Source organism: Acomys minous, assembly GCF_964271855.1.
Source record: "Acomys minous genome assembly, chromosome: 2".
Classification (NCBI taxonomy): domain Eukaryota; kingdom Metazoa; phylum Chordata; class Mammalia; order Rodentia; family Muridae; genus Acomys; species Acomys minous.
The window spans coordinates 133261808-133332970 of NC_140484.1; the positions used below are offsets into that span (position 1 = coordinate 133261808).

General features: G+C 49.4%; 1 protein-coding gene and 1 pseudogene across 7 annotated transcripts; both read right to left on the reverse strand.

Moving 5' to 3' along the window:
* Positions 1–8378: 8378 nt before the first annotated feature.
* P2RY2 (purinergic receptor P2Y2) lies at positions 8379–23096 on the reverse strand. 6 transcript variants are annotated; one of them, XM_084772484.1, is made up of 4 exons: positions 22558–22929; positions 18023–18185; positions 14988–15186; positions 8379–10473 (listed from the first exon to the last, which is right to left on the reverse strand). In XM_084772484.1, exon 4 carries the CDS (start codon positions 10467–10469, stop codon positions 9339–9341), a length of 1131 nt encoding a protein of 376 aa, XP_084628610.1. In that variant the 5' UTR covers positions 10470–10473; positions 14988–15186; positions 18023–18185; positions 22558–22929; the 3' UTR covers positions 8379–9338. The 6 variants fall into 6 exon arrangements, with proteins under 6 accessions (XP_084628610.1, XP_084628611.1, XP_084628609.1 ...); XM_084772485.1 differs by lacking the exon at positions 18023–18185 and having other exon boundaries at positions 14988–15177; XM_084772483.1 differs by lacking the exon at positions 18023–18185.
* Positions 23097–62822: 39726 nt separating this feature from the next.
* On the reverse strand, positions 62823–63442 carry LOC311583457 (small ribosomal subunit protein uS4-like; annotated as a pseudogene). Its single transcript has one exon. The product of its transcript is annotated as a small ribosomal subunit protein uS4-like (transcript).
* Positions 63443–71163: the final 7721 nt, after the last annotated feature.

The window sequence follows — 71163 nt, forward strand, 5'->3', positions numbered from 1 at the left end:
AAGGTTTTACATGGCTGCTGGGATCTGGACTCTCTGGTGCCCACAACTGTGCAGTGAGCACTCTTTACTGTGGAGCTGCCTCCTTAGACTGGGAGGTGCACACCTTTAATCCCAGTACTTCGGAGGCAGAGGCCAGCCTGGTCTACATAGCAAGTTTCAAGCCAGCTAGCACTATACAGTGAGTCTGTTAAAAACAAAAAAACAAACAAAACAAAAAAAAAAACCCCAAAAAACTACAAAACAAACAAGCAAACAAAAACCCCAGCACAATTAGCATTTGCTGTGAAGGTTGCTGATATGGGGATAATATTCTTTAAAGTGGTTTTTTAAAGAATCATTTTCTAATTATATGTATGTGTGTCAGAGTGGAGGTGCCTGAGAGGGCCAGAGGCATTGGATTTCCCTGGAGCTGGAGTCACAGGCCTGACATGGGTGCTAGGAACTGAATTCATGTCCTCTGCAAGAGCAGTGGGCGTGCCTAACCTTTGACCCCTCCCTCCCTCCCTGAGGTAATAGTCTTTTGATGGAGATGGAGAGGTGTTCTCAAAAAAGAATGCTAGAGTAACAGTGAGCCATGATCAAGGGCTGAGTGTATATGGCTTCCTTTCCCAAGATGGCTTCTGAGAATCTCTCAAATAAGATATAAAAATCATCTTACGTTACCGTGCGACCTGGACTTTTCCCCATCAGCCGTAACAGTCCACATCAGGAGTCACCCTATGGCCTTATTTACATGTCTTGCCAACACTTTGAGATGTAACTTCACCGAAACTGCATACATGGTTATTTATTTTAATGAAAAAGCCCTTCCTAAGATAAAGGTTCTGTGTCCTAAAGCTGACCTCACCCTCACTATGATGCCAAGGTTGGTGCTGAACTTCTGAGCGCCCTGCCTCTGCCCCCTGCGTGCTGGGATTACAGGTATGTGCTACCATGCCAGGTTTTATGTGGTGCTAGTGATCAGACCCCAGACTTTCTACACGACAGATAAACACTCTGCAACTGAGTGACATTCTCAGCCTCCCTCCCCCCCCCTCTCTCTCTCTCTCTCTCTCTCTCTGAATTTTAAAAAGTTATTTATTATGTACAGTGTTCTATTGCATACTAGAAGAGAACATCAGATCACATTACAGATGGTTGTGAGCCACCATGTGGTTGCTGGGAATTGAACTCAGGACGTCTGGAGGAGCAGTCAGTGTTCTTAGCCTTTGAGCCATCTCCCCAGCCCCGTGTGTATGATTTTTTAAAGACAATTAAATTTTATTTTCTCTTGAGAAGACCACATTTACACTTGGGTGCATCATGTCCTTTCCCTGAACTTATTTATTTATTTATCTGCTTGCTGTGTGTGTATGTCAAAAGACAACGTCTGAAAGTCAGCTCCCTTTTCCCACCATGTGGGTCCTGGGATCAAACCCAGGCTGTCCCACGTGGCACTGGGAGCCTCTCCCCACTGAGCTTTGGCTTTCTGTGAGCTCCCAAGGCTTAACTGCATACTAAACTCTTCTGACTAAAACTCAACACTGGTTCATACTGGTTCACTCTGAAATTCTATTTTGTTGTTCTGTTTGTTTGTTTTTCTCGAGACAGGGTTTCTCTGTGTAGCCTTGACTGTCCTGGACTCACTTTGTAGACCAGGCTGGCCTCGAACTCACAGCGATGCACCTGCCTCTGCCTCCCGAGTGCTGGGATTAAAGGTGTGTGCCACCCCGCCCAGCTTCTATTTTGTTTTAAATTTTTTAAAATTAAATTTTATGTATGTATGTGTGTGTGTGTGTATGCATGTGTGTGTGTGTGTGTATGTGTGTGTGTATGTGTGTGTGTGTGTGTGTGTGTGTGCATGTGTGTGTGCGTGCCCTGGTGTATATGTGGAGACCAGAGGACAGCGTGCAGGTTGATTCTCTCCTTCCATCACATGAGTCCGAGGAATCAAACTCAAGCCGCCAGATGTGGTGACAGGCTCCTTTCTTTTTGCTTTTACTGGGTCTTTTGTCATTGTTGTTGTTGTTTTGTTTTGAGACAGGGTCTCCTGTGTATCTTTTGGTGGCCTTGAACTCATGGATACCCTTCTGCTTCTGTCTCGCCAGGGCTGGGACTTTAGAGGCCTGGGGAGCCAAGCATAGCCGTCTTGCTAGCCTGGAAATTCTTTTCTGCAGTGAAGTCAAGAGTCCTTGCTTTGCCTGAGTGGGAGCCACTGAAAGGAACCTTTTAGGCAGCGGGAGCTCAGGTCTGTGAGGCACTGCCTCAGATGCCTCTGCCCACTCCCTGCCCAGCGGCCTCCCGGCAGAGTTGCCCAGAAGCAGAAAAGGGGTGGGGCAGAGACAAGAGCCAGGAGGGCTGAGCATTAATTCAAGCGGGGACTGAAATCTCAAATTCCAATGAACTTTATCAGTTACCCAAAGTGACTCAGAGCGTTAGAGCCAGCCAAGGGTGCAGCATAGGACAGGAAAGGGAACTCACACAGCAGCCAGCAGCAGCTAGGATGGGAAGGACGCAACCCTCATGCCTCGCTGCATCTTTGCTGTTCAGTAACTTGGAAGATAAGAGCCCTACCTGCCAGAGAAAGAGCCTGAGTTTGCAGCCCCACCCCACCACAATTTGCCAACCCTGTGGAGATGATGGTAGCCTGGGCACACATCTCCCCCTGTTCCCATGTCTCTGTGTTCCCAGCTGACTCCTCTCCCTAAAGCTTTCCCTTGAACTCTGAGCTCACCACAGCCAAACCTACTCTTTGTATGTATGAATGTAAGTATGTATGTATGTGTAAAGTATATACCTGCACGACAGAAGAGGGCACCAGATCACATTACAGATGGTTGTGAGCCACCATGTGGTTGCTGGGAATTGAACTCGGGACCTCTGGAAGAGCAGTCAGTGCTCTTAACCTCTGAGCCATCTCTCCAGCCCCCCCCCCTTTTTTTTAATTTTTAATTTTATGTGTGAGTGTTTTGCCTGCATGCATGTGTGTGCTTAGTGTCCTTGGAAGTCAGACAAGGGGATCAGATCCCCTGAAACCAGAGTTATTGATGGCTTTGAGTCACCACATGGGTGCTGAGAACTAAATTAGGGTCCTCTGCAAGAGAAACAAGCATTTATAACTGCCGAGCCTGCTCTCCAGCCCCAGCTACTGTCATTTTTGAAGCTACTGTAACCAGTGCCATAGGTTACCTCCTCCACAGTGGGTGGTGATTTCTCACAGGTCTGGAGGCTGGTGGTTTGCAGTCACGTGGCTGGGTTGTACCCTGTTACAGCATACCAACTTCCTGTCATGCCCTCCCATGGTAAGAGTTCCTTTTAACATCTCTTAAAGTCACTCCCCCCCCCCCCCAGACAGAGTCTCTCTGTTTAGCCTTGGCTATCCTGGACTCACTTTGTAGACCAGGCTGGCCTCAAACTCACAACAATCCACCTGCCTCTGCCTCCCGTGTGCTGGGATTAAAGGCGTGTGCCACCACGCCTGACTTTTAAAGTCACTTTTATTTGCTTATGTGTGTTGTGGGGAGCAGGCATACCATGGTGCATGTGGAGGTCAAAGGACAACATAATAAAGATGATTCTACTTAGGCGTATCAGGTAGCTTGAAGCCACAGGATAAACCAGTCATGGACTGGAAACTCTTCTACTGTGAGTCGAAATAAACCTTTCCTACTGAGACTTAATGTATGCATGTAATTCTAGCACCCAGGAAGCTGAAGCAGGAGTTATCACAGAGCCTGGGTTATGTAAGATGCTGTCTCAAACAAACAAACAAACAAACAAACAAACAAAACAAAAAAACCCCACCCTACCTCCTAACCCTGTTCTCTCTGAGTTTATTACTTTCAGTGTTTTGTTACAGTGACAGAAAGCTGGCCACCTTGATATAGGCACTAATTCCATTCATGAAGTCTCCATCCTTGGGACCTAGTTACTTTACCAATGCTTGCCTCCCCAAATCAACATGTTGATAATTACAATTTCCTGGCTGTTTGTTTGAGACCCAACAAACACTGATCTTCAGCAAACTCTCTAAGTTGTCTAGGGTGGCCTTGAACTCCTGCTCCTCCTGCTCCACCTCTCCACTGCTGGAATTGCACTGGCGTATGCAAAACACATTCAGCGGGCAACTCAACTTCCAGCACATGAATAATGAGAGGACGCGTCTGGCTCCTCACAGCCACATTTGGTAAAAATGAGACTGGAAAGCCAGGTCTTTGCTCAAAGATAAGAACCAGAGATTCAGCCTATTTCCTCCGCAACTGCCCCCCATCCCCACAAGACTTCTAGGAATCCCCTGCCCCGGGGCCTTTGAAGGCAAGCTAGAGCTAAGGAGAGTGGCCGGGGCAGAAGGAACAGCCAGAGCACTGTGGCTCATGTCCAGTCTTCAAAACCTGACTTCTGAGTGGCTTTGGATAGGTGTAGCTCTGCTCTGACTGCTGTGTGAGCTTGGATAGGGCACAGCCCTCTTGGGGCCTGCAGTCCCCTGAAACAGGCAAACAAGCAAAGGCCATGCTGTTTTGTAGCCATCAGGAGTCAACAGCCTCAGGAAATTACATCAGTGGGAAGGCCAGGAGCTGGGTAGGGAGGCCCCAAGGATGGGCACGGGGATATTTTGAGACAGGCAGAGCCCACGTCACGGTTGGACAATGGTCTAGGGGGAATCATTGTGTTGTGAGTGGAAAGTCCTTTTTTCGACTCTATGGCTGACAACAGTCCAACATGGTGGGCGGAGACCCTGGGGACAGGGTTTGGTCCAACGAGTGACTGGCTCATTGTTCCTGGCTGGGACAGAGCTGAAACAGGACACCCAGCTGGGCTGGTGCTGAAACCAGGGCAAACCCAGAGAGTACCCCTTCACAAAGACAGGCTAGACAGAGCCAGTTGTCATGTGTGGGGAAACTGAGGCCCAGAGAATAGATGCAGTTTGCCCAGGCCCTGCCAACGAGGGCAGAGGGAGTTGGCTTTTGACCCCCGGGGCTCCATTCTCCTTTCTCTGGCCCCAGGCTAGCTCAGCCTACAGCTGGGTGAGCCTGACCGACCTGCCTCTTCACATACAAGAGCAGTCTGGCAGTGTGTGGCACTGTGTGGTAGCTTGGCAATCCTTAGAGAACAGCTGTTGTGTCTTGACACATGCACCCTGTCCCGCGCCTTGACAGAAGAGCCAGCACCCAGAAGTGATACCTCGACTTGCCCAGTCACACAGCAAAAGCTGCCCATTTGTTACCTTCTGGGACCCGCCTCCGTGTCAGCGTTTTCATAAGGGATCTCAGAGCACTTGACTGTGTGGAGGTCCCACACACACAGGCGGGGATGTATGGCAGGCCTGCTCTGTGGGTGAGCAGGAGCCCTCTCCTCCTCTTCTCCTTCTCGCTAGCTGCCATTCCCCGTCTCTTGTCACCACTTTGAGGCAAGGGTCTGGAACCGTGTATAGGTTTGTGCATCTCGAGACCACCCAAGGCCAGGCAGGGTGGAATTGAGGCATATTTTCCTTAGGATGGGCCTGCAACCTTCCTTTCACAGCCTGTGGGCTAGGGATTTAGACTCAGGGTCCCAGTCACTTACTGACCAGGCTCTGGGAGGGCTAGGTCCCTGTCCCCTAACGGTGTGTATGTAGAGTGTGTTCTATGTGGGGTGTGTGTGTGGGTGTGTGTGTGTGTGTGTGTCCCCGCACATGTGCATGTGCCTCAGTTAAGCCTCCTAAGAGCCTGTATGGGAGTTGTATCTCACTGAGAGGAGAAAAGTGGGGTGTTGTGAGATGAAGCCATGTGCCCAGGGGACTAGGTTAGAAGAGTAGACGTGACTTTCAAACCATCTGTGTGCTGACCCCCTGCCCCGGCTCCACTGACTGTCTGGGCCTGAGTCATGGGAAAGAGGCCTGATAGACCCTGCTGATCTGTGTGGGGAGGCTGGAGAATCAGGGAACAAATTTTCTCCTCTCAGCTACGCTTGGCCATGTTACCTGCAGCCTCCCTGGACCAAGCTCTCTTCCGACTGCTGCCTCCTGATTTTCTTTGCTGTTAGATGGCGCGAATAATATTGACCTCACAGACTGCGTGTGAAGGATAAGTAAACCATGTGTGAGGCCTGTCTGGCGCCTGAGACATAGGCCAGTATGTGCGTTCCAGCCCCCTATGACCTGTTTTAAAGAGACCAGCTCAAATCTGCCATGATGAGTGTCACGTGTGGCTGACATGGTGGCCAGCACTGGAGCACCCAGGCACAATAGACTTGTCTAGGATCTTTTCTGATCTTGGAGAACACTACGGACCCTTCCTTCCAGGTGTCCTCCAGGTGTCCTCCAGGTGCCCTCCAGGTGCCCTCCAGGTGCCTTCCAGGCACCCATGTGGATAGAGCGCACCTTGGCTTAGCTTCCAGGAAGCTTTCTTTGAACCACTGCATGCAGATTTCAGAGGACACAGGGCCTAGGGAACAGGAGGGCCACCCTGGTCACTTGGTGTCCACTAAGAGCTGTAGAGATGAGTAAGCATTTGCTCTATTTGTCACTTGTCCCATTCAGGTTCCCCTGTGTTAAGTCCCTGGTCACAGTTCTCCTGCTCTGGAGGGGGGTTAGAGAGCTGGGCAGTGCAGGGGCCACAGGACACTCATGAAGTCTCTGACCTATACTGGAGAGGGTGGCACAGCAACAGGCGCAGCCCAAACCCCTGGCTCATGCCCAGGAACCATGTTGACCTTAAACGTGGCCCCTCCTCTCTCTGGCCGTGCATCTGCAGCGAGGCTGGACAACCCCTGGGCTCCTGTCTAGTGGCTGGGTGGCTCCTGTGCCCTTTCGAAGTGGCCTTCAGGAGCAAGCAGCCCTAGGACATGACATGAGGGTGGGGAGTGGGCAGGGAGGCCCAGAGGGTAAGAGGAGATATTTTGAGGAGAGGCAGGTCACCTCACGTCACTGCTGGACAATGGTCTGGGGTTAGTGGAAAATCTTCGCCTTACTTGGGCTGAAAATAGCACAAGGCAGAAGGGTCAGGAATCTTACCCTCCAGGCAAGCGGCCTGGACGCTGGGCAGCAAGGCTAGATGTCCACACCACCGGGTCAGGCAGTCCAATTGGCTCTTGGGGGTGGGACCTTAGGCCTCTCTTTTGTTCCCCTGGGAAGCACTACTACCCATGGCTGCCACGGAGCTAGATGGTGAGAGTCCTTCCTGTTCTGTAGGCCCTGTGTCCTCCTAAATCTTTATGTGGCGGTTAAAGGAAGTTTCCTGGGAGCAAGCCACAGAGTGCTCTCTATCCTTATGGGTGCTGAGTTCTGTGGTTTCTCCAGCAGCTGCATGGTGTGTGTGTGCTTGTGTGTGTGCATGCCTGTGAAAATTAGGGGGACTGTGGTCCATGGTAAACATTAAAGGCCCCTCCAAGTCATGATGTGCATCTCTGCCTCTAGGCCTCAGCACAGCTCAGAGATTACCTGTAGGACAGGTCTTCCCATAAACCAGCATGGGGTTCTGCCTGAGCACTGTTAGGAAGAGACAGGTTCAGGCCTGCAAGAAAGTCCCAGGACAGTCCACAAGTGAATGTTACCAATGCTCAGAGGGTCTCCAGGTACACTCACTGCAGTATGAACACAGAATGTGGGAGCTAAGCAGCTCTCAGGTGGGCAGATGGCTCTGAATTGCACAATGCAGAATACTTATTTGGGTCCCAGCCTGTGCTTGCTCCTTGTCATTTGAGGACACTCTGGAGGTACAGTATTTTTCAGACTATAAGAGCAGAAAAATAGTAAAAACAGTAAAAACAGCAATCGGACCATAAGCACACCCTAACCCCCACCCACACTTTTGGGGGGCAAAAAGTCATCTGATAGTCTGAAAAATACAGTAAGCTGTATAAAAAGACTGTGCTTATAAACAAGCTACTTGGGCAGGGGCAGGGTGTGCTGAGGCGAATGCCTGGAGCCCGGGAATCCCAGGTCAGTCTGAGCCACATCTCAGGATCCCAAATCAACACAACCAAATGCACAGAGAGCGACTGGGGATGCCTCGCCTTCAATGCCTTCAGGGGAGAGGGGAGATACAGGAGGTTGGCAAGGTGGGATGGGGAGCAATTCCTCACAAGGACCTCCTGCCTGTCCTGCCTGAACCCCAGAGCTGGTCCTGCCCACTTCCCTGCATTCTTGGGGTCACATGGTCCAGGCTACTCAACATGATCTGTGCTGAAGTACCCTGCACCGGCTTTTAAGAACCAGCTGTTGGGCAGGTGTGGCACCTGCCTGTAATCCCAGCCCTTTGGTGATGGAGGCAAAGAGGGTAAGGAGTTCGAGGTCAGCTTCAGCTACTTGGCAAATTCAAAGGCCACACCTGAGATCCTGTCTAAGCAGCAACACCCTCACCCACCCACCCCCTTCCAGGAAAAAGAACCAGTTGTCGATTTTCAGGAATTTTGCAAAGAGGTTGTCACTGTGTTGGTAATTTGTAATTGAAACTGGATTGGCCACAGTGGCATTGCTTACACCACAGCAATTGGCAGTGTTATAAATAAAGCCCCCTACCCCCAGCCGGTTCAGTTAAATGGTTCAAAGTTTACCAGCACATGTGAGGTTTTGTGAGCTGGGGAACCAACTCCAAGAACTGGAATTCGATTTGACCCTTCTCCATGCTTGGCATAGTGCAATACAGACGACAGTGGCTGAAAAGCAGGGTTGGCCTGGGGGTCTGAGGAGGGATCCCTGATCTGAGACTCCGGGAAAGCGGTAGTAGGAAGGCAGGTGGCAGACATAACAGGCCCTTGTGTGGGTGGCAACAGGTTCCCAGGCCATGCCCCCATTCTCTGACCATGCAGCAGAGCACAGCCCAATAGGTGGCTCGGCCTTTCATATCCGTTACACTTTCAACCTGCCTTCCACCCCAGGGGAGCCTCCAGATGGATCTGACATCAGTGCTCAGATGTGCGTCTCTTGGCCTGAGGTTCCTCCTCTGAGATGAGTCCACTGCAGTGCGCAGGTCCATCCCGAGTTGCCATGGGAACTCAGCCCCGATTACCCACAGGTAGCCTCTAGTCCCCTTGGGATTCTACTCCTAATCCAGGTAGCTAGCCCAGACTCTGCTGCGTCCTCGATGGGCCTGCCTCTTCCTTGGGTTTGCCTCGGCCTAGGTACCTTGGCAGGAAAGGCAGCTGTCTGTACAGGAGTCAGGTGGCGTTGCCTTTCTTAAGATATGATTTTCCAACTCACACATGCAAGTGATTGGGGACTTTGGGGTCCTGTTACTCCTTCGACCACAGGATGAGTATCCTGATCCGCTGCCAAATGAGAGTCGTTGAGGATCCATATGGAAGGACATCAGCCCATTTGAACAAGCCTTGGTCCCCAACAACCCCCTACACGAACCAGCACCTTCCTGAAGGGCTCTGACCTATAGATGAATGTCTTTAGTTTCACTCCCAGAGGGTGTGGACTCTGTCCGTCTTGAGTCGTCACTGCTGATGGACAAATTTTTCCTCACTGTGTCAGTTCTGTTAGGCCTGTGAAGGCCCAGCTTGCGACGAGCCTGGGGGCTCGGAGTGGGCTCTGTGGGTGGCTTGGCATCTCGGGCAAAGCGGACAAGTCTCTGCCCTGCCAGGAAGTACAGCACAGGGTCAAGGCAACTGTTGGCACTGGCCAGTGGCCGGGTGATCTTGTATGCCATGTTGATGGCGTTGAGGGTGTGGCAGCTGAGGTCAAGTGACCGGAAGGAGTAGTAGAGGGTGCGGGTGACATGGAAAGGCAGGAAGCAGAGGGTAAAGACGGCCAGTACCAGGGCAATGGTGCGTACAGACTTGCGCTTGGCCCGGGGCAGGCCTCCCGTGGTCCCATACGCGGGTTTGAGCAGCCGCCGGGCCATGAGCACGTAACAGACCAGGATGACGGAAAAGGGCACAGCAAAGAGCAGAGCCAGCATAACGGAGCTGTAAGCCACAAAATGGCTAAAGAGCTCACGGGCCGAGGTGTCATGGCAGGTGATGCGGTTCCCCCGCACACTGGTGGTGACGAAGTAGAGCACGGGTGCCTGGCAGGCCAGCACCAGCCCCCATACAACCGCAGCCACGCGACGGGCATACCGGGCCCGGCCCCAGCGCAGGGAGTGCAGAGGGCGCAGGACACCCAGGCACCGGTGCACGCTGATGCAGGTGAGGAAGAGGATGCTGCAGTAGAGGTTGGTGTAGAAGAGGAACCGCACCAGCTTGCAGAGAACCGTGCTAAACGGCCAGTGGTCACCCTGGGCATAGTAATAAACCAGCAGTGGCAGGGAGGCTGCGTAGAGAGAGTCAGAAACTGCCAGGTGAAACATGTAAGTGGTGGAAGCGTTCCAGGTCTTGAGGCGGCACAGGAAGATGTACAGAGCCACGACGTTCAGGCACAGCCCTAGCACACACACCACGCCGTAGGACACGGGCAGCAGCACGTATTTGAAGTCCTCGTTGAAGCGGCACTTGTAGCCCAGTTCATCCCCCTCCCAGGTGCCGTTGGGAATAGTGCTGTTCCAAGGGTCCAGGCCTTCTGCCATTGCCCTGCAGGAGAGGGAGGTACAGAGAGGAAGTCATCAGGGCTGGGGCGGAGAGATCCCCCCCTTGCTATGATTTGTCAAAGGTGAGAGTGACAAGGCTTAGCTTGGTGACAGATGGCTTACTTAGCAGGCAGAAGGCCCTGGATTCATACTCTAGTAACACACACACTAAAGATTTGCCTAAGCCAGGCAGAGGCAGAGGCAGGAGAACTGTGAGTTTGAGGTCTGCTTGGGCAGCCTGGGCTACATAGTCAGGATCTATCTCAAAACAGACAAAACAAAACAAAACAAAACAACAACAACAACAACACACACACACACACACACACACACACACACACACACACACGCACATCCACTTGTTTACCCAAATCAAGACACCCTCCCCCCCAGTCCCCATACAGGATGTCTCCATGTAGCCCTGGCTGTCCTGGAATTTGCTGGCCTTGAACACACGGAGATCCACCAGCCTCTGCCTCCAGAGTGCTGGGATTAAAAGCCTGTGCCACCACTCCCCAGCTCCAAATCAAGACTTGTATTGTCACGTGACCTGCAGCTCTCCTGCACCCAGCATCTCCTAAAGGCCCCCAAAACTTATAAGATCCATGAAAATCAACATCACATAATTCTAACTTCACAGCAGGGTGAACAAACAATAGTCTAAGCTGACTGCAGCCCACCGGCTTGTTTTTGTGAGAGAGGCAGGGCTGGAGCCCAGCCACACCCATCTGTTGAGTGGAGCAGGTGTAATCCAGGCCATGTGGTCTTCAAAGTCTAAAATATTTACTCTCAAAACTGCTGACTGGTGCTCTAAACCCCTGGATCAGAGAGCTCATGATGGAGGACTCAAAGGCTTGAAACTGAGACCCGGGGTTTCCAGAGGGTTATAATGTCAGATTATAGAAGCTGGGCATGATGGAGCATGCCTTTAATCTCAGCAGTCGAGAGGCAGAGGCAAGCAGATCGCTGTGAGTTCGAGGCCAGCCTAGTCTACACAGTGAGTCCAGGACAGCCAGCCAGTGGTACACAGAGGAATTCTGTCTCAAAAAACCAAAAAACAAAACAAAACAAAAACAAACAAACACACACACACACACACACACACACAAAACAAACAAAAAAACAAAAATCAGATTATAGGAAGTGGCCTCAATACAGAAAGTGACCCCCTGCAGCACCCCGGTACCCACTGCCCACTGAGGCTTCTCTGGTCTGGGCATCCAGCATGCCTGAGTCCTCACGGACTCCTAGCTTTAAAATTCCTCCTCCGGTCTCTGGAGACTGAAGAATTTGTAAGGGTCTCCCTCTCCCGTCACGCGGTTTCTTGTGCAACTTTCCTTTCAGATCTTTAACCTTTGGTTTATGAGTATGGGTGCCTTGCCTGTGTGTGTCTCTGCACCAGGTGTGTGCTTTGTCCCCGCAGAGGTCAGGGGCTTCCCTGGGACTGAAGCTATGGAGACCTGTGGACTGTTCTGTGGGTGCTGAGAGCGGAACCCCAGTCTTCTACAGGAGCAACAAGTGCCCCTAGCCACCCAGACATTTCTCCAGTCCCCTTTCCAATTATTAGAAAGAAAGGTATTATTTCTATATTCTGGCACTTTCTACATCCGCAAACTGCAGTCCCGTTCTCTGTGAGGGGGACAACCAGTTGGGGCGGCGACCTTCTTGGAGAGTCCAAGGAAATCTGGGATTGCTGTGGGAGTAGGAGAGGACGGGGGCTTTTCTGGTGGAGTAAATTTAGCTTCTCTGGGCCTTCCCTGGTACAGAGGCACAGGATGTCTTTCCACCGGGCTCTGTGTCTTCTACTTTGTCCCGTACTGGCCAGCCGGTGGATAATGAATGCCTGGAGGGCAGGCAGCCATCTTCCTCCTCTCTGCATTCCACCCCGTGACCACCGAGATCTCCTTCGATTAGGGTGAGGCGATGCACACCTGCCATCCCAGCACTCAGAGAGGCTGAGGCGGGAGCAGCAGGAGTGCGAAGCCAGCCTGGCTACACAGAAAGCCACTGTCTCCAAGCAGTGGGAGGCTGGTGAGATGACTCAGCTGGTAAAGGACTGACGCCCTGAGGTCAATCCACCCACACGGTAGAAGGAGAGGCTCTCCCAAGTGGTCCTCTGGCCTTCATGTGTGCACTGCGGTACGTGTGCGCCAAGGACGTGCACGCAAAAATAATCAGCGGACATCACAGATATGAAGGTATGTGATGAAAAAGAAAGTGACAGCTCTTCCTGGGCTAGAGTAGAAAAGTTTTACCCAAAGGACCCTAAGGCAAGACGTGACCTAATACAGCATGGTAAGTAGTGAATAATTTGCTTCCTTCACTTTCATTTTCCTGAAATAATAACGTTGTATGTCTACAGAGGGCAAGATTGTGTGGCTAAATCTTATTTTATTGAACAGATTCAAAATAAATAAAGTGCTTTAATGTATATATCTTATGTATATGAATATTCTGTCCACACGTATGTACATGGAACATGTGTGTGCCTAATACCTGCAGAAGGCGGGTCAGCTCCCTTGGGACTGGAGTTAGGGATCGTTGTGAGTCACCATGTGGGTGCTGGGTCCTCTGCCAAAACAGCAACTGCTCTTAACCACCGAGCCATTCTTCAGCCCAGAAATACTAATTTTAAAATGTGTGTGTGTGAGTTTTTGCCTGGATGTATGTATACACTATGTCATGCAGGCGGAAGAAGGCATCCGGTGCCCTGGAACTGGAGTTATGTGTGGCTGTGAACGGCCAATGGGACTCAAACCTGGGTCCTCTGCAAGAAAACTGCTAGGCCATCTATCTAGCCCCAACAAACAGTAAATGTAACAACAACAACAACAAAAGTTTTTTAACCATAGTATTCCCCCCTTGGTGGCACTTCTTTTCTCACTTTTCCACAGTAAATCAACAAAGCAAAGCAAAACAAAAACTGAGAATAACAGCACCAGTCTCAGGGGCAGGCAGGGGACAGGCACCCTGGTGTGAAAAGACAGCCACAGACTGAACAGGTCCCAGGTAAGAAGCCGTTTTTTCCATCTCCAGTGTCAAGTCCCCACCTTGGAGAATGGAGAATGGTAGTGCCCACCCCCCTCCCCCCAGGAGGAGCTTGGCCCCACCAGAGACAGAGAGCACTGCTGTCACCCTCCCATGGCTGCTCTGTTCCTGCCTAGGGAGCCTCAGGGCATCGGCTTCCCACCTGCTTTGCCCCTATTCACAGGGTTTCCTGGTTGTTCCCTTCTGGTGGAATCTCTGACACTAAAAGACAGGGTGGAAACTTCCTTGTCCCCTGGACCAAGGAGCTTCCCTTTCCACCTGTTTTCAGACATCCTGGCCTCTGCCCTCCACGCCAGCTGGGAACTCTATCACAATGGCTCTGTTCCAGACTGACCCTGCCCGTCCTCTCCTTCCCGGGGCCAGCTCACTAGCCGGTACAGACCATCCTGCTAAGCCCCATCCTTCTCCCTTAGCACCAGTAGTGATCTCTATTGACCTCACCTCAGCTCCACAGAGACCACTCCATCAGACTTGGTCATTGGCCCCCTCGCATTGGCTGCTTCTGCTATGCCGAGTTCTGGCTGGCCATGCCCCAAGAACTCCCAGTTTAATGAAGAAGTGAACCAACCCTTCTAGGCATCCTTACCTTTGTTCACACTATTCTGACTGTCCCAAAAGCTTTTCCAGACCCTTCCTTTCCAGACTCATCCCACCCACTTCTCCAGGCTCTTTCTCAATGTCCCTTATCACTGAAACGGTCTTGGTTCACCAGTCCCTCGGGCCTTATGGTAATTTGTACTTCTACTGCCACCTCAACACATTTCTTTGAGGGCTGGATCCATGTGATGATTTTCTCTGTACCTATCACTCAGCAAGCGGCCTAACCTGCAAGCAGTTATTGCAAGAAAGAAAAGATGAATTTATGAGTAAATGATGGAGTAGAGGCCGTAAGAACCCAGAAGAACTGGGCCCAAGAGTCAGGGAGCCCAGCCCACCCAAGCCTTTCTCCCGCCCCAGAGGGGTTCTTACACTACCTCTGGTTCAATACTGACAGGACCCAGAAGACAAGAAGACCTTGCCCTGCCCTTCTCTCAGAGCCAGGAAAAGCATCCAGAATGGCATTTTAGCGACTGGTCAGCAGGCTAAGGCAACCCCATACTTTATACTTGGCCCATCTCTGGCTCAGTCTCATCAGTTCCATATCCTGCGGTCCTCTCTGCATTTCTTCCTGTTCAGTAGGGATCAGATTAGATTTAAGTAGCTCCCACAAGGCAGTGTCCAGTCCTCAGTAACTATCTACAGAGGTTAAGCTGTTTGTTTTGGTTCTACTGGGAAGAACTGGGAAAACCAGGCTTGACTGGCTCCAGGGCCTGTGATAAGAGAGCAGAGCAGGGTCCCTGCCTCGGATCCCATTTATGTAGGCAGAATTCAATGCGCGCACACACACACACACACACACACACACACACACACACACACACACACACACACAATGCCCAGCCACCCAGCCAGCGGGCCCGCCTCACACACCTGGACCTGATCAGCTCCTGCTCTTGGTGTGTTGAGGATGCTCAATGTCTGCTCCAACTGTTCACTCATAAATGCACAGGCCTGGACCAGCTACTGGGACTGAGGCAGGAAACAGGAAGAACAGGTTCCTGGGCCTGGAGCCGCACCCAGCCTCCAGCATTTTCAGGGCAAGCCGCTGCCTGGAGGGCTCCTGCAGACACTGAGAGATGAAGAAGTAAACGTGGGCTCGGAATCTGTCTCTCTTCCCACAGATCGCCTCCTCTGCCTTACCAGTGGCCCCAGGAAAGCCAAGAGGAGACCCAGCATGCTTGATGGGTCACAGTGTTGCCTGCACACCCACACACCCTGCTATCCCCTGATAGTGCATATGTTCCAGGAATGGGCTGTTCATAGCCTCCGTCTCGGGTACCGCCTTTCACAGGAAGGAGGCTTTGTGGAAGATCTCCCCTGGTATCTTGCAGAGCTGAGCCAAGCCTCCAATGTCCTTTCCCTCAGCTCTACTTCTGCACTTCAGCCCCATAGCAGGAACTGGCTGATAACCTTGTGGCCCAGCGTATACACACACTGCTGCCAACATACCTTTGTCCAGGATAGATGTCTAACTAGCCTCCTCCTCTTCACGCCACACCTAGACATTCCTCCACAGGTGTTATAAACACACACACACACACACACACACACACACACACACACACACACACACACCACACCTGAATACACACAGGTACAAATGCACATAGACACCCAGAGCACACACGTTCCCACTCATGTGCACCTGTAAGGGGGCATATTAACATGATCTAGATGGGGTCTGGTCCAGCCTCTGGAAGCTGCCTGTGCTGAATCCCCCATTTGATGGACAGTGCTGAGCTGGGAGCCCCTCACATAAGTAGGGACAGGGCGTTTGGCATTTGCTAGAGAGAGGATTGTTGCCTGGTGGAAGGCACCCTCTGTGTGGACAACAGGTCCCAGCACCCACCAGGAGCCACCTGAGAACTTTATTTTTCCTTTTGAGACAGAGTGCTATACATCTCAGGCTCATCTCAAACTCACCGTGTAGCTGAGGCTGAACTTGACTTCCTGAACCTTCTGCCCTTATCGCCCAAATGCTTGGATTATAGATATGTACAGATACGCTGATGTGGTGCTGGGGCTAGATAACCTAGGACCTCACCTCAAATATGCTAGGCAAGCACTTTACCAACTCAGACAGACAGATAGACAGACAGACAGACACACACACACACACACACACACACACACACACACACACACACACACACACAAGCGCACAGGCTAGGAATTGAACCCAGGGCCTGAAGCATGCTACCACCGAGCTATTTCCCGCCCCTTGAATATCTTTTCCCATCTGCTCACTGTCCTGACAATGAGGGAGTGGAGCTCCCAAGCTGGAGGTGCAGTGTGGGGATGGGAGAGCAGAAGAGGATGGGTCAGCCACCCAAGTGCCTCCCAGCCACTGATGACTTGATGCACCTAGCCCTGGCATCTTAGGCTGGCCTGGTCCAGCGTGTGGGTTGCTATCTGGCTGTCTGCTCAAGAGTCTGGTGGCAAGATGGAAGAGCTCCCCCATTCACCCTGCCCCACCCAGGTGTACTACCCGAGGTCTGTCCTCAGGAAATGCCTGACCAACCAGCTAAGGCAGAACACGCCTCTTTCTCAAAGGGCCTCTACCATCCTTCTAGGTTGCCATCTCTCAATTCTCCGCCCCGTGCCATGCCCACCCCTCACCAAGTCCTACCAGATCAATCAGTGGACTTCCTTAGACTTGCCTTGTATGGCCTTTGCCCAGAAGCAGACACAGGACTAACCTCTCCCTCGGAACCTCTCACCGTTCTCTTTGCTGCAGTCCTTGGCTCGCTCTGCCCTGCCTTTCCAACCTTAATTTGTCAGCCACATTGTCCCCTTACTGCCCACCTTTGACCACATGACCACCTTGAGCTCCCTAGGGCTGCCAGGTCAACATCCAAGGTCACCCTTTGCACTGTCCCTCCATTCTTACCCACACAGTGTTTGGTGGTTCAACGTCTTACTCAAGACTCCCCCAGGGAAGCCAGGTGTGGCGGTGTTTGCCTTTAATTCTAGCCCTCATGGAAGCAGAGGCAGGCAGGTCTCTGTGAGTTCAAGGCCAGCCTGGTCTACCAAGCAAGTGCAGGACAGTCAAGGCTACACAGAGAAACCCTGTCTCAAGAAAAACCCAAACAAACAAAAAGACCTCCAGAGAGTTAAAGGTAGAGCCCCTGCCTCTGCTCCGTCTCTGCCCTGGCTCCTCTGGTTCTTTTCTCACTAGTCTCAGGCTAGTGAGTCTAAAGCCAGGAGGAGGAAGCTGGGCTCTTCCTAGGCTGGCAGCGGACTTTCCTGGGTGGCTGGACAACATTCCAGCTCCTCTGCTAAGGTGGCTCTGGAATGTGCCACCTTGCTAGGCTGGTGGACCCTGTCCAGCCTGGCAGGGGAGAGTGTCCTGTCACACCCCTGAGACCCCTGCTACCCACCTGCCTTTGTCAGGAAGAGAACTGAGGATCTGGACTTAGGACAGCATCAAAAGGCAGGAGAGAGCACCGGGTGGGTGGGCAATCTGTTCTGCCCTTCCTTGCAGAGTTAATAATCCCACAGTCCACATGTCAGTCTCTTAACAGAACAGAACTTGCTTGATAGCTGTTGAGATACTTCAATATAAAACGTCATGCTGATATTACAGAGCAATAAGAGAAGGAAGGGGTTACCATGTAGGGCAAAGACAGGAGGGATGGGGTACCCCCAAAAGAAGAGAGGGGCAAGTAATCCTGTAGGACCCATGGGCGAGGCTACAGCGGCAAGGGCACAGCCAGGCTGACCTAAGATCAGCACCTCACACTCCCTGTCCCATCCCCCGGCGGGGGTGGGGGTGGGGGTGGGGGAAAGGAAGTCCAGAGCTCCTCTGTCCCCAGGTTTGTATCCTCGGGGGTGAGGGTGGGTAGGGGCAGAAGGAAGGAAGTCCAGAGCTCCTCTGTCCCCAGGCTTGTCCCTGTGCAGGTTACCTGGTGACTCTGAGATTGCATTCTCCTCTAATCTCCAGAGGTTCAGTGTCAAGTTCAAGGAGGCACACCCAGAAACAGACAATGACAATCGGGGTGACCGGGCTTGAAGGAAGCCGAGGAGGCTCTGCTGGGAAAGGAGGCACTGGTGGTCAGGGAAGGGTTCCTGGAGAAAAGAGCACCTGGTTTGTGGCTAGAAAGATGAGTAAGCATCACGTGGTTGGAGAGAGGTGTGAGTGCAAATGTGGGCAAGGCGACCAGAACCGCCAAGCGCCCTGTGGTTTGAGTGTACGACAGGGCAGTCTAGGCAATCTAGGATTAGAAGCCTAGAAGTCACTGCCTGTCCCCTCCCACATGTCCTCCAAGGGGCTGGAGGACAGCAGGTCCCCCCCACCCCCAGCTCTGCCTGATATGCTACACCATGAGCACTGAGCCCCAGGCCTAGTCTGGGGACACAGCCCAGGGGTGACCTCTGATGGTATCGGATGGTGTGTGTGTGTGTGTGTGTGTGTGTGTGTGTTTGTGTGTGTGTGTGTGTGTGTGTGTGTGTGTGTGTGTGTGTGTGTGTGTGTGAGAGAGAGAGAGAGAGAGAGAGAGAGAGAGAGAGAGAGAGAGAGATGAGGCCTCCCTTCTAGTAGGTCCCTGTGTTCTTCAGCACTCTCCCTGGAGTTCCCAAGGTCTCTACTGTGGGAGCCACTCACTGAGCCTGAGAGAGCACTCCGTGCTCCACGGAGCACAAAGCTGAGAGTCCTAAGGAGAAAGGCCCTACCTAACTAGGGCGGGACTCCAAACCAGTGGTCCTTCCTGGCCGAGCTCAGCTGACTGCAGGACGACAGGGCTTCAGAGATGGACTGTGTGGAGCCACAAGGTCCCAGGTCCCACCCCAGCCAGTCACACCTGTGTGCCTCCAGGCTCCAACTTGGGGCCTGTTATGCTGGGCCTAGTCTGGGCCTAGTCAGAGCCAGTCTCTGAGTCTGAATTCTTTACTGGTCAAAGTGAGAGAGTCACAGATCCACGAGATGGCTCACAAAGAGTGAATGGATAAGGCCAGGGAGTGATGGCGGTGGGGCCCATTGGGAGCAAGATGTGCACAGTCCTGACTTACAGGCAGCATCTTCCCATGGTGGCAGGAAAACACTGAATTCTAGGATCCTACAACACTTCTCATCAGGGGGCCTGCCCTGGGTGCCCAGCAGAGAGACAGAGATCTTGGTCCAAGCTGTGATCGTGTCTGGGACGGGGCAGGAAGCATCCAGCTTATGAAATGGGAATGCACGGGAGGCCGTCTCCTCGGAGCTCTCTAGGAATATTCTCAGGCCAGTGGCTCTCAGAATCTAATCCCAAGAGTGCCCGAGCCCCATGCTGTTCCTTCAGTTTGCCTGCTGAAGCAGGTGCTGTGTCCAAAGTTCTGTTTCTTGTGGCTCCAAAAAGCCTTCAGCTGAGGCTCTCAAAACCCCCAGGGGTTTGTGCCTCAGGGTTAACACAATCACAAATCACAGCACTAAGAGCCGCAAAGCTCCAGCGAACACCTGCCGATGCCCCTATGGGTGTGGCTTCAGAGGGTAAGTTCTGCCAGTCAGACTTTGGGAAAAGGCCCAGGGATGGATGGGTCATCTTGGGAGATCCAACCACATCCAAAGGGAACCAAGGGACTAGGAACTTGGGAGTCACAGAGCCCAATGTGTATCTTGGGAAGGTGGTCAGGTGGAGCTTCCCCCAAGGAGCTGGACCTTAATAGGGGTTGTCAAGAAGACAAGAGATCAGAAGGTAGAAAGCCCAAGGCAAGATTCAGTGGGTGAGGGTACAGGTTGTTAGGGAAGTGTCGGGAGGTCATGAGTGGCTGGCTTGAAGGGTTAGGTGGCATGGAATGTGTGGGGGCCAAGGAATTCAGTAAGGGCTCAAATGCCAAGCTGAGAACTTATTCTCCAGATTAAAAAAGGAAGGCGTTTTCAGAGCTTATTACCCTTACAAAGATGGTGCCACATGGAAAGTCCCAGGGAGTTCAGAGGGCATGTGACCACAGAGGAGACTGTACTTACAGTGGTTCAGGTGGAAGAACTAGTATCCTGGCCCGGGACTGTCTATGAGCCTCCTTCCCAACCCGAGCTCAGCTTGGCTTAAGCCTCTCTTACAAATGAAACTGGAGGCTAGGCTCTCTCCAGGAGACTGTATCCATACAAGCCACAGGGAGGCCTAGTGCCTCGGGCTCTCTTCTTCAGTGACAGGGACATGGACACCAAAGTGGAGGATCAAGTTGGGCCCATCAGGGCCCAGGATGCCACTCTCTGTACCAGAGAAATCCTGCTCCTCATTCTATACCAAGGTTGAAGTAGGCCTCGGGGTCTGCATCACAGGACAGTGGGGGGGGGGGGCTACTCTCTCTTGAGACCCACCAAAGGGCTAGGATGCAGCTCAGTTGCCAGAATGCTTACCTAGAACGCAAGAAGCCCCTGCTTTGATTGCTAGCACCAAACATGATGGGTGCACGCCTACAAGCCCAGCATTCAAGAGGTGGAAGCAGCAGGGTTAAAAGTTTAAGGTCATTCTACAGACTGAATCCCATAAGACCCTGTTTTGGGGGCAGGGGGACCTACTATGGTGGCTCTTTTATTTATTTGTTTGTTTGTTTGTTTATTTTGGTTTTTTGAGACAGGGTTTCTCTCTGTAGCTTTGGCTGTCCCGGACTCACTTTGTAGACCAGGCTGGCCTCGAACTCACAGTGATCCGCCTGCCTCTGCCTCCCCGTGTGCTGGGATTAAAAGCGTACGCCACCACCGTCCGGCTGCGGTGGCTCCTTTTGAAACAAGGCCTTTCTCTTCTGCACACCCACTGCACCTAGTGGCTCATTTCCCAGCTACTCCCTGGCACCTGCTATGTGCCCATCCATGCTGGGTGATAAGGACAGAGTGAGAAAGCAGAGATGGCTTGGCTTCAAAACCAACTAACTGGCGTCTCTAGAGATGAAGGAGGGTCCCCCATCCATGCTCTTCCCATTAGGCCCTACTGGTGGCTTAGGGCCCCAAGAGCATCTCAGGGGGGAGGTATGGGGCGCAAGGACAGGCCTAGGGAAGGCAGTTAGGGGAGAGAAGAGATACGCTGGAGGGCACTTCTTACCCAGCAGGTCAGTAAGATCTTCCTAGTCCTATGAGCAGACCTGGGGATTATAATGGCTGTTATCACACAAACAGCTGGGCAATTAGCACAGGAAAGCCCCCAAAGAAAGGCTCCTGGGGGCAGCCGGGCATGGTAGTGCGTGCCTTTAGTCCCAGAGCTCCAAAGTTAGGTTACAGGAAGGTCTCCCTGTGTTTGAGGTCAGTCTGGTCCAGCCAGGGCTGCTTACTGAGAACCTAGAGTATGCATCCCTTCAGCCTAGAAACAAATGGCATAGTCTCATGCTGAAGCTTTGGTCTTGGACAGATAGGCCTCAGCTAGGGCAGACAGGCAGGAGTCCCGGGCTTTATCTGGCTTTGTGACTTGGATAAGACATTCTCCAAGACTCTGTTTTCTCATCCACAAAATAAAGGTAAGAGTTCCTTTCCCATGGGACCTTCGGGAGGATAAGATGAGGAATTTTTATAAACTGTAACAAGTAACAATTTAACGATAGTAGCAATGAGCACTTGTAATTAAAAAAAAGAAAGATTACAGCCACAAAATTAAAAACCTCCAGATGTCACCCAGGAAGCAAGCTTTGGTGATGCCCTCACACCCTCAACCGGTTCCTGGGGATGTGGGCGAGAGGGGTACTGGGAAGGCCACGACCTCACTCTGCAGCCATTTCTGAGGGTTGCTCAATGTGCCAACCTTCCCATTTGCTTCTCAAAACCCAGTGGCAGGCCTCTTCAACAGGGCTCAGGCCCATCCCTCGTGCAGGGCCTTACCCCCACCGGCAGCCTTTTAGAGGCTGGCTGTTCAGAGAATCTCCCTCCTCCTTCCCACTCTCACCCACAGGTAACTGATCTTCAGAAGCCACTATTCCAAACCTGATCCAAAACAAGGCTGCTGACCCAGGGACTCTGGGGGATGCCATACTGAGAACAGCAGTCACCTAGCCCTATAAATCCCCAAACTGGAAAGGCTAGTTCCCAGCAAGATCTACACTTGGGTCCAGCTCCTGGAGATCGGTAGTAACACACACACTAGCCCTAATGAAGTGGATACTGTCTTTCCTCTGCCTGACCCTTCCTACAGCACCACCTGCCAGATTAAAAGTTTCCAGACAGATTAAAGTCTTAACTGTCCTTTCATGAAACTGCACCTCCACCCCCCCACCCCCCCACCCCCCCACCTCTGCCACTGCCTCCCCTATCTCAGCTACACTGGTGTGGGCTACCCAGAGTGACTCTGGGGAGAGAGGAAGGAATGCAAGTGCAAGAAGTCGCCAGGATTCCCAGGTCCCTCTGCTCAAGGACTTATGCCCCAGCTGAACACACAAACGAATTCAAATTCAGCTACTCACAACCCAATGGTGTGCGCATTCGCCCACTAACACACAGATTTCCCCAGTACTCTGGTAAACATACCAGGGTGTCACTCACCGAGATCCACACTCCAGAAGAAATAAAGTTCAACAGCGCAGCGACCTGCAGCCAGCTCCCACAGTCCAGTTTAGCACAGTACCGAGGCTGGGAGCCTGGCCCTCCTGACAGAGTCACGTAATGAGCTCTCCCTGGCGGGTGCTGAGTCGACCAGCGACCGGCGCGTCAGTCCCTGGGCCGCACCTCGCGACCTCTCCTGGTGTGCGTTCCCCTCTAGGTGTCCCCTCCTCACCTCCCCACTGCGCTGGTCCCCTCCAGGCGCCGCTGCCGCGGTTCCCGGTGCTCCAGTCCCATGGCCAGCTGCGCAGGGTCCCACGTGCCTGGAAGAGCCGCGGTCCCCGCCCCACCCGGCTTGGCCCCGCACCCCATAGTCTGGCGGCGAGCAGGAGGGCGGGGCGGACTCTGGGCGGACGCCGGAGCCGCCCCCAACCCTCCCAAACAGATGCCTCCAATCTGTCACTCGTTTGGGGACTCGGCCGGCCGGGCCAGGCTGTGTGCCCGCGGGTCAGCGAGTTAAACGGGGAGGGGCGGAAGGCGACCGTCCTGGCTGGGCACCTGCCTCGCTCGCTGGTTTTCAGAGACGCCCAAGTTTTACAAGGTTTGCTTGGTGCTGGCGTGGTTCCTGTCGCTGCCCAGCGATGGACTTTTATACTGGCCTGACTGGCAGACTTCCCTTCGCTGCCGCCCCAGACCATCTCACTTACCGATGGACCTGCTCCAGACTGCTGGTATCAGGAAGGGTCTTTGCCATTTTATCCACCTCCAACTGCTTTCGTTCTTCCTTCACTGCATCAACAGGTCCCTGAAGTCCAGGTTCAGTTTGATCTCTCATCTTAAACTAACTCCCTCAATTTTTATTTTATTTTATTTTATTTTATTTTATTTTATTTATTTATTTGCCTTGCTTTGAAGACCTGCTGCAATCACGAACCCCCATTTCCATCCCAGTCCTAATTTGAGCGCAAAAAGGCAGGGACCACATTAGCATCTCTCAATGGCTGCCCTACGAATGGGTGGATGAATGTTTGCCCCCTCCCATTTCTGGCTCAGGAATCTGGAGTGTAAACTCTAGGCCGGCTCTAGCACCGAGAGACCTTGACCTAGCTCCAGTCCCATTTGGGGACTCGTTTTCTGTGAAATGGAGCAATCTTTTCCCGCTCCTACTTCCAGGGTCCATCCAGGGAGTCTTAGGACGGCCAAACGGATGCACGAAGTCAGAACGGGGCCTTTTGCTATGGCCAGGGAGCTTGCTATCTGCCCCAGGACTGCAGGCCTTGTTAGCTGCCTACCATCTGAGTAGAGAGTCTGGCTCCCAGCCCCAGGAGGGGCCCAGAAAGGGTGCTGACTGACGAGTGAGAAGGGTGGACACGCAGAGCTGTGTGACTGAGCCTCTCTGCAGCCTCCTGGGGCCTTCACGCAGGAGACACAAAGGTGCCTTGTCTAACCTCTGCTGGCTTTAGGAGCTGGTGCAGGCAGCTTCCAGAGACCTGGATATATCTCCACAGCCTCACTGGTGGCTTTAGGGTCCTAGTGTGAGGGAAGCCTTCCTGGCTATTGAGACCCAGCTGATTTCCTTTTCCTGGTCTCCCCTTTAAGTCACCAGGCCTTCTGAGGTTACTGCTGTTTCCCCCAGGATCCAGGATTGATCCCAGCCTCTAGAAGACCCACAGGATGGCCAGCGGCCAGTCTTGGACTTTGCACTTGCTGTTGTCCAATTCCTTTACTTTACAGCCAAAGAAACTACATTCCAGAGGCACATGACATCTGAGCTTTCGTGTCAGGTGACTTTGAGTATTCAGATTCAGGCCCTCCTCCACTTTTTCTGTGAGTACTTCTAAGGCTCAACCTCTCTCTGTTGTTTCCTTCCTTCCTTCCTCCCTTCCTCCCCTTACTTATGTGGAGCGAGGATTTCCCTATGTAGGCCAGGCTGGCCTTGAACTCACTATGTAGCTCAAGCTGGCCTCGAACCCACAGCAGTCCTCCTGAGGACGCTTCTTGAGGGCAGGTATTCTAGGCATGTGCTACCATGCCTGGTTCTGCCCTTTTTTATGCACAGGGCGTTAAACACTCCTTACTTGCTGCTCTAAGTGGTTTGTTTGTTTTTTGTTTTTGAGATAGGGCTTCTCTGGGTAGCCGTGGCTGTCCTGGACATTGTAGACCAGGACGGTCTTGAACTCACGGAGATCCACCTGCCTCTGCGTCCCGAGTGCTGGGATGAAAGGCATGTGCCACCACCAGCCAGCCGGCTTATTTAGGATCTTGCCCATCATCCTGAGCTTCCTCAGTCTGAAGAGTGAGTATCTTTTCTCAAAAGAGCCTGGGAGGCCAGGTTCGCTGACACTTTCCTTGGCAACTTCACAGGCAGCTTTTGTAGATCATCAAATCCGGCAGGTTTCCCACCCCCAGCGTTGCTTCCATTACCGTTGCCGTTAGTTACCGGCTCCCTCTGACTTGAGCATCTTTGCTTTCATGTTTTTACTCACTCACAACTTGAGACTTTATGACTGAAAGAATTTAGAACCTATATTGATCCAGCCAGGAAATTGAAGGCTGGTTGAGGCTTCTACTCATACAAAGGGTAGAATAGCATTGAGGGCGGCTCCCTGAACCTCACAGCCGAAGCAGGCTAATGGTAAGTTCCGGGCCCTGTAATGGTCCCTGTGAGGTGTAATGAAGCCACGGGGGCGACTGCATTAGCAACAGAAGTTCGTTTGGGAGGGAACTGGCAAAGCCTCGGCCCTGGCTCCCCCAGCCCACCTCACATTAGAAGGCTTCCTGTCTCTCCAGCCCTGAGCAAGCATTTGCCTCCTGGCAGGCATCCCCAAATTTCCTCTCTGACTTTTCTCATCTCTCAAGAGAAAACCTTCTGCTCTGAGACTGCACAAAGCGGGCAGGGGAGGGAGGGAGGAGTCCCTGCCTGGCCTGGCCTCCAACCCTCCAACCTTCTGTTGTTGCTAGAACGGTGCCTTTTCCTCCCTTCACTGACACTCCCTGCTTCACACTCTCTTGGGGGCTTCCTCTCCCCTGGAGGCAGCCCAACTCTCTGCCAAGCATTTCGCTTTCTGCTTCCCGGCCTACTTCCATTTAGCCAGGCAGGCTGAAGTGACACCCCCCCCCCCCCCCCCCCGCCCCTGCATCTGACCACTCCCTCTGCCCCCTTTATTTCTCTGTGTTTGGCCTCCTCCTCTTGACCTCCTCCAGAACTTGTCCCTCTCAGCAGGCTTCACCGTCTCCGCCTCTGACAGGGATCTCTTTGAAGGTGGGGCCCAGTTCATCCTACACACAGCTGAATGTCCAGCCACTGGCACTGTCCCTGTCACGTAGTCAGTCTCCAGAAGGACTCTCTATAGCTCACCTTCTTTGTGTTAATTACTGTGTTAAGACATCTCAATCCTCACCAGGACTGGAGACTTGGGACCCTGGACCCTGGGAGTCAAGGCATTATCATTCTCAGGGCACATCTAGGGAAACTGAGGCTCATGCAGCTAAGTATGTTGTGGATCCCTTAGCCCTGAAACTGTATGATGCTTGGGGAAAGCATTGAAGAGACTTCTTGGGTCGGGGCTGGGCCTTGGTGTTGGGGTCTACACCGGCAGCTGCCATTATGCAGAGAATGCTGTGGGTAGTTTTTTTTTTCTCCCTCCCTCCTTTCCTCTCTCCCTCCCTCCCTCCCTTACTATTTATTTCCCTTCCCCCCCCCCTTTTCCCTCCTCTCTCCCTCCCTCCTTCAGAACTGGAACTGTGCTCCTCCTCAAGTTTCCCTGACCGGGGGCCAGAGCTTGAAAGGCAAGTGAGTCCTGGAAGCTCTGGCTGTTGGCACTCTGGGGAAGCAGGCCAGAGAAGCAGGAAGCCTGAGTCTCTTGGCAAAGGTCCCATCCACCTCCCCTAAAACAAGACCAGCTACCAAATTTGCAAGACCCTGTAAAATGAAAATGTGGACCCTTGGTTTAAAAAAATCATTACGACTTTTAAGATGATGACAGAAGTATCATATCAAGTACTGGGCAGGATGTGATGGCGCACACCTTTAACCCCAGTACACAAGAGGCAGAGGCAGGTGGACCTCTGTGAGTTCAAGGCCAGCCTGGTGTAGGAACCAGGCCCGACTGGGCTGCCTGCCTGTCTTGCTGTTTCATGTCCTGTTTCTAGCAGCTTCCGTGTCTGTGTTTATGTTGGTTAGCTAGTCGTGTTTACTGCTCTGAAGACTCACTCCTCCCCTCCTCGAGACTTTCCCTCCAGTGTGCAATCACCTCTTGAGGGATTTCACCTGCGAATGGCATTCCTGTTTTACTGCCTATAAAAAGGCTCTTTGAGTAAGGGGAAAATGGGAAGGAGGGAGGAATGAGAGGATACAAAGGATGGGATAACCGTTGAGATGTAATAAGAATAAATTAATAAAAAAAATAAAAGGCTCTTTGGACACTGAATAAAAGCTGCTGCCGCTGCCGCCGCCACTCTCTTAGCACAAAGGACCTGCTGTTTTAGTGTGTGTGTGTGTGTGTGTGTGTGTGTGTGTGTGTGTGTGTGTTAAATCCACAGTCCCTTGCCCTTGACTCGGTACCGGGGTGGCGCTGGGGCCACAGCCTGTCTACATAGTTAGTTCCAGGACAGCCAGAGACTCTGTCTCAAAATAAACAAGCCCTAATGGTACACAGCTCTGACAACCCGGAAGACAGCCCTACTCTCAGGCCTCTTTCCCATGAGTCAAATGGGCTAATGGGGCCGGGCGTGGTGGCGCACGCCTTTAATCCCAGCACTCGGGAGGCAGAGGCAGGCGGATCGCTGTGAGTTCGAGGCCAGCCTGGTCTACAAAGCGAGTCTAGGACAGCCAAGGCTACACAGAAAAACCTTGTCTCAAAAAAACCAAAAAAAAAAAAAAAAAAAAAAAAAAAAAAGGGCTAATGGTAGTCACCTGGCCAGGCAAGGGAAGAGACCTGAGTAGGAGGTTCAGCGAACAGCATGAGGATTGAATAGCGGTCTACGTGGACATCACTTTTCAAATGTATATAGACAGGTGCACATGGAGGGATGTGCACAGGTGTATGCCTGCATGTGGAGGCCTAAGAACGCCTCAGATAGCATCCTCAGGGCTCCCACCTACCTCTTTTGAGACAGGGTCTCCCACTGACCTGGAGCTCATCAAATAGGCTGCACTGGCCAGCCAGTGAGCCCAACCTCTTCATGTCGCTGCCTCCCAAGCACTGGGATTACAAGCATGTGTCACCACACCCAGCACATTCACCTGGGTCCAGGGGATCAAATTCGGCTCCTCATTGTGTGAACTGAGCTAGCTCTCCACCACTACACGCACAGCCCACCCCAGGGGCACCTGAGTTTTTGGTGGATACACTCTTGACAAGAATTTGATTCTTTTAAAAATGTAATTAACAAAATAATTATATGTATGGTGTTTTGATTGCGTATATGTTTGTGGACCACATGTGTGCCTGGTGTCTGTGGAAGTCAGAGGACAGCATCAGAGCCTCCAGGACCTGAGTTAGAGGTTGCAAGCTGCTTGTGTAGGTTATAGGAATCAAACCTAGGTCCCCTGAAAGAGTATCAAGCACTCTTAATACTGGGCCTCTTGATTATTTTTATTTTAAAAATATTTTATTTTTAGGTGGTGTGTGTGTGTGTGTGTCCACACCCACATGTGGCCATGCGGTGAAGGTATGAGATGCTCTAGATCTGGCATTCCAGATGGTTTATGAGGCACTCAGGTCCTCTGAAAGAGCAGCAAACTTTCATAACCACTGAGCCATCTCTCCAGACCCAGTAGGTTTTTTCTGGTTTTCTTATTTATTTATTTATTTTGGTTTTTTGAGCAGAGTCTCTCTGTGTAGCCTTGGCTGTCTAGGACCTTTGTAGACCAGGCTGGCCTCGAACTCACAGTAATCTGCCTGCCTCTGCCTCCCGAATGCTGGGATTAAAGGCATGTGCCACCACTGCCCGGCTTGGTTTATTCTGTTTTCAACCACTCAACCTTAAAACCTTGTGTTTGAGAAGTGACTTTATCAGTGTTGTACAGAGACTCAGTGGGGGAAGCCAAGATCAGAGAGGCGGAGGGGAGGGAGGCTGAGGGATTGATAGAGAGAGAGAGAGAGAGGCAGAGATAGAGGAGGCTGCTCAAGACAAAGATGGCCATTGTATAGACACCAAGACCTGACTGTGGAGTCCCTGTGGGGCCTGGGCTGAAAGCGTGGATGGAGCCTAGCTATACATGGGAACCAGGGAGCTGCCAGGAGCTACCTCCCAATGCCTCCCTAGTTGGGATGGGAGTAGGGGGCGGGGTAGAACGCAGGAGCCAGAAAATGGTCAGTAAGAGGAATCAGATCCGGGGCTGGGCCCTAGCACCCTGTTCCAGGCCCCAAACCCACAGTCTTCCACTAGAGCAGACCGCCCCAGCCCCTCTCTGGCAGTGTGCCCCGTGCTATTCATTGTGTGGTCTCCTATTTCATTAAAGGCAGCGCCAGTCTCAAAATCTGGCTTCTGTCCTCCCATCACCCAGCGGCATACAAGACATAGTCCCTTAGTGTCCCATTTAAAGCCTTTTGTGAGTTTCCTTGAGTGAACACCTGCCCCTCTCCTCATCAGACTCCCACACCACTGTCACATGGGACATCCCACCATTGTCCACACCTCCTCAGCCCAGTCCATTTACGCACACTTTGCGTGCTTTTCCTGTCCTTTTGCTTTACTGGGAGATGAAATCACCTCCAACAGTCAGCGCTTCTCCTCCACAGCCCGCTTTAGCCTCATCCATTAACACACCAATCCACTCCTCCTGGACAAATGCTGCCTTTACCTCCTCCTCCGCCCCACCCTGTCTCCAAGGGCTCACCCCAACCCCACCCCATGCTGACCTGTGCGGTTTGTTGTTTGTGTCCACAAAGCCCAGCTGGGAGGTGGAAAACATCTGAGCTGAGTCTCACAGAGTAGGGACTGCGTCCAGTCTGCGGCTGTGGCAAGCACGAGTACAGGAAGCAGTGATTCCAGCTCCAGGCTACCTGAGACACTTCCTGAATCAGTTTGTCCTGAGTTCCAACGACAAGGAATGCAGAGCAGCAGACGCCATCCTCCAGCAAGAACGTGAATAGACTCCCAGGGATCCGGGTGTGGTGGCACACACCTGTAATCCCATCACTCAGAAAGTAAGAAAATGCAAATTTGAGGCTAACCCGACTACAGAGAAAGACCCCTGTCTTAAAATGAACAAAACTGGCCTTGGAGAGATGGCTCAGCAGCCGCTGCTCTCCCAGAGAACCAGGGTTTGGTTGCCAGCATCCACATCAGTCAGCTTACAACCACCTGTAACTGCAGGTTCAGGGGGTCCAGCACTCTCTTCTGGTCTTCCACGAGCATCCTGCACGTACATAGTGAACAGACATGCATGTAGGCAAAACACTCGTACACATAAGCAAGAAAAAGGAATTTTAAACCGCAAACAAAATTTACCTGGATTTGTTTACCAGGACTATCGATTTACCCAGAGATGACTTGGACCTTTGTTGTTTCTTCCTCTTTATTTGGAAATAACTTTCATTAGTTCGTTTTGGTTTTATTTCCTGTTTGTTTTCTAAAAGTTAGTTGAGCCAGGCGTGGTGGAGTACACCTTTAATCCCAGCACTTGGGAGGCAGAGGCAGGCGGATTGCAGTGAGTTCAAGGCCAGCCTGTTCTACAAAGGGAGTCCAGGACAGCTAAGGCTACACAGAGAAACCCTGTCTAAAAAAACCAACCAACCAACCAACCAAACAAACAAAGTTGGTTAAAAGTACACCAACAATTGGCGTCCCACATTGGGACAAGGCCGATCCTTATTTTAGGACAACTCCGACTTCTTACCCACTTATCAGCTGTGGACAAACTGGAGCAGTCCCCAGGCCCCACACCTGCCATTAAAACAAAAAACATGTTTACACAGAACCCAAAACTTCCACAACATTTTTGTGGAGCTGATCTCCTGCAGTGATGGCTCCTGACACTATCAACTCCTACATTACCACTGTACTAGGGAACCAGGGCAGAGGAGTTCCCACTCACGAGCGAGTTCACAGCTGCACTTTGCCCTCTGCCCTGTTGACCATCTTGTCTTTTCTCTCCAGGCACAGCCTGTACATGGTGTCCCAGATCTTGTAGGTGTTTAAGAACATCTTGAGCCCAATAAAGTCCTAATAGATGATCAGATAATCGTGTTGGTGGCTGGAGGATGCCCAGGGTGCTGGGGCAGGGTGCGGTTCGCTGGAGAGTTTGTTTAAATGTGTTGTAATGTTCTAGTTTTTCTATAGGTATGTAGGAAAGAGAGGCCTTTTTTGTTTTATGTTTGTTTGTTGTTGTTGCTTTCTGGTTTCTGGTTTCTGGTTTGGTTTGGTTTTGAGACAGGGTCTCTCTGTACCCTCCACATAGCCCTGGCTGTCCTGGAACTCACTATGTAAACCAGGCTGGCCTTGAACTCTGTCTCCTAGATGCTAGGATTAAAGGCATGCACCACCACACACAACTTCAACACTTTCTAAAAACTAGGGTTGAAACCATGCTCTAGGTATGTGTGCTACCTTTGAGCACATCTCCAGCCTTATGAAGGATTGAGCCTACAGCTGCTCTTATTTTAGCCTTTAGAATTTATTGTCTGTGTCATCTCTGGATGTCTTATTCATTTTACTTTAGTTACTATTTTTATGTGGGTGTGTGTGTGTGTGTGTGTGTGTGTGTGTGTGTGTGTGTGTGTGAGACGTGTGTCTGTCAGGAGGAGCTGGGAGGCGAGAGGATGGCTCTTAGCTCTTCCTGTCACCTGAGGCCTATGAGGGTCCAGCTTCTATCTTCAGGCCTGATCAGCAAACACTTTTTACCTGCTTAGTCATTTAAAGGAGACGTGAGTCTTCTTTTTCTAGGATCGACTTCTTGTTATTTTTATTAGTCTAGTTCTAACACACACATGAGGAGTATACACATAGCTTTAGGTCTATATATGTCCATGTTTATTTTTAACTTTTGTTCCCCATTATACTGTGATATCCATACATACAGTGTTGTGTCCCCCCATTTCTTTCTCCTCTATATTAACCTTTTCTCCTATTTTCTTTTCATTATTTTGATGTTCTATATTTAATATGCGGAAGTTCTCCTGTGTGTGTGTGTGTGTACAGGAGCCCTTAGAGGCCAGAAAAGGGAGTTGGATTCTCTGGAGCTTGAGTTTCAGGTGTTATAAGTCACATCACATGGGAGCTGAGAAGAGAGCTCTAGTCCTCTGCAAGAGCAGCAAATGGTAAAGCCATTTCTTTCTGTGTGTGTGTGTCTGTGTGTGTGTGTGTGTATGTGTGTGTATGTGTTAGTCTCATGTAGTTAAAGCCAGTCTTGAACTCCTGATCTTCCTGAGTCTACCTCCTCAGTGCTGGTATTGCCAACTAGCATTACAATTACTGTTTTTTATTTTTAATTTAGTTTTTAAAAAGATTTATTTACTTATTTATTTAATGTACATGAGTGCTTTATCTGCATGTATACCTGCAGGCCAGAAGAGGGCACCAGATCACATTATAGATGGTTGCAAGCCACCATGTGGTTGCTGGGAATTAAACTCAGGATCTCTGGAAAAGCAGGTGATAGTGCCCTTAACCTCTGAACCATCTCTCCAGCCCCCAATTATTGTTTTTAAGTCCCTACCGACATTTCTTACTTTATTTCATTTCCTTTTACTTTGCTTTGCCTACGCTTTTATGTCATTTTACCTTTTTCTTTATATTTTGAAGAAGGAGTTGGAAAGAAAGCTCAACAAGTAAAGCACTGGTTTCAATTGCAGAAGACCCTAGTACTCATACATATATGCAGGTGAAATGTTCATTCATATAAGGTAAAATGAACAGATCTAATTTAAAAGTAAAATAACATTTTGAATAAGGGCCTGGAGAGATGATCCAATGGTTAAAGCACTACAGCTGTTCCAATGCACCAATATTTAGTTCTCACAGATTTTTGAGGGTTTTTGTTTTTGTTTTGTGGGGTCTTGTTTTTTTTTTTTTGTTTTGTTTTTGTTTTGTTTTGTTTTGTTTTTTCGAGACAGAGTTCCTCTGTGTATCCTTGGCTGTCCCAGGCTGGCCTCAAACTCACAACAACCTGCCTGCCTCTGCCTCCCGAGTGCTGGAATTAAAGGCATGCACCACCATGCCCGGCTGATTTGATTTGATTTTTTTGAAGACAGGGTTTCTCTGTATAGTCTTGGCTGTCCTGGAACTCACTTTATAGACCAGGCTGGCCTTGAACTCAGAGATCCACCAGCCTCTGCCTCCCAAATCCTGGGATTAAAGGCATGCACCACCACGCCTGGCTCCCCAAGTTTAGTTCTAAGCACCCACATCAGGCAACTCACAAACACCTGTAACTCCAGCTCCAGAGGAATCCAACACCTCTGGTCTCCATGGACACCTTCACACATTCACACCTGCTCATCTATTCAGACAAATGCACACACACATATCATTTAGAATAGTGAAAATAAACGTTTGAATGAGTAATATATTTCCATGGTTCAAAGTTTCATTTGTATATCTTTTTATTTTTCTGGACCTCACCATGTAACTGAAAACAACCTTGAACTTATGAGCCACCTGCCTTCATCTCTCAAGCTCTAGGGATATGTAGGCATGCCCCACCATGACTGATTTATTTCATATTGGGAATCAAACCCAGGGCTTCATGTGTGCAAGGAAGGCACTCTACCAACTGAGCTACATTCTCCTCCCCTAGTTCCACCACACTTGTGGAGACAGAGTCGCAGCATGCAGCCCAGGCTAGCGGCCTGCAGTCTTCTTGTCTCTGCCTCCCTAGTGCTGAGGTTACTGGCAGATGCTGCCACATCTGGGTATCAGGACACTAGGGGCATGTGGGGCATGTCGGGCAATTGCCCAGCTGCGCCACAGCCTAGCTGTGTACTAGTGGGTGGTTCCCTTTTCTAATACAAATAATGCAGTGAGAAATTGTACACATTCTTTCTGCCCAGGTGCCAACACACAGAGAAAAACTCCATCGCAATGCTGTTTTTAGGCCACAAAGTTCATGCCGTTTTTAGACTTGTTGCCTTCTCCCCAGCAAGTACAAGAGTCCCCATGTCCTCACGCACGATGCTCTTGCGGTCTTGCACAGCTGGACACTGAGTCCAGGGCCTCGTACATGCTAGACAAACGCTCTACTATGGAGCCAGCTCCTCTGCCCCTGTGTTTTTTGTTTTTGCTTTTTTTTTTAATTCTTTCATATCTTTTTGCATATGTATTTAACACAGTTGAATATTATATTATTGTAAATACTCCTTCTAAGGAATATACTGGGCAGTTGCTTTTCTTTTCTTTCTTTCTTTCTTTCTTTCTTTCTTTCTTTTTTTTTTTTTTTTTACTTTTATTTATTATTTTGAAACAGGGTCTCGTGAAGCTCAGGCTGGCCTTGAATACCTGACTTAGCTAAGGATGCTCTTGATCCCTGATCCCCCTGACTCTGCCTTTCCAGTGAGGGAATAACAAGGATGTGCTTTAATTTTGTTTTGTTTTGCTTTGTTTTTTGGTTTTTTGAGACAGGGTTTCTCTGTGTATCCCTGGCTGTCCTGGACTCACTTTGTAGACCAGGCTGGCCTTGAACTCACAGTGATCTGCCTGCCTCTGCCTCCCGAGTGCTGGGATTAAAGGAGTGTGCCACCGCCCGGCCTTTTAATTTTGTTTTTAAACATAGGGATATGTGAGTACTTGGTTATGTGGTACGGATCTGTCATTGCAGGTGCTTGCAATGCCAAGGCAGGAAGATCTCAAGTTCAAGGCCAGCCTGGTCAACTTAGAGACACCCTGTCTCAAAAAACCCAAACAAACAATCAGAGTGTCATCTTTGTCTTCAGTTATGCATATCTGCTTCATATTTGATAGGGACCTTTCACCTCACTTTTTTGTTTGCTTATTGTTTTGGTGTTTTCTTTTTGGTTTGGTTTGTTTTTCAAGGCAGAGTTTGTCTGTATAGTCCAGGCTTTCCTGTAGCTTGATCTGTAGACCAGGAGGCTGGCCTCAAACTCACAGAGATCCAGCTGTCTCTGCTTCCTGAGTGCTGGGATGAAAGGTGTGCACCACCACCGACCAGTTTGCTTTCTCTTCTATAAATAATTTGGATAGTAGAAATCAAGTCTGTAATTATGTAAATCTTCAGATTAGCCAAGCACATGTATTGAAATTCCTATCAAATTGCCAAGTCTATATGCCCTTGACGATTGCTTTTAGAAAGTCTGTTGTCACACAGCTTTCACATGAGCAACTAAACTCAGGTATGTTAAGCCCTTTGAACCCCACAAGACCTGCAGATCCCCTTCTGGATTCAGAGAAGTGTCGCAGACTTAAATTAAGCCAGCCAGGGCCTCTGGGAGTGGAGGAGATCTTAGGGAGAGAGGGAGGGGTCAATTCCTCAAAATAAAATCCCTGGGGCCTCGAAGCCCTTGATACCAATCCTGGGACCGTTGCCAATCTGATGTATGCAAAATCCTGCCTCCCTGGAGCTGTGTTTTGCACCACGCACTGCACCGCTCTTTGGGGTGAGCCTCTCTTCACACGTTTGCCCCTCCCCTCCCTTCTTGATCCCATTTCTGTGAGCAGCCCATTCATATTCTGTTGCCCTCTTGGGAAGTCTCAGTAAATAACCACATCAAAGTTCCCTGCACTGTTTGTTTGCAGAATGACAAATGCTCCTGAGGGGTTTATTTTGTCTCTTATAAAGTCATTTCCGGGATAATGAGCTTTTTCATAGGGACCTTCAGAGCCATTTTCTTCTTCCTTGTGCTGTGAGATCTTTTCCAAGGCCCCTACTGTAAATTTTGTCCTCCCTCTCTCCATCAGGAGGAACTAAAGCTCGTATGGGTCCCACCGCCTAACCCTCTCACTCTGCGCTGCATTGCTTAATAACGGTTGATGTCTCAACTCCACCATTAGACAGAGTAGACACAGAGAGAGAGAGAGAAGCTGGTGGGATGGATGGGGGAATTCCCGTCATCACTACCAGCACAACAGCTGGCAATATAATATATACGCATACAGATATACTCCAAGCCTATGAACTACATTTAGATACATAAGTTGAACTCTCATGACAACCTTGCAATGTGACAGGTGACAAAGTGAGGCATGGCGAGGTTGTGTCATGTATCCAAGCTCACACAGCCAAACTTAACAAATCAGAACTCTGTGGTATCTGGGCTCAGATGCCACATTCTTTTCCACCCTGACTGGCTCAGAAGAGCAAACATATGTACTAATGTCTGCTCAGAAGCCTGTCTGTCCAGCACTGCTGTGGGGTCCCAGGGAAGGAAGTATGCACTAACAATTCATTAATCTGCTTTATCTACCACAGGCCCCTTGATTAATTCGTTTGGTCCTTTGATTCTTCAGCAAACATCAATTGGGCGATCGATGGGACATGTCCTGCACATTTTGGGGATACCGAGATAAATTAGGTATGGTCCTAGTTTTTAAGGAGCCTGAAGTTTCAGAGGGGCAGCAGGACACAGGGAGGAGCAGGCAGTGTGTTATCCCTGCCGTCTGTATGTAGTCAGCAATTTCCCTCTTGTATATCACTCTGGGCCCTTCTCTTATCTTTAGTTTATGTAACATCACTGCAAGCTTCTGTGGTTTTGAGTTCTCCTTTCACCACTCCCCTGGGTATCCAGATTGGGCTGATAAATGATGTAGCTCTCCTCCCTCAGTGAGAGGAAGGAAGCCAGAGAAGGAAGGATTCTGCATAGACTAGGTCGACGCTTCAGAGCGAACACTCTGGCTGAAGTGTGAAGTGACGGGCGTGCAGGAGAAATTATGTGGGAGGGCACCCAGTAGTCTGGGTGGAAGGTGGGGGCTGTGGAAAGGCTGCTGCTGCAGAGGAGGAGGAGGAGGAAGAGGAAGAGGAAGGGGAGGCGGGAGGACAGCTATGTGTTGAGGACACAGAATCGAAGGGGCATACTAGTGCAGTCAGCAATGTTTACTGAGCATCGAGGCACCAGGCACTGTGTCACGTGCTGCGAACTCATCAGAAACAAGAACAGGCAGGCAGCCTCTCCCTTCGCTCAGTCTGGAGGGGAAAGAGGACGAGTGGAGCCAGAGAAGGTAATAGAAGGTGTGAGAGGAGAAGCCCATGGCACGGGAGGAGACATGAGGAATGAAGGCCAGGCTGACGTTGGCTAATGTCTAGATTCCTGCCTTTGCTGCAGGTACAGGCAGTGGGGCCATAGCCTAAGCTGGAGAGCCTGGGAAAGCAGAATTTACCAGCTGTCAGCCTGGGTCCCCTAAGGCCAGGCCAGGGCCAAAGCAGGGGAGACAGGGAACACGCAACTGCTAAACCAGTAACAGTCATTCAACTGTGGCTCCTGTCCAGACCCCAGCTTGACCTTGAAAGAGGAAGATGAGGAGTGGTCCAGGAAGATGTTTGCAGTTTAATGAGACCCCGTGGTTACTCAATGCCCACAAATGGGAAGCCAAGGCTTTCCAGTTGCCCAGTGGGACCAAGGAGGCTGCTGCTATTCTTCAGATATCCTTCTGACTAATGCTGACTGCCAGGGCTCAGTGTATTTGAACCCAAGCAGTGGGACCCTCCAGGGGCATTCTGGGGCCATGAGTATGGGCCTCATGGTGTACTAGAATCCTTCTTGGAACTAGTAAACCAAAACCAAACTTGAAACAACAAAACCAAAACAACCCTGTAAAATCTCCGTGTGTGTGTGTGTGTGTGTGTGTGTGTGTGTGTGTGTGTGTGTGTGTGTGTTCCCAGAGGTAAGCCGTTCTCCTGGCTCCCACAGTCTGTAGTGTGTCTCCCTACTTTAGCATCACTCCCCTGAGGCTACATATAACTAGTTCCATCCAAGGATAGGTCTGGTCATTACCCTTGGTACCCACAGCACCTGACCCAGACAGCCAGAAACTGTTCCAGTTTAGTTCAGAGACAGCCATATCCTGACTGCAGGCTTGTTTTCCCACCTCCACAAGTCCCCTGGGAGCTGCTCAAACACCAGACTCATTCTTGGCACCAGGTGAGAGTCAAAGCCCTGAAAGCATGTGCCAAGGCTTTAAGAGCAGCTGGCTCTAGGAGCGTAGAGGTACCAACCTGATACCCATGATCGTCCATCTCCAATCAGTATCTGCCAGGCTCAGACTTGGAGCATCTTTGGATCTGAGAGCTAGAGAGCCTCTCTGCAGTCATCATCCATGCCTTCTGCAATGGGATCCTCCCCCCCACCCCCGCCCCCAGCCCTGAAACCTGCCTTACGTGACTTTCGAGAGGGTCTCTTTTCTCTATCTCGGGGCCAAATATTGCCCTGAGATAGAGAAGCCAGAACAGAGGTGGGGGCAGGGGTTCTGCCACGCCTGAGAAGCGAGAAGGCAGCAGGAAGCCAATTCTCCAAAGCCACAGTTACAGTGTCACCCTGGATTATTATTACCTAACCATCTGTGGAGCCATAGCAGGGCCACTTACAAGAAGGAAGGCACACTCTTTCTTTTTTAAAACATTTATTTATTGTATATGATATGCTTTATCTGTAGAAGAGGGTATCAGATAACATTATAGATGGTTGTGAGCCACCATGTGGTTCCTGGGAATTGAACTCAGGACCTCTGGAAGAACAGGCATTGCTCTTAACCACTGAGCCATTTCTCCAGCCCGGAAGGCACACTCTTGTCAGCTACTCCGAGGCAGCGAGCCTAAGGTGGGCAAGTGCACCTGCTCACACAGGCTGCGAGACCTGCTACTAAATTTATTTTTCTGAGCTTCTGTTGTTTTCCTTTTCTTTTTCTCCTTTCTCTTTTTTCCTCCCCCCCCCCCCATTCTGTCTTTGTGAGGTAGGGTTTTGTGTGTCCCAGGATGGCCTCAGACCTTGCGCATTTGATCCTCTGCCCTAACTCCCTGGTGCTGGCACCTTAGGTAATCATCAATACACTTGAATTTATATGGTCCTGGGGAGGCCTAACATGGGCCTTCTTCACACTTGCTAGATATTCTACTGTCTGAGTTACAGCCACTGTTGCTTTGATGAAACACCATGACCATAAGCCACTTGGGGAGGAAAGGTAATGGCTTATACTTTCACATCACAGTTCATCATCAAAGGAAGTCAGGACAGGAACTCAAGCACAGCAGGCACCTAGATGCAGGAGCTGATGTAGCTGCCATGGAAGCGGGCTGTGTCCTGGGCTCTTCTCCTCCTCCCATCACTGATAAAGAAAATGTAGGCTTGCCTACAGCCTAATCTTTGTTTGTTTGTTTGTTTGTTTTGTTTTTGTTTGTTTTTCGGGACAGGATCTCTCTTTGTTAGCCTTGGTTGTCCTGGACTCACTTTGTAGACCAGGCTGGCCTCGAACTCACAAAGATCCACCTGTCTCTGCCTCCCAAGTGCTGAGATTAAAGGCAAGCGCCACCACGCCCGGTTTACAGTCTAATCTTTTGGAGACAACGTCTCAATTGAGGCTTCCTCTTCTCGGATGACTCTAGCTTATGACACCCACCCCTCTCACGCACACACATACAGTGTGTAGCACAGGCCAACCTTAAACTCACTAGCTCTGGCTGTGACCTCAAATTATTGGCAATCTTTTTGCCTTCATCCCCTGAATGGAGAGATTACAGATGAGACATCACACCAGCCTTTTCTTCTTCTATGTTTTGTTTCTTTGTTTGCTCTTGGTTTTGTTTTCTTGGCACAGGGTCTCATGTACTCAAGCTGGCCTTAGACACGTCATATACCCAAGAATGAGCCTGATCTCCTGATCCTCCTCCTCTGCCTCCCAGGTGCCTCCATGCACATCATGCCCGGTTTTTGTTCCTTGTTTTGTTTTTCCACACAGTATGGCCTCAGCTGGCCTCTGGTAAGCGGATGGAATGATTCTGTGCACAGAATCAGTCCAATGTAGCACTATGGAGGAGTTGAGCAAATACGTACTCTTGTGTGTCCTCTGGAGACGGTGTGGGCCACACATACAGCCAATCTCTCCAGGACGCTGGAAGCCTCCTGCAGGCTGATGGCCAAGAGCAGTTGCCTCACTTCCTGGCAGCAGTCACCCCATGTGGAGAGAGAATGAGCTGGTGCAACCTTGGCAGTTTAGGCAGTATAGGGCTGCACCTATATCATGGCTTCCCTCGGATCTTATCTGAGAGAGCCAGGGCTCTCGGACTCCAGAAGCATTTACTTGTAAAGCTCCTTAAGCGGTCCTCCTGTGATTACCAAAAATTCCCACATGCCTGTTAGGCTAATCCAGGAGAGAGACACAGTGCAGGCAGAAGAGGGCCGAGAGCCACACAAAAAACCCAGTGCCCAGCCAGAAGTGGCCAGGCGGGCTTCTGGCAGCTTGCAAGTCTTGCTATTCAGGCAGGTCCCAAAGGGTAGCATTTTGTTCTTGTCTGACTGAAGAAATAACATTTCTGCACTGAAGAACTCTTGAAAATACAGGAGAGTGACGGGCAAAGAACACATGTCTGTACAGCACTTGGGGAGGCAGAGGCAGGTGGATCTCTTTGAGTTGGAGGCCAGCCTGGTCTACAAAGTGAGTCCAGAATAGCCAGAGCTGTGACACAGAAACCCTGTCTCAAAATAACAACAGAATAAAAAAATAAGCAAAACAAAGCAAACAAACAACAACAAAACCCAAAGAACAAAACAAAACAAAACAAAACAAAACACAAGTAGTAATAATCTGGAAACAAAAATTCCCACTGTCCTGATTTAGTCCAGCAATGGATGTTAGGATTCTGGACTGTGCCTCAGAATGTGGGTCACAGCCGGGCGTGGTGGTCTACAAAGCAAGTCCAGGACAGCCAAGGCTACACAGAGAAACCCTGTCTCGAAAAAAAAACAAGAAAAATGTATTTATGTGTATGACTATTTTGCCTACATGCATGTGTATGCATCATATATGCCTGGTGCCCAAGGAGATCAGAAGAGGACACCAGATCCCCTGGAATTGGAGCTACACACAGTTGTAAGCTACCAGGTGGGTGCTGGGACTTGAACTCAGGTCCTCTGGAAGAGCACCCAGTGCTCTTAACCACTGAGTCAGCTCTGCAGTCCTTCAGGAGTTGGTTGTGTTCCGCCCCGCCCCCATCACCCCCCTCTCTCTCCCTCTCCCTCCTTTCCCTCCACACTGACTCTAGTACTGTTCTTTCCTGAAACGAGGCAGTTAAGCCTACACACAGTTAAGGGTTTGTGAGAGATTGATGGGTTAAACACAACAGAATTACAAACTAACTAGTTTGTTACTAAAAAATGCAGGGATATGTATGTAGCCCTGGCTGGCCTGCAATTCACTACAGGACCAGGCTGGCCTCAGACTCAGAGATCTTCCTACCTGTGCCTCCCTAACCCACACCTGGCCTTGCTTTTTTAGTTTTACTTTTCTGAAACAAAGTGGGGCTTTTGTTTTGGTTTGGTTTGGTTTGGTTTTCCAAAACAGGGTCTCTCTGTGTAGCCTTGACTGTCTTGGACTCGCTTTGTAGACCAAGCTGGCCTCGAACTCACAGTGATCTGCCTGCCTCTGCCTCCCAAGTGCTGGGATTACAGGCATAAATAAAAATTTAAAACTTCAAAAAAAAATTATCACACACACAAAAAACTAACCCCAAGTACATTTATTCTTTCTGCCCAGTTTCCCTCCTCCTAACAAGTCTGTTTCTCAGTATTCAAAAGCCACAGACAGGCAAGTCACCTTATTCTCGGGGTTACCTAGGTGCCCCGACAAGCTTCTGAGTCTTTCTCCTCCTATTTGCTCCTTATACCCAGCCTAAAGGGGAAAGTGCCATTGTCTTCAGGGACAGCCTCGTGGATCCTGGACCAAGGAGACCCCGTTCCAGCCCCTCTGCCCACTGGTCATGTGATGTGGTTTCCTGGCCTCTGTAGCATGCTTATGTTCTCTTCACTTCTATAAGTATACTCTGAACATCAGAGAGGTTCCAGACATCCAGGGGCTCGTAATGTAGTGGGGAACATGCTTGGAGAAGGCAGCCCTCCTCCTCCCCCCGGGCCCCCCGCCGCCCATGGCTCCACACACGGTCAGCTTGAACCTGGAGCTCCTTTTTGTATTATCTATGCTTATATCGGCGGCGACAGTTAATCTTCCCTATCAACTCGACTAGATTTAAAAATCACACACTTCTGGGTGTGACTATCTGCGAGGGACCCTGCATACAGAGTCAGTGGCACTGTCCCATGGTATGAGACCGGGAGCAGGATAAAGTGAGCTGAGCGCATGCATTCATTTCTTCCTGACTGCGCATGCGGCGCAGCCGGCCTGCTGTGGTCCCGCCAGATGACTCTCCTGGTTGTACCCTCAAACTGTGGCCAAAACAAGCCTTTCCTTCCGTCAGTTGTTTCTGTCGGGTACCTTATCACAGCAAAAGGAACAGCTACACTAGCTCTCCCCCTCTCATGTGCCCGGAGAAGCTTCCGAAGAACCTACAGGCAAGAGTCCCTTTAATGCTTTATAGATAATTTGCAAATGGCCTGCTTTATATATTTGCATTGTGAGTCTTACCTTTCTTTCCTGTTTCTTGTCACGTGTGACCTTGATATTTGTAAATCATGTTTTTATCAGGCCTATTTACAGATGTTCGCATGAACTTGATCCCAGGCAGAGCTCCCTTCAGGCAGGACTAGGTTCACACTCAGAGATGCAAGTGTAATAGGACTCTGAAGCAGTAGCCTCATCTTTAAAAATTCGATCATGCATTACCAGCCATCTAAAGAGCTGAAATCAGATCCTGGAGCAAATACTCTTACAGGAATGTTCATGGCAGCACTATTGACACAGCCCTAAGGCTGAGAGGACCCAACGGTTCCTTAATGACTGAGTGGATAAACAAATGTGGTGCATATACAATGGAATATTAGCCATGGGGGGGGGGGAATGAATGGGTTCATGCCACAGCAAGGATGACCCTCAAAAGCATTGTATTCCCTGAAAGGATCCAGACAAAAGGAGGCCTCATATTACAAACACTGCATTTATAAGAAATATCCAGAATAAATAAACCTGTAGATTAAAAAAAAAGCAATTGGTGGTTGCCAGGGGCTAAGGGGAGAAAGACACAGGAGTGACTGTTGGTGGGTTTGGCGTCTTCTTTGCTATGGTGAAAATGAGGGCCGGAGTGATGGCTCAGAAGTTAAGAACAGTGACCCACTCGTCCAGAGGATCCAGGTTTCCAGAACCCACATGTGATTCACAGCCATAGGGATCCAACGCCCTCCTCTGACCTTCATGGACACTGTGCAGGCAGGTGCACCACATATGTGCAGGCAAAACACCTATATACATAAATAGAAATAAATGTCTTTTTTAAAAATTAATAAGTCTTTATAAAAAAGAAAGTGTTTAGTAACTGAGCAGAGATGGTATTTGTGCAATGCTGTGTCTGTGTGTATGTAGAAAATGCCTCTGGAGTGTATACTTAAGGTTTTATGTACAGGCAGTGGTGGCGCACACCTTTAATCCCAGAACTTGGGGAGGCAGAGGCAGTTGGATCTCTGAGTTGGAGGCCAGCCTGGCTTACAGAATGAGTTCCAGGACAGCCAGGGCTTCAAACAAACAAAAATATTTCATGTTATATGGGTGGTACCTCTATAAATAATATATTTGCAGCTGGGTAAGGTGATGCATGCTTTTAGTCTCAGCACTCAGGAAGCAGAGGCAGGAGGATCTTTGAGCTCAAGGACAGCCTGGTCTACATAGTGAGAGTTCCAAGCCATCTGCACCCCTGCCCACTCCCCACCCCCACCTACCCACCGACTCCCCCTCCCCCCCCCCAAAAAAAAGGAAGAAAAGAAGAACGAAAAATCAACTCATACAGCAGTCATCCTCGTGCTTTGTTCTCGGGAACAAAAACATCTCTGCCAAGATTTGTCCGAAGCTTTTTGTTTGTTTTGTTTTGTTTGTTTGTTTGTGAGCAGGTTTCTCCATTGAGCCCTGTAGACCAGAACTCAAACTCAGAGTCCTGGGACCACCACCCGGAAGTTCGAAGCCTTAAAAGCTGGAACTCAGACTCTCCCCTTTGGGTTGCACTTTTCTTTTGGGTTTCCCCCACTAGTTATTATTAACATCCTGTGGACCAGGACTGCTCTTGCCTCATCCTTTAGTGGTCCCGACCCGTCTCTGAGATGGCTGAGGCAGGTTTTGAACTTACTAAGTAAGCAAGGATGACCTTGAACTGCTCCTCCAGTCCACACACCCAGGTGTTGATAAAAGAGGTATGCACTGTCAACATCTGTTTTAATGCAGAGCTGGAGATCGAACCTGGGACTTCTTGGATGCTAAGGCGAGACTGGGACAATGAACTGTTTCCAGCCTCCCTCCCAAACTCCTTTCGGTTCCTTCCCCACCCCCACCTCTGCCCCCAGAGAAACCTGACAGTCTACCTCAGCCACATTGTAGCACACTGCTTGGCTCTGACGCAATAAGACTGACACTTTATCTCTGTTAACCTTCCCCCCTGAGAACTCAGAAGCCCAGTTTACTCACGAGAAGTACCCACATTAAGCAACCATTTACAAGACCAGTACTCAAATGTTAAAGTTGAGCTGAGCGTGATCCCAGTACTGGAAAAGGTTGAGGCAGGAGGATGGCCCAAGAGTTTGAGCCCAGTATGGACACACAGCAATACTGTGTTTTGCCTTGCTTTTCAGGCATCCTGTGGTGTGTGTGTTTGTCCAGAAGAGAGTGTCAGATCCCTGGGAACTGGAGTTTGCTGGCAACTGCGAGCTATCTGATGTAGATCTTGAGAACCCATCTTGAGTTCACAAGACTGGCAAGTTCTTCTGGCTGCTCAACCACCTCTCTCTCTCTCTCTCTCTCTCTCTCTCTCTCTCTATATATATATATATATATATATATATATATATATATATATATATATATATATATATTTTTTTTTTTTTTTTTTTTTTCCCCCAGACAAGGTTTCTCCGTGTAGCCTTAGCTGTGCTGGAACTCACTCTGTAGACCAAGCTGGCCTCAAATCTCACAGAAATCCACATGCCTCTGCCTCCTGAGTGCTTTTTTAAGGCGTGTGGCACCATGGCCCAGCTCTTAATATTTTTAAAAAATATTTATTGTATGTGTGCTTATACCACAGTGTTTGTGTGGAAATCAGAGGACAACCTTTGGGAACTGGTTGTCTTTCCACCATGTGGGACTCATGGATCAAACTCAGGCTTGACATCAAGCACTGTTACTCACTGAGTCTTTTCACCAGCCCTGCCTTGTTTATTTTGAGACAGAGTATCTCGCTGGGATGCACTCATCTCCAGATCCCCTGTGCTGGGATTACAGGTACACCTGAATTTTAATTGAATTCAGGTCCTCAGGCCTGCAAGGCAAGCACTTTGCTGACTGAGCCATCTCCCCAGCCCTCTTCTTGGTTGTCTTGGTGGCTGCTGTTGGTTGTTGTTGTTGGTGGTGGTGGTCGGGAGATCATCCTGCACCTACAGAGGGAGGATAGTGGCTGCAAGGATGTCGATCGAGTTGAGGTGCAAACTTGTTATGCAAGGTGGGAAGTTTGCACTGGGCTACGAGCTGACTCAGATGATGATCAGACAGAGCAATGCTCAACTGACAGTCCTCACCAACAGCCCCACTTCAAGGAGGTCCAAAGCAGAGTATTATGTTGTGTTGGCCAACACTGTCGTTCACCACTATGGTGGTAGTAAAACTTACTTGTGTATACACTCTGGCTGACCCAGGCAATTCTGTTATCATAAGAACCAAATCAGAATTAGTGCAAAAGTTTTCTTTATATCAAAATAGAGCTTGTTTTCAAAACACAAAATGAAACTGTAAATGCCATTTTTTAAAAAATGGAAAGTCCATGCAACTATCCAGACCATCAAAAAGGTAAGCCAAGATGAAGACAAAATGTAATGTGGTACGCTGGATAAACTCTGAGACGCCAAAGAGTCATTAGATGAAAACACTAGCTCTCCTGGCTAAGTGTGGTAGCATGCACATGTAATTCTAGTGCTTAAGAGACTGAGGCAGGAGAATCAACAAGTTTGAAGCCAGTGTAGGCTACATAGCAAGCAATACCTTAACTTGAATAATAATAATAATAACAATAATAATAATGCTAAGACAACACAAAGGAAATATAGAGTGAGCTATAATAATGTAGCAATATCAACTCATTAATTATAGTAATTGTAAAATGGCAACAACAGAAGACACTAGATAGGAATATGAGAATTCTCCATTTCGCCTTTGCAATTTTTCTGTAATTGTAAAAACAATTATTTTAAAATGCTTTGGGCTGTCAGATGGTTCAGCCAGTAAAGGTGCTTTCTGCCAAGCATGGCAACCTGAGTGTAACGGCCAGGTCCAACATCAGGAAAGGAAAGAACCAACTTGTGCAATTGTTCTATACCACACACAAACACACACACACACACACACACACACACACACACACACACACACACGCAATTAAAAACAAAAACAACTTGTCTATTGCAAAATTTAGTTAAAAATTTTGCCCTAACAATTAATTGTCTTAGCTGTCCTGCTCCTTGCCGCCTGCCATAGTCAGAAGAGCTGGCTTTAATGGTGTGGGCACAGGAGAGAGCTGTCCCCACCCCTCAGCAGACAGTGTGGGAGACCTGGCCCTGGTGTCCTGGGCACAGAACCGCTGCCACCCAGGCCCAGATCCAAAGCTTTAAGTTAGCTCACCCCAACGTATAACCCATCCGTGAACTACTGGACCATGTGAGAAGGCCAGTCCTGTAGAACCAAAGCTGAAGGATCTTTATGACACAGGGCAACAACAGCATATCCAGGAGGCATCTGATGAGGATCCAATGTTGATGGTGTAGCAGAAGTCAGACCCAATGACTCCTTCCAATGAATATTTTTGACCTACTGCAGCTTCTACGGTGAGATTTTTTTTTTTAATTTGTTGTCTTCTTTTGTGTGTGTGTTGGGGGCAGAGGTTGCAAGGACAGAGGGTGGATATGGATGGACTTCGAGACAAGTGGGATCAGCGTTCCTGATATGAGATTCACAAAGAATCAATAAAAAGTTTTAGGAAATTGTCTTAGCTAAGCATTAGCTGGGTGAAATTCTTGCTTACACTTACACGGTCCTTGTCTCAATTCTTGGATGTCAGAACGAAAATTGTCTGCATTAAAATGAATCCTTGAAATTTTTGAAAAAATTAATTAAAACATTGTATTAAACTTTATTTATTTATTTATTTACTTGTTGTTTGTTTTCTGAGACAGAGTCTCACTGTGGTCCTGTCTGACTGCCCTGAAACTCATTATGTAGGTCAGGATGACCTCAGGCTCACGGAAACGCACCAGCCTCTGCCTCCCAAGTGCTGGGATTAAAGGTGTGTGCCATCATGCCTGACTAAATAAGTTAAAAATTTAAAGGCATGCTTCCCGATGTTTGACCTCTAGCACCACCAGAAGCAAAAATGAAACTAACCATCTTCTCAAAAATTCTTAAACAGGCATTGGGTGGTGGTGGCAAACGTCTTTAATCCCAGCACTCGGGAGGCAGAGGCAGGTGGATCTCTGTGAGTTCGAGGCCAGCCTGGTCTACAAAGCAAGTCCAGGACAGCCAAGGCTACATAGAAAAACCCTGTCTCAAAAAACAAAAACAAAACAAAACAAAATTCTTAAACAGGGGCTGGAAAAGTGGTTCACTGGCTCTGGCTGTTCTTTCAGGGGACCAGGCTTCAATTTCCAGCACCCACATGGTGTGTCACATGTACCTCCAGTCTAGGAGATTAGACACCCTCTCTGGCCTATGCAGGCAACTCTCATACCCTTAACCAACAATCAATTAAAATTTTCTTTCTATAACTGAACATGGTGGTACACACTTTTAACCCCAGCACTTGGCAGGCAGAGGCAGGCAGATCAGTAAGTTTGAGGCCAGCCTGGTCTACATAGTTCCAGGACAGCCTGGGCGACACAGTGAAGCCATGTCTCAGACAGACAACCAAACCTTAAACAGACCGAAGGGAAGGTAAGTGGTTCAGAGTGAGACCTGAAAAGGTGGGAACATAAGACACCATTCTCCAGGTGCTGAGTCTCCATGAGAGGACACCCCCCTCTCCAGTCCCTGATTGCCTCTTTCATAGGCCAATGATTTGGGGGGGGGCGGGTGTCCTTTATAGTACAGTGCAGAGAGGGTCTGTGAAAGGCTACTGTTATCACATCGCCCTAATGAGACTCTGTTTTCCTGTTGCCCAGGGAATGCCCACAGGCACGCTCAGATGAGCCGCCTCACTCCTTGCTCAAAGGGGGTGTGGCCTCATCACAGATCGTTGCAATCTAAGTCAACAGTGGAATGATCTATCTGAATCTGGCACACTATGCATGAACCTTCCCACACCCTGACCCTATTGTGCAAGCAGCCCCATCACTCATAAGTCGGGACCACTCGATGCTTTGGGCAGAATTTTCCTCAGACACGGATGTAGGTCAAGGCTGAGTGGTGGGGAGGGAAGATGGTTTGCAGGGGACAACTCCAGCTTTCACTCCCGATTCCAGCACTGATTAATTTTTTCCTTAGCCCCTACAGGCCTTGGTTTCTACAACTGTAAAATAGAGGTGATAGTGATGTTTGCTTAGATGAACACTGGACGGTTAGGAGAGATGATGTATGTAACATGCTTAGAGCATATACCTGGTACAAAGAAACCATCCAAGCGCGGTGTCTGACTCCCATGGCCGGCTCCCCCCATCTCTCATCGGTTGGGTGCACTTAGATTGAGAAGGGCCAGTAAGCAAGGGCTAGCATCTCCTCCTCACTGTGTGGAACTTGCAGGCAAAGTCCATGAACAGAGGCTCTAACGCCTTGCTTGGCGGTTCTCGTAGCTTATCATGCTACAGGCTGGATCTCTATTCTCCTAGGGTGGACATTTTCTGTAATGTCTCTGACAACAGCAGTGTGAATGCAGCGCCGAATTGAATTGTTCACAGGGACACAGTTTAGCCCCAGACCCCCTGTGAACAGTTGGGGGAACACAAATATCTGAATATCATTCATCCTAGCCTCCCCACCCCTAAACCTGTCGTCCTCTTTTTCTCTTGTCTTCAGTGTGACAAAGGAAAGAGCAAGATGAGGAATCTGTTCAATTCTGCCTATACACCTGCTGTGAGCGTCCCCTTGGAGAAATCCCACTTCCCCATGAAGGGAATGTCAGCAATGTGCCTCAGGTCCTGGGCGGGTGAGATGGCTCAGTGGATTACCACCAAGCCTGACAACCTGGCATCAATCTGGGAATCAACAGGGTAGACAAAGTTGTTCTCTGACCTCCACACGTGTGCTGTGACACATGTGCTCACACACAATAAATAAATGTTTAAAAAAATGTAGTTCTTTATCCATTCTTCGACTGAGGAACATTTAGGTTGTTTCCAGGTTCTGGCTATTATGAATCAGGCTGCTATGAACATGGTTGAGCATATGTCCCTGTTGTGTGGTGGAGCATCTTCTGGGTATACTCCAAGGAGTGGAATAGCTGGGTCTTGAGGTAGCCCTATTCTTAGTTTTCTGAGAAAGTGAGAAAGCACCAGATAGATTTCTAAAGTGGTTGTACAAGTTTGCACGCCCACCAGCAATGAAGGAGTGTTCCCCTTTCTCCACATCCTCGCCAGCATGTGCTGTCATTTGAGTTTTTGATCTTAGCCATTCTGACTGGTGTAAGATGGAATCTCAGAGTCGTTTTGATTTGCATTTCTCTGATGTTGAGCATTTCTTTAAGTGTTTCTCAGCCATTTGATGTTCCTCTGTTGAGAATTCTCTCTTTAAATCTGAGCCTCATTTCTTAATTGGGTTATTTGGTTTGGTGGAGTTTAATTTCTTGAGCTCTTTATATATTTTGGATACTAGACCTTTGTCAGATGAAGAAACTGTGGTACATTTACACTATGGAATACTACTCAGCTATTAAAAACAAAGAAATCCTGAAATGTATAGGCAAATGGATAGAACTAGAAATGATCATCCTGAGTGAGTTAACCCAGATCCACAAAGACTCACATGGTGTATACTCACTTATAATTGGTCACTAGCACAAAAGGGATGTCCAATGAAAGTCTTCACTTACCAGGAGACCAGGATAGATGCGGGGACTTCCTCTTGGGATTCCAGGTGAGGGAAATATGGGAGAATGGGGAAATAGAAGGATCTAGAGGGTCCTAGAAACCCACAAGAAGAAGATCATGACAGGTGGATCTGGACCCAGGGGTTCTGCTCAACCTACTACACCAACCAAGGACAATACATGCAGTAAACATTGAACCTCTACTCAGATCTAGCCAATGGACAGGACATTCTCCACAGTTGCGTGAGAGTGGGGAGTGACTCTGACATGAACTCTGATGCTCCATATTTGACCACTTCCCCTTGGTGGGGAGGCCTGGTGGCACTCAGAGAAAGGATAAGCAGGCTATCAGGATGAGACTTGATAGGCTGTGACCATATGGTGGGGAAGGAGGTCCCCTTCTGTCACAGACCTAGAGGAGGGGAATAGGGTGAAAGAGGGAGGGAGGGAGAAACAGGAGGATAAATGTGAGGGGATAACAATTGAGATGTAATCTGAATAAATTAATTAAATAAAAAATATGTAGTTCTTATCACACCACCATCCAAACCCCAGTCACTTCACACTGCCTCTACTTTGTAACTTATGAAGCAAATATGATTTATGGGATGTTGGAATAAGGGATTTCCTCACATAACCTTAACAGAATCATCTCAAGTTCATGATCTTCACACACAGATCTGTCCAACCCTGGTCCAGCTGTGCAAATGCGCCTCATTTCTTCTGGTGAGATGTACAACTGCTTTTGTTGCTGTGTTTTTGTTCTGGTGAACTTTGCAAGGATGAGTTCCAAAGGCCTATCTTGGGAGGAGTAACAGAACAAAACCAGGTGACCCGAGATGGCCATCAGGCAGGCCAAAGGTCTCAGCTTTGCTCATGTCCTAAGTGCTGACAATAACACTGGGCTGTGACCAGGAACACAGTCAGGTTCTGTGAGGAGATATGGACATCAAATCGGCTTCAGGTTCCTGTCAGGCTTTCTGGATAGATCTAATGAGAAACTCATAGGCTCCAGGCACCTGTCACCAAAGCCACAGCCCATTAGAGATGTAGAAGATGGAAATGAGAGAGAACTGTTTAGACCCTGGAGTCAAGAGGAGAAAAGGAATGTGTGAAAGTTGTTAGTCAGGAGACTATCAAAGTCTCATGCATATCTGTATTCAACAGTACATTATATTTGGCAAGGTCCTTTTGGATGAATCATCACAAAATGACTCCAGTAAGAACGTGCCTTGCACCAGGCACATACCTCGAGAGGCCAGCGAATTCCAAGAGGCTCATGATATAGGTGATATGACTTGGGCTCCTGGAGTCAGTCTGCTGTGTTAGACATTAGGCCTGTTAGCTGAAGAGCCACAAGGAAGCACAAAGTGTCTCACCCAGGGACGACAGTCGCTGGAGGCTGCGAGGTCTCAGGGCAGCTATGGCCAGGCACTGTGTTCTGACTATATATCAGCCCCAGGAGTCTATTGGCCCCCAACACTGCACTTGGCACACAGTAGGTGCCTGGCACACTGCTTACAGAGAGCCCACAGATGAAAGGATGAACGATTCCACACTAAGGCCTTCATGCACGCCCAGGAAGCATCTCGCCCTGTGGTGGCTGCATCTTTTCACTTGAGGTAGCAAAGCATTGTCAAGACCAGGAAGAGGTGATGTGTGGGTGCTGGTGTGAGCCTGGGCTGTAGAGGAGTGCTGTGTGCACATGTCCAGGGCACAGCTGTCCCTTGAGTGCTGGGAACTGCATGATTCAGGGTAGGGCGTTGGACTTCAGGAAGGGTGGGGAGACCAGAGAAAGCGCCAATGAACCCTAGGAGGAGCTGGAGAGATTTCCCCCACCTTCCTGCTCCTTCCTTCCTTCCTTGGTTTACAGCCTCTGAGCAAAGGCCTGTAACAGAAGCTCTCAGACAAGTAACAGTTTTGTTTACATGGGCAACATGAACTGCAAAGGTTGAAGGAGTTAAGGCAGGAGGGACTTTCCAACTGCCTCAAGTGAGTAACACCTCAGCAATTACTCAAAGAAAGAGGGATTTCCTCATACCCCAGCCCTGCGTTTCTTCTTTAGTCTAGAGATAGTATCTGAAGAGGACCTGGCTCAGTCTGTGAACCGGAAGTAGACACAGCCTTTACTGTCCAGGTACCATCCCAGACCATGGCTGTGTAACGGCCTGGGTAAACAAAAGCTCTGGCCACAGGAACCCCTACATAGGGTAGGAAGTGGTTCCCTTTTTCTCACTGAGTCTGGTGACTGTGATTAGCCCTGAGTACCAGGCTGTCAGGAGAAAGAACAATGTTGCCTGACTGGTCCTCCCTGTGCCTCTGGAGCCTGCCTGTATTGTTTCCCATCCCAGAGCTCTCTATCAATCCATCTCCTGTGGCAGGTTCTCAGCCCTGGGCTAAAGGAGACAGTGCGAGAGGGAGACCCAGCCCATGCCCTCCGGAAATGCAGCTCTCCAAGCAAGGCCAGCCTCAGGAGCAGAGGCCTACTTATCATGCCAAGTCTCTCAGGTCACAGGGCCACAAGATATGCCAGCACTGCCTAATTGAGGCTGTTTGGATGGTGACCTTTCAGTCCCTGATCCCACCCTCCTCTACGCCAGCCACCATCCCATCTTTTACAGAGCGCTCTGGGGCGTCTCTTACACTGATATTTCCATCTAGAAGGTGGTCTTCTCACCCCAGCGGCAAGCCCTCCCTGGGAAGGCTGTCTGCAGGCCTTGCCTGCTCCGTTCTCTCTGAACACTCGCATTTATTCCACTCACAGCCAATGAAGTGTGCTCTGTGGAAGGATCCAAGGCACGAAGCCTTCAGTCACACTGACCAGCCAGGCCCTGGGAAGGGCAATCAGGGCCTCTGTAGCATCCACACTCCTTGCAGGTCAGGCTGTGTCTGTCCTGATCACTGCTGGTAGATTCCAGAGCCTGCTTCAGGGAAGGTACTCAGTTGACTGACAGGCTCTGGGGGGGTGGGGGGAGGGAGGAATGTGACTGGTGACACCCTGGGGACTGCGGTAACGGTAACGTAGAGTCCCTGCAAAAGGCTTGGAGGAGTTTGTACAAGGGTGCAGTCCAGGGCAGGAAGGTGTAGCAGTTAAGACTAATAGCGCAGGGGACTGAGCATGAAGTGTGTCGAGGTGAGCTGGATGGGCTCCAAGGAGTCCAGGTGGTGGTGTGTCTTGACATCTCAGGGCCTCTCCACCTGTCTACACAGCTGTGATTTCTCCAAGTCCACCCTCCCTTATCCCTGTACCTTCCAACAACACTTAAAGAGACGCCTGTGGACAAGGGACTTGATGGCAGCAAGGTGGGAGGTAAGAACTCTGGCCGAGCCAGGGGTGATGGTGTGTAATCCCACTTCTCTGGAGGCGAGGGCCGTGTGTGTGTGTGTGTGTGTGTGTGTGTGTGTGTGTGTGTTGTGTATAATCTCACATTTTTGTAGGCAGTGGGGTTTGAATTGAAGCATGAAGCAGAGCCTGGAATACATAGCAAGACTCTTCTCTAAAAATTAACACACACACACACAAGCTCTGTTAGTCTGGGAGTCTGGGATTCTTGTCCTCTGTTGAAATCCCAGCTCCAATTTCTTTCCTACCTAAAGCTGCCAGACTCAGAAATTCAATCACCGAAGCCTGGGCTACAGGTAAACAAAAGAGCTGCATTACTTATCAAATTCCTGTTTAACAGAACTTGCTGTATTTTTTCATCCATCAACCCTTGCAACCCTTCCTACACCTCCTCACCCGTTCCTGCCTGGGGCATCCAGGGAGCCCTTTCCAAGGACCTGGGGTTCCTGCATCACACAAGACTTCAGAGCTGCAAGGAACGCTGGGGATCAATCCATTTCTTCATTGCCATGTCTGTGGAGGAGGTTGAGGGCCCAGAGGGGCCGGGCATTGGCAAGGCCTAGAACACCCCACTCACAAATTAGCTGCAACTTGGGTCTCCCAGAGACCAAAACTAGAGGGCACTACCCAGTTTAGGACCAGCCCTAGTTGGTCAGCCAAAAAATACAAGGAAGGTTCCTGCTCCCACCTAAACCTGTTTCCGGGATATCCTAATACCCCCCAGGTGAGTCACTGTCACCTGCCAGGCTAGAGGTGGCACGCAAAGCACAAGGGAAAGGTCCTGGGGCTTTACCAAGCTCTGGAAAGGTGCCAAGAGAAGGCGGCACTGGGAGACAACCCAGCAGCCTCGGTGGGTGGAGCTGCTCCTCAAGAAAGCCACCCACTAAGAGGCCTGGAATCTGCCAGGACTCAGTGAGCAACACTGGCTCGCTCTTTGCTCTTCGTTGAGATCGCCCACTCTGCATTGCTCTGTTTCTTCATTGCACTTGACGTAACACTTTGTGTTGCTTTGTGGGTTGTCAGTCCCTATCACTTGCAAATTCTCATCACCCTTCCCGGGGCTATCAAACAGGCCCTGGCATGCAGGAGGTGCTTAATAAACACTTGTTGAGAGAAGCATTCCTCACTGACTTTCACCTTGTGTGGGACACCGGACCTAGGGCTCCCTCCCGCAGACATGTTCGGTATCCGCCTGGACAGGCATGAGGCCGGGCAGTGCACTTGGCAGGTCTGGGTTTAGGAGGCTTCCTCTGTTTATACTCCAGGGTGGGTCAGGGCTGAGAACTTAGCATCACAAGATAATGAGTGATATCCTGACAGGCAGAGGACTGTTGGCTGCTGCTTGTGAGGGCTGAGCTCCCTCCCTCCTGCCCCAATGGACCATATTAAGTACCCTAGGGCAAAACAGGTATTGATTTCCTACTAAGAAGGGAGACCCCCTTCTCAGGGTCCCAACCTAGATGCCAAATATGTGTTTCTCTCCTCTTCTCCTTCCTGTGCCCAACAAAGCATCATATAGCCCAGGCTGGCTTCAAGCTCACTATGTAGCTGAGACTTTGAACTTCTGATTCTCCTGCCTCAATTTCCCACATATTGGGTTAACTACATACATTATATATATATATATATATATATATATATATATATATATATAATACACTTACATATAATGTATTATATATTTCTATTTTTCTCCTTCCTTTTTTTCTTGCTTTTTGTTTTTTTGGGTTTTTTGTTTGTTTGTTTGTTTGTTTGCTTGTTTTGTTTTTTGGTTTTGATTTGGTTTTTCGAGACAGGGTTTCTCTGTGTTGCCTTGGCCATCCTGGACTCACTTTGTAGGCCAGGCTGGCCTCGAACTCACAGCGATCCGCCTGCCTCTGCCTCCCGAGTGCTGGGATTAAAGGCGTGCGCCACCACCACCCAGGCAATATTTTTTGTTGTTGTTGCTCCTTTTCTGTACATTGGTATTTTGCCTGGATTTCTGAGAGATTGCAGCCACTGAAACCGGGGTTACAAATACTTGTGAAGAGCCATGTGGACACTGGGAATCGAACTCCGGTTCTCTGGCTAGAACAAGCGATGTTCATAACCGCTGAGCCATCTCCCCAGCCAACGTTTTTTATTGATTAGTTTTGTTATTTGGCAATTCCACACATATAAACAATATGTTCTGATTAATCCTATCAACACCCCTCATTAACTCCAATGTCTTTCCCGGATTCATAACTTTTGCAATTTATTTATTTATTTATTTATTTATTTATTTATTTTAGTGAGGCAGGGTCTTACTATGTAGCTTAGGCTGGCTTCAGCCTCTAGGGCAATATTTCTTGCTGCGCCTCCTGAATGCTGGGATTATGGGTGCATACTACAGTACCTAGCTTGTGCAGTGCTGGGGATGGAACTCAAGGCTTTGTGAACATTTGATGAGCTCTTTGTCCACTGAGCCACACCACCAGCCGCACATGTGTTGATACATAGATTTCTTCAATCACTTTGCTGGGCCCTGAGGCCGGGTCAGGAGCAGGGCACTGGGATAGTTGGCACAGAGAAATGGAGCCACACCTGGGCGTGGCCATGGAGCCCAACCTCAGAGCAGACTGAGCTGCCTCCTTCCAGGCACAGCTGGCCTAGAGCAGGGTAGGTGCTGAAGGCCGACTCCTTGCCCCGACACATGCTTTTTGGTTGGGGCTCTTGCCTGTTTGCTCAGTGTACCTTTGGGCCAGTGTCTAAGCCTGCCAGCTCAGCTCTCCTATGGCTTTTTTCTTCTCCTCTTCATGCCCTGGCCTTGATCTTAGGCACCTCTTCCCTGCTTCCACGGGTCTCAAGCCTCCTTTTCATCTTTTCAGACCCAGGCTAAGTCTCCGCCCCACCCTTCCCTTGGCCTTAGCTCATTCTCTTTCTATTTTGAGAACCAGCCTAAGTACTTCCTTTAAGTGTCTTCTCCCAACCCAGTGAGATGGCTTAACTGATAAAGGCGGCTAAGCTCGATAACCTGAATTCAATCCCCCAGACCGACTTGCCGGGAAACAAAAACCAACTCACATGGATTGTCCTTTGACCTATACACGAGTGCTAGTGCAAACATGCATACACACACACACACACACACACACACACATACACAAATAAACAACTAAATGTAAATAATAGATGCATTCTCTCATGATAAAGTCAAAGCTCACCTCTTCATCTTTTCTAAGCGGCTCTTCTGTCAGTTTCAGCGAGGCCACCTCCACTCAGCTGGTCACCTGAATCAGGAACCGCCAAGCCTTCTCTCACTCCTCTGGCTCCCCATCCAGTCTTCCATGGATTTTGGCCACTGCCCTCTGATGCCCTGGCATCGTACACTTTTCAATTTCGCACAGCCTTGCCCATACTCTTGCTTTATCTCTTCCGCTTGAGCTTTGAAAGCTTGTGGCTCCTCCAACCTGCTCCTCCCACCTTCAATCCACACTCCACGCAGCGGCCAGAGGTGGATCCTGGTCGTACCGCTGCTTCCTTGCTCACCACTGCCCTGGGAATGAGCTCTACCTGTTTGGCCTGGTATCAGAGGCCCTGCACGCCCTGGCCTCTGGTGGCCTCAGCTCACCCCACCCTGTCTATCAAGTGACTACCGAGCAATCTCCAGTTCTCAGCCTTGGCTTGAGGTAGTGCCTGCTCTGTAAGGCCTCTCTTCTTTATCTCTAGATTCTTCCATTTTCAACCATCTGGGGAAAAAAAATCTTCTTTGGGAGTCAGTTGGGTAAACAAGGGGAGTGTGCGCACACACGAGTGTGTTTAGAATCACTTATCGCTCTATTTATTTATGTATTTGTAGTGTTACTAGAGTTGTCAGGGTTAAGGCCCTTGTTCTTCATAACGAGCTCAGCCACCCGCCCTCAACAGGCCAGTTAAACCAACACGTATTAGTGAAGAGCAGAGAGGAAGTTTGTTTAATGGGGCCACAATGGAAAAGTGAGACAAGAGGTCCCGTGAAGCCCGAGTTGACCCTTAGGGTCCTGACATGAGGTTTAGAGGGCTGGATGTACACAGAGCTAAGAAGTTCTGGCCAAGCTGAGGGCCTGCCCATCAGTGCCTGGCATCTGCTCTGTCCTTCCTGCAAGGTGGGCTAACAAACTGTCAGAGCTGTGTGGAATCTCTTCCTGGGAGACAAATTCTCCTCTGGCAGGCACTAGATCTCAGAATTTTCCTTTTCCCAGCATAAGAGTCCTGAGGAAATTCTAACATCGTGGCGACCATTGTGGCAATAGTCAAAGAGAAAAGCCCAAAAGTCTCTTTAGAATATCTTCATTTGGGCTGGGGAGATGGCTCAGTGGTTAAAAGTGCTCTTTCAGAGGTCCTGAGTTCAATTCCCAGGAACCACGTGGTGACTCACAACCACCTATAATGAGATCTGGTGCCCTCTTCTGCAGATAAAGCACTCATATGCAATACATAAAATAAATAAATCTTTTTTTTTTTAACAAAGAATATCTTCATTTTTGCCAGGGTGGTTACAATTGCTAATTTCAAAATAATTTAAAGCTGGGTGATGGTGGCATGTGTCTTTCATCCCAGCACTTGGAAGGCAGAGGCAGAGGCAGAGGCAGAGGCAGGCAGATCTCTGTGAGTTTGAGGCCAGCTTGGTCTACAAACAGAGGTCTAGGACAGCTAGAGCTGTTACACAGAGAAATCCTGTCTGAAAAAAACCAAACCAAACCAACCAAACAAACAAAAACAAGTTAAAATTGATCTTTAAGTATTTCTTGAGTGCTAGCCAAGTGCACCCAGACCCTCCCTCACATGCCCACTTGCAGCCGGAGCCGGGGCAGGTTCAGAGGGCAGGCAGAGCCCACAGGGGACTTCAGCAGACCAGAGTGAGTAGGGGTGAGGCAGCTGAGCCTCAGAGGGAGGCCTATCTGCCTTGGGTGATGCAGACAGATGTGAGATTCGGGTTTCAGATCTAAGGCTTTGAGTCCAGTATTGCAAGGGTTCCTCGGCTATTGGAAGAAAAGGAACACTCTGGTAGATTGAACTACAGCTCATTGGCCGCCTGCCTAGCAATTAGCATCCCACTCAGCCAGCCCTCCAAGAGGGAGGCAGCTGGACACCAGCTGAGCTCAACAGGAAGTGGGAGCTGAGGAGGTGGGAAGGACAGAGAAAGAGTGACAGTCCAGGAGCAGAAGGGGCAAGGCTGATGAAGGGGAGGTAGGTGACCCACAGCTTTCTCCAGACCCCTGTTTGCAGCTTCTTGCCCTCTGCTTAGGTCAGCCTTAAGGTCAGTTCGTTTTCCTTAGCACCATGGTCCAGAGAAAGCAGAGTGAGGAAGATTGGAGGACAGTTTGAGGTTCTACAAGGAGGCCCCCAGCTAACAGCCTATCCCCGGGGTGGGCACACGCCATGCTGAGCCCCCTCAACTCCTCTGTCTCCCTTTTTTGTTTTGTTTTATTTTGTTTTGTTTTGAGACAGGGTTTCTCTATGATAGCCTTGGCTGTCCTAGACTCACTTTGTAGACCAGGCTGGCCTCGAACTCGCAGAAATCTGCCTGCCTCCGCCTCCCGAGTGCTGGGATTAAAGGCGTGCTCTTCTCTCACCTCCTCTGTCCCTCCCATATAGCTTGGGATCCTGTGTCCTTATACCTATTTCATAGGAGAGGGCAGGGGATGTAGCAGTTGCCTAACATGTACAAGGCCCAGCACTCAGCAGGCTGGTGCAGGAGAGTTGTAGCGAGTCCAAAGATTAGCCTAGGCTACAGAGTGACACCCCACCCCCCAAGAAAGAAGTGCTGAGAATGTATCTCTGTTTTGTCCCTAGCATGCACAAAAAGCCCTGGGCTCAATCCCAGCACTTCATAAAAGTGAGCATGGTGGTTCATTCCTATAATCCCAGCCACTTGGGGGCAGAGTCAGGAAGGTTACAAGTTCAAAGCCAGCTTCTGCCATATAGTGAATTAGTGGCACCTATGGGCTACATGAGCCCTTCTCTGTCCCAACCTCCATACTAACACTGCTTCCCCCCTCACCCCCCCTCAGAAGGCATGATGGACACACCTGTAATCCCAAGGCTAAGGAGGTAGAGACAGAAGGATCAGAAGTTTAGTGTTATTCCTGGCTACATAATCAGGCTGGGCTACACGAGACACTGTCACAAATAGAGAACCATAAGAAAAGAAGAAAAAAACTATTCATTACGCTGTCATTTGAGGGGACACTGAAAAGGCCCTTCTCCTTTCTGCCATTCTACACTGTCATCCACAGGTCATAGGACATAGATCCCAGCTAGGAAGGCCCGGGTTTTAGTGCCAGCTCTGCCATGATTACCTGTGTGACCCTAGGCTAACATCTTGACCTCTCTGGTTCTTGCATTCTGCAGATGAAGTATTGAGCCAGGAGGTCTCCTAAGGATCTTTGTTCTAACTTCTCTGATCTCTGTGACTTTCAAACACCAGGCTGGGAAAAGGTGGGTCTTGTCCCATCGTGCCAGTCAGCTCTGAGGATGACTACCCAGGAGGTGGCAGGAGAGGGTAGACAGAGGACAAGGACTCTGATTTCACCACTTGAAACAAAGCTGGGTCTGGCCTTCTTGCTCCTCCAAGACCCCAACTGACCCCACCACCAGCAGGCTGGGAACCGACCCAGGCTGAGCTGAGACCATGGGCTAGGAGGCCCTAAAATTAGCTCCAAGGCAAAGGGAGCCGGAGCTGGCTCCAGCTGTACACTCCCACAGTGCCAGGAACGGAGTCTTCACCCAGCTCAAGTGGAGAGGCCAGCCAAAGCTCCAGCAGGGACTTGTCACCATGCTGGGTGCCAAGAGCCACAAACTCCTATAGGCACAGGTCAAAGGAGCTTGAAGGACAAGAGGGACCCAGGCCAGGTCCTTGGGCTCAGAGTTGGTTCCCAGCCACCAGCCTTTTAGGGCTCTGGGAGGTACAAGGGAGGAGCATTGGTATTAGTGTCCTCCTGGGACAGGGCTGAGGGCACTGGCCTGTCCTCTCAAGGCTGCATTAGATAACCGCAGACCTTAGTGCCAGCTCCTGAGGATGTAGAAGGATCCAGAAGTAGATCAGCTTGCTGGGGGGAGTAGGTTGGAGACACTAGTCATGAGCCCCAAAGTCAGGGCCTTCCCTCCACCCAGGGTGGTGGCGCCCCCTGCTCCCTTCTCTGTCTGAGTGATCTGAGGGGCTTGTGAAACATGCAGATTGTGCTGGGCATGGGGGCACATGTTCGCAATCTCAGCTGAGGTAGAAGCTTGAGGCCATCCTTGACTTCATAACGAGTTTGAGGCTAGCCTGGGCTACATGAGACCATGCACTCAACCTCCAGTCAAAGAACCGTTGAAAGTATTGAGACTTAACCAAGAGATAAAATAAACATAAAAGTTAAACAGGTTGGCTATGCTGCTCAGTTGGTAGAGTTCTAGCCTACCCAAAGCCCTGGGTTTGAGCCTCAGTTTGGCATAAACTGGGCATGGCAGAATAGGCCTATAATCCCAGCATGGGGGGTGGGGATGCAGGAGGACCAGAAGTTTAAGGACATCCTCAGCTACATAATGAGTTTGATACCAGCCTGGGCTACTGGAGACTCTGCTTTAGAAAAGAAAAGGCCAGGCATAATGGCACATGTTTTTAATTCCAGCATTTGGGAAGCAGAGACAGGCAGATCTCTGTGAGTTCGAATCCAGCCTGGTCTACAGAACAAGTTCTAGGACAGCCAGGGCTGTTACCCAGAGAAACTCTGTCTCAAAAAAACAACAACCATAACAATGACAAAAATCCTAAACAAAACAAAAAGCAAAGCAAAACAATGAGGAAGGAGGAGGAGGAGGAGAAGAAGAAGAAGAAATGAGAGGGGAGGAAAGTTAAAGTTTATCCTTTCTTCATTGAGCACAGTGCCCACCTGAGGCACTGAAAATGTCTCACATCTCTCTTTCTTGATTTGGGTTTTGGTTTTATGAGGCAAAATCATACCATCTTTCCACCTCGGCCTCCTGGGTACCGGGTTATAGATATGGCCACACACTCAACTACACCTAATGTGTTATTTGATTCTCTTAACAATGCTAATGAACAGACAAAATGAATACTCAGAGAGCTTAAGTGACTTGCTCAAGATCACACAGCAGATCAGCAGCAGCCAGGCTGGCATGTCCACCGTGCCATCTTGTGTGCATGTGACCTCAAGAGCACGGTCCAGCCAGGCGGCCTTGGGGAATGCAGGAAGAGAGCAATGGTGAGGCCTGGGTGGATGAGGTAAGGGTCACGCACAGTGATTCAGAAAGCAAGCTTAGAGTGTGGGGAGAGGGGAGGGTTACAAATCCGGGCTTGAGGCCTCACTCTGCTGGCCAGCTCCTACTTCCTCTTCTGTGAAATGAGGAAGAAATGTGAGAGCAAGAAGTGCTCTGCACCAGGCCTGCCTGGCACACAGTAGGTGCTCAGGATGTGTGAGCTGGCCTTTCCTTCCCCCTAGTGCCCCACCCTTACCCCTCCCTTCTTGGCCCAGGCTGAAGAGGCAGCAAGACTAGTGGGCCCAGTTTACTACAAAAACCCTCTGGGAAGCAAACACCCCTCCCCCACCTCCTACCTCCTCCCCCCTCCCCCACTGTACCCCATCTCCTTCCTTGTCAAGGCTCTCAGCTATGTGGGATCATCCTCTTCATTGCTCAATAGGCTAATGCCCCTGGGGACCTAAGCTGCGCTGGGCTGGGCCGGATGTCAGGCCTGGCCTCTGGAAGTCTCCAGTGACTCATGCGCACTTCCTCCACCTACAGTCATGACTTCGCTCCTGGACGTGTCCCTGAAGCTGTCCTCACTGGGTGGCTCCTGAGGGGCAGCCTCTCATAGGTGTGTGCTGCTAGAATACGGAGCTGCCCGCTGTGGGGCTGTGTAAAAAGTAGAAAGGGAAGAATGGCCATTGGCTTGGGGGGCGGGGGGCGGGGCGCAGAATGGCGGGGCTCTGTGGGTCCTGGAGCCCTCTCCAAGCACGGGCTGGACAATGGAGCCTCACGTCCCCTGCTGAGAGCTGGTTCTCATTGGGAGTCTGGATTTCAGAGAGTTCACTGATCTACCTCCCTCGTTTACCATATGAGAAATCTGGAGCCATGAGAAGGCCATCACCAGACAGGGTCACCCAGAGAAGAGACACAGAACAGTCTCCTACCCACGTTTCTGAGAAAGCCTTCAGGGCACTGTGAAAGTTGGAAAGACGGCTCTGGCGCCACCCTGTGGCGTAGAGGAAGAAACACAGGGCTGGGGAAGCTGTGCTAGTCCCCCAGGATGGGGTAATTGCTCCACACTGGGACCCCGGAGTAACAGGGCCCTGCTCCATCCAGTTACACAGCCGTTGTTCTCACGGGTCACTCCAATGCAGTGTCCCTCTCCCACACCAGGCTAGAAGCTCCTCAAGGACAAAGCCAGATCTGAATCATCACAGCACTTGTAAAGGCATTGTGAAGGTTTGAGGAAGTGATTTAAGCTGAACTGAATTCACTATTTATTGGAAGGAAACAGCGTGCAATGTGGGCAAAAATTTCTGCCCAACAATGTTTATTGACTCAGTGTTTGCAAAAGCAAGAATTGTGCTAGTCATTGTTGAAGTGGGTTCAGGGGCTCCTTATGCCATTCTCTTCCCTTGTGTTTGAAATGTTTCGAAACAGAGCATCGAATAGGAAACATCAAAGTCCAATGATGGTCTAAGTGAATCATGCTGCAGCTGTGCAAAGGAAAGTGTTTAGAAACATAAAAATGCCAGCATGGGGTTTAATTGAATGCTGAATTTTTTTTAAACCAAGTATAAGCTGTTTCACTAGTCAACTGGAAAACTAGATGCTCCTCCAGTCCAGGAAGGTATTAATTTAATCCTCTTCCTCACCGCTGACCAGCGCCAGCACCACCCTGGCCTTTCTTGGCATTCTTCCTCTTTACTCGGCCTGGGCCGCCACCACCATAAGGAGAACGGAGGGAGAAGTCAATGCGCTTCTGGGAGTCCAGACTGACAGTGAAGGACCGGATGTTCGCCACCTGCTTGCTGACCCTGATGTGCGCATAAGCACACGGGCATGGTTGAACAGACTTGGCCAGGCCCAGCTTGAAGACCTGGGTTCGCAGCAGCCTCTCCAAGAAATCCTCAATCTTTAGGCCCAGGATGGAATCCAGCTTTGTCTTGCCCTAATCCAACACCCCACTACAAACGAGTCGCTTCAGTAGAGCACTGCCTTCAAAAAGACACCATGGGTCCTTTTCGCCCGGTGTCAGCAGCTCCCGGGCACCGATCCTGGCCAGTGTAAATTTGACCCTCCACACCTCACGTATGTTCCAGAGCCCATACTCTCCGATCAACTTCAGTTCCTGGTCAAGACAAGGTTTCTTGAAGGGTCTCCGTAGGGTCACATAGGTTTTGCGACAAACCCGACTTCTGTCAACCAGCATGTTGGCTTCTCTAGGCCCGCTGTGCCTACGAACTCATGCCCATAACAAAGAGCCTGAAATTGTTTTTTTTTAAGTATTTTAATAACATTTATTTATTCATATCTGTGTGTTTTATTGATGTGTCTATGTGCTATATAATTTGCTCATTTAAAGTGGACAATTTAAATCAGGTATGGTGGTACACACATGTAATCCTCACAGGCAGGAGACTGAGGCAGGAGGATTGCCACAAGTTTGATCATAGCCTGTACTACATAATAACTTTGAGGCCATCCTGTGCTACCTGGCAGAATCCTGTTTAAAGAAAGGACATCCAAAGCCAGGTGCAGTGGCACATACCTGTAATCCCAGCACTCTGGGAGGCAGAGGCAGGCAGTTCAAGGCCAGCCTGGTCTACAAAGCAAGTCCAGGACTGCCAAGGCTACACAAAGAAGCCCTGGCTCAAAAAACCAACAAAACAAAACAAAAAACAACCAAACAAAGAAAGAACACCCAATAATAATGATGATGATGATGATGACAACGACAGGGTATACAGGTCAATAATTTCTAGTATATTCCCCAATATTTTCCAACTACTACTACAATCAATTCATAATATTTTCATCTTTGCCAACAAAAGTTCACGTCCATTAATTAACAGTCACTCTTCTATTTCTTCTACCCTGCCCCAAACCCCCAAGCTACTTTCTCTCTGTGTGGATTTGCCTATTCTAGATATTTCCTACGAACAGAATTAGAACCGTACAATGAACTCCCTTTTGTGTCTAGCTGTTTCTACTGTGATGTTTTCAGGGCTCACCTATGTACCACTTGCATTCCTGATGCCTGCAGAGGCCAGAAGAGGATGTTAGGTCTCTGGGAATTGCAGCTATACATGGCTCAGTCATTATGTGGGTACTGGGAATTGAACCTGGGTCCTCTGGAAGAGAAACCATCACTCTTAATCACTGAGTTGTGGTTTTGGTTTTGGTTTTTGTTTTTACATTCTAACTTTTTATTGATTCTTTGTGAATTTCACATCATGCACCCCAGTCCCACTCATCCCCCTCCCCTTCATACCTGCCCTCCACCCTTGCAACCCCCTCCCCAAAAAGAAAAAAGAAAACTCCTGGAAGCCATAGCGTACACCCTTTTGTCCACACTCCTTTACTTGCCAATGTTCATTGCAATGAGTCACTGGTCTGGTTCTCACAGGCCTCTGGCTTCTGTGACACTATCAGTATTGGGTCTTCACCCCGAATCCTCTCAGCTCTCCTGTTGTTGCTCTGTGCCATGGAGATCCTGTGGTTTTGGGTCTGTAGGACCAGCCCCTTCACGTGCTTTAGCAGTTTATAGATGGAGTAGATGTTGGGGTGGGCCAACTCAGAGCCCTGGATCTAGGCCTAGGTGTTAGCTGGCCTACACCACAACCCACAACACCAGGATGAGCTCTCCAGCACTGCCCTGGGTGGCACACCCAAAGCTCAGCTGGCCTCTGATCACCTGTGCCCACCCCAGCGGGCCCAGCCCTATTGTGCTGCCCGGGCGAGATGCAGGGCCCACTCTCCTGAATGCTGCAGCAGGTGAGGAGCAAGGCCAGCTCTCCCTCCTGCTACAGATTGGGAAGGTGGGGCAGTGGTGATAAGGTAGGGGGAGGGCATTTCTCCCTTGCTGAGGCCAACTCAAGGCGGACAAGTTGCAGGGCCAGCTCTCCCGTGCTCACACCCTTGCCCTTGGGCCAGCTCACCTGAACACTACTCCTCTAGGTACCCACATCACAATCAGGGCCAGCTTGGCTGTGCTGCCCATCACTGAGATTTGGGGGTTTTTTTTGGTTTTTTTTGTTTTTTGTTTTTTGTTTTTTTGGTGGGGGTTGTTGTTGTTTTTAAGATTTATTTACTTATTATGTATACCGTGTTCTGCCTGCATATACACCTGCAGGCCAGAACAGGGCACCAGATCTCATTACAGATGGTTGTGAGCCACCATGTGGTTGCTTGGGATTGAATTTAGGACCTCTGGAAGAGCAGTCAGGGCTCTTAACCTCTGAGCCATCTCTTCAGCATCCCATCACTGAACTTTTTATTTATCTGTTTGGCAGCACTCCCAACTGGTCTAGCCGCAGTTTTATGCTAATTTATGCTAATTACATGGCTTGTATACATACCTAAGCAGTGAAACTTCTAAACTTGTTTTGACTTAGAAAGAGGATCTCACTATGTAGCCTTGGCTGGCCTTGAACACACAGTGTTCTGGACTAAAGTTTGTAAATTTTATGGAAACGCCACCTAAACCTCAAATCCCAGAACTTGAGAGGAAAGGCAGAAGAATCAAAAGTTCAAGACCAGCCTTAGCTACTTGTTAACAGCCTATGTATGTGAGCAAAGTGCACCTGAGCAGTCCAGGTGCGTCTCTCAGCTTCTCCACAAATTCCGGGTTGTTTTTTTTTCTTTTCTATTTCAGATGTGCTGTGTGCTGGTGCATACAAGCACGTGCTCACGCATGTGTCATGTGGACATTGATGTCAGGAACCATTGGCCGTTGCCCTTCTACCTTCCTCACTGAGTCAGGGTCTCTCAGTCAAAGCCGAGGCTGGACAGTCTGGCTGATCTTGCTGGCCAGCTTGCTCTGGGGATCCCTTGTCTCTGCCTCTTGGAACGGGAGTTAGGGGTGGACCAGGACACCCACCAGCATGTCTGAAGCTTCCAGAAAACCTGAGCTCTGATCCTCAAGTGTGGGTAGCTTTAATGTTAACTCTTGAGCCAGCACCGGGCACCCTAGCTTTGTTTTGCAGATAGGATTTAAAGTAGTCCAGGCTGGTCTCAAGCTTTCTATATAGCTGATAGTAACCTTGAACTCCTGTCCTTACTTCTGGAGTGCTGAGGTTGCATGCAGGCACCGTGCCCCTAGGTTTGTGCAGTGCTAGGGATCCAATCCAGGGCCAGCATTCTACCAACTGAGCTACACCTAGTCTTTGTAAGTCCCAAACCACAGCTAGTGGAAGCTTGAGAAACATTAAAAAAAAAAGGGGGTCTTTTTGTTCATTACTGATGTACGTGTGGATACATGTACGTCATGATTGAATGTTGGAGGTCAGAGGACAATTTTGTAGAGCCAATTCTTGACACCCTAGGCAGGTTCCAGGAATCTAACTCAGGTGTGTGCAGCCCGTGCTCTCTACCCACTGAGCCACCCCACCAATCCCATCTCTGGGTTTTAACAGCTCACTTCCAGAAGGGAGGGTATACACCTTGGTTGTGGTGTGGACTTTCAATTTGTGGACCAGCAATCGTGGTTCAGCTGTCTTTGGTTGTCAGGGCTGGCTTCTTGGAACCAGATGTCCTTTTACAATGCCAAAGCCGACAAGGTAACCATGCATGGACTACAATCCCACTATACAACCAGACTAGGAATGTTTGGACCTGGTCACTTACATTCCTGTCAAGGTCAGGAACTCTAATGTAAACGAATGGGTTAGGTTCTCCTAAAGCCTGCTGGGAAGTTTACAGTCGGCTTTGGTAGTTGAGAAGATCCTTGATGCTGGAGGCCACAAACCTGGCCTCCTCTGGAACTGGAAGCTTAATCCATCTGGAAATGGGTAGTGAAATATTTGGCCTTAATATATTCCTAAGAGACCAGCTGCTTTGGCCCTGCCCCCAAGAATTTCAAGACAAAGGTTGACACATTCCAAGAATGCACATTAGATACGGGTGTGTGCTGCAAAGCCTGACCTGAGTCGGTCTTCAGGACTCACATGATGAAGTGAACTGACTCCCATTAAGTTGTGGCTCAGAGGTTAAGAGCACTGACTGCACTGACTGCTCACCCAAAGGTCATGAGTTCAATTCCCAGCAACCACATGGTGGCTCACAACCATCTATAACAAGATCTGGTGCCCTCTTCCGGTGTAGAGGCAGAATGCTATATACATAATAATAATTTTAAAAAAGTTGTCCTCTGACCTCCATACATGTGCTATGTTACACACACACACACACACACACACACATACACACACACACACACACACAAAATAAGTAAATAAATAAGCAAATGTAAGAAAATAAGGATGATTCAACAAAAGATGCATCTATTTTGTTTGATTTTTCTTCAGGGTCTCACGTAGGCCTATAGGCTGGCCTTGAATTGACTTTGTAACCATGGATGAAGGCGAGTCTCTGTTCTCCCTGCTTTTGCCTCCCGAGGGCTGGGGCTGGACCTCAGGGCCTCACACATCCCGGGTAGGCACTGTACTGACTGAGCCACATCCCCAGCCTCCAAGAAGTGTATCTTAAACATTTATACAGTTGCTTGTTAGCTGGTTTCTAGTTAAACTGGTTACTTAGTTGCTGTGCTTCCCTCATGCTGACTGACACCTGCATGTCATTTCAATGTATTTAACCACTAAATGCACCATCCACTAGTGATAAAACAGACCTTTATCAAACTGAAGGGGGCTGCCATCAGGAAAGATAAAAGACAATGTAAAGAAGGAAGAAATATTTGTAAATCATGTATCTTCATGATTTGTATCTAAAATATGTGAAAACTATTGCAGTTCAATAATGGATGGCAAGTCAGGTTTAAATGGGCAAAACATCCGATGAGACATTTTCCAAAGGGCATGGACAAATGGACAATAAACACTCGAAAAGATGCTTGATTCCTGTTAGCCAGCTGGGCAATGCAATTAAAACTACAATAATCATGCTGTGATTCCATTGTGTGCCCCTTCCCCCGGGATGGCCACAGTGAAACAGTCACGCAGCAACTAAGGTTAGGAAGGAAGTGGAGAAATCAGAGTCTTAATAGATTCCTGGTTGGTGTGTAAAATTGTCCAGTTACAATATTTTGAGGGGGGCAGGAAAGGGGGAAATCCAGGAGTGCCTCAAACAGTTAACATAGAGTGACTGTAAACCTAAACAGTTTCCCTCCTAGGAGGATCACAAGTCAAGGCCAGCTTGGCTATTCTACATCCTCAGGAGAAATAAAAAGATAGATAATGCTGGGGTGGGAGAGATGGTTCAGCAGTTAGCTACGCCTGTTGCTCCTCCAGATGGCTTGTCCCAGTCGGGCAGCTCACAGCTGCCTGTAACTCCAGCTGCCTCCAAGGGCATCCATGAACATACAACAGATGCTTACACACACGTGGCATATGTTTACACAGATATATACACATAAACATAAATAAAATAAATATTTAAAAAGAGAGTCTCACTCGCCCCCCAAACAGAACACCAGTCTTTCTTTTTTGCAGATGTATTTTCTTTATAATTGTGTGTGTGTGTGTGTGTGTGTGTGTGTGTGTGTGTGTGTGTGTGTGTGCCCATGGATTCCAGAAGAAGGAGTTGGGTCTCCTGGAGCTAGAGTCACAGGTGTTTGTGCGATGCCACATGGCAGTGCTGGGAACTGACCTCAGTTCCCTTGGAAGAGCACTACTTGCTCTTAGTTGCTGACTTATTTCTCCAGCCCCAAGAACACCAATGTTTCTAGTGATGTTACTTATAATAGTAATAAAAAAAAAAGTGGGCATAGCCCAAATATCCATGCACTAATGAAGAACTGAACAAAATGTAGCATATCCAAGCAATAGAATATCATATGTCCTGAAAAGGGAATGAGGTATTGCTATATGGTAGGAAATAGGTGAATCCCAAGAATATAAGAAAGGCTCACAATAGATCCCATTTACATGAAACGTTCAGAAAAGGCAAATCTGTCTAGACAGGAAATAGATTTGTGATTGGTAGGGATGAGGTACAGAGGGCAAGGAAGCAAGGATAGGAAGTGATTTTTAAAGGGTATAGGCTTTTTAAAAATGAGGTTCTAACAATGATCTAAAGTTGAATGTAGTGATGACTGTAAAGATTCTGAAAGCAGCGGTAGCCAGGCGTGACAGGAAACGCCTATTGTCCCAGCTGCTGGAAGGCTGAGACAAGAGAATTGACTGAGCCTAGGATATTTACTCATGTAGTTACTTTCAGACAAGGCCCTAGGTACCTCAAGGTGACTCCGAGCTTCTGATTCTACTCCACGCCCCAGATGCTGGGGTTAATGGCACATAGTAGCCAGGGCTGGAATCCTGGGTCGTATGCACGCTAGGCAAACAGCCTGGCCGTAGCAAGACCCAGGCGCAAACAAGCAGACAAGCAAACCAGACCTGTCATCCCAACTACCAAGGAGTACAGAATGGCTTCATGACCACTCTGGACAATCAGCAAGACCCTCCCTCGAAACAACAGCTCAGGTTGTCAGCCCCGCTGGCAAGCGCCTGCACCTGCTGTGCTTTCTCCAAGTTAAAAACAAACAATCCATCCTTAGGGTACTCGGGGCACTAGTTCTAGGTACTGATACTGATGGCTGCTCATGTCCCTTCTAAGGACTGCCATGGTGTGTGTGTGCACGCAGATGTGCACAGTCCGCTGGAGAACGTAAACCATCTCCAGATTAGGCGTGATCGCTAATGCAATGTAAATTCTATGTAAATGTCTGCCGTGCTGCACTGTCTAGGGAAGAATGGCAGGAAGAAAATGTCAGTGGATGTACAGAAGCGTCTGCGTTTTGAGCATTCAGATAAGGGGTGGGCTGAGTCCGTGAATGCAGAACTGAAAATGCAGAAGGACGGTTAACACCAAAATACCAGCAATGGGAAATTAAGGGGCAGGGTTACAGATCGATTTTTTTTTAATGTATATATAATTTTCCCTATTTTTATGCATTTTGTTCTATGAACAGAGGAAAATGAAAGGTGAAAAATGCTAATGTACAGGATTGGAGAGATGATTTAGTGGATAAAGGCATTTGCTACTCTTTTTTGTTTTGTTTTGTTTTGTTTTTCAAGACAGGGTCTTTCTGTGTAGCGTTGGCTGTCCTAGACTCACTTTATAGACCAGGCTGGCCTCGAACTCACAGTGATCTGCCTGCCTCTGCCTCTGCCTCTGCCTCCTGAGTGCTGGGATTAAAGACATGCGTCACCATGCCCGGCCCCAGGCATCTGCTACTCTTGCAGAGGACCCACGCTCTCTTGGCCTCCGAGGGCATCTGTAAGTACATTGTGTACATACAGACAAGCAAGTAAACACTCACACATAAAATTTAAAAAATCTAAATGCTAGTTTTGTTGGAGGAAAAAAAAAGAAAGCCACTGTTTTCATTTTAAAAGAAGGAAGGGGAGGAGCTCTTGGTAGAGAGATTTGATTCTTAGCACCACAGATACAAAAGTAAAATCAAAGCAGCCAGGTTTACACTCACAATCCCCTCTCCATGCTCAAAGAATGCGTGTGTTTGAGTGTCTGTGGGAGTGTGGTGTGTCAGTGTGGTATACTTGCATGTGTGGGATGGGTGTATGTGTCTTTGCACTCACAGGGAGGCCAGAGAAGAATACAGGAGAAAGTCCTTAGTCTCTCCAGACAAGGCCTCTCACTGATCAGCAAGCACGGGGGATCCTTTTGCCCCCTGCTCCCAGAACACTGGGTAACGGGCTGTCCAAATTCGGGTTTTTTGTCAACTTGGTACAAGCTGGAGTTACCTGGGAAGAGGAACCTCAGTTGAGAAAATGACTCCATCCTATTGTTTATAAGCAATTAATGATTGGTATGGGAGGCCTCAGCCCACTGGGTCAGTGCTACTTATGGGTGGATGAGCATTGGTGGTATAGGAAAGCAGGCTGAGCAAGCCCAGAAACAGCATTTCTTTTTCTTTTTGTTTTTCAAGACAAGGTTTCTCTGTGTAACAGCTCTGGCTGTCCTGGAACTCGCTCTGTATACCAGGCTGGCCTCGAACTCA

Bases quoted from the DNA above. Each gene is read 5' to 3' on its own strand.
- P2RY2 (XM_084772482.1), bottom strand. From the start codon at position 22,926: ATGGGGTGCGGGGCCAAGCCGGGTGGGGCGGGGACCGCGGCTCTTCCA. The intron at 10,474-22,789 runs GTGAGGAGGGGA...CCTCTCCTGCAG, and splicing joins GGGACCAGCGCAGTGGGGAG to GGCAATGGCAGAAGGCCTGG.